Raw genomic sequence first — 72,089 nt, 5'->3', positions numbered from 1 at the left:
CAGAAGAGACACCGAATAGCCAAAGCAATCTTGAGAAAGAAAAATGGAGTTCAAGGAATCAGGCTCCCCAAGTTCAAACTATACAACAAAGCTACAGTAATCAAGACACTATGGTATTGGCAGAAACACAGAAATATAGATCAATGGTACAGGATAGAATGCCCAGAGATAAACCCACACACATATGGTCACCTAATTTATGACAAAGGAAGCAAGAACATACAATGGAGAAAAGACAGCCTCTTCAATAAGTGGTGCTGGGAAAACTGGACAGCTACATGTAAAAGAATGAAATTAGAACACTACCTAACACCATAGAGAAAAATAAACTCCAAATGGATTAAAGACCTAAATGTAAGACCAGACACTATAAAACTCTTAGAGGAAAAACACTCTTTGATATAAACCACAGCAAGATCTTTTTTGACCCACTTCTTAGAGTAATGGAAATAAAAACAAAAATAACAAATGAGACTTAATTAAACAAAAGCTTTTGCACAGCAAAGGAAACCATAAACAAGACAAAAAGACAACCCTCAGAATGGGAGAAAATATTTGTAAATGAAACAACAGACAGAGGATTAATCTCCAAAATATACAAAACGCTCATGGAGTTCAATATCAAAAAAACAAGCAATCCAGTTAAAAAGTGGGTGGAAGACCTAAATAGACATCTTACCAAGGAAGAGGTACAGATGGCCAAGAGGCACATGAAAAGATGCTCAACATCACTAATTATTAGAGAAATGCAAATCAAAACTACTATGAGGTATCACCTCATGCCAGTCAGGATGGCCATTATCAAAAAGTCTAGAAACAATAAATGCTGGAAAGGGTGTGTTGGAAAGGGAACCCTCTTGCACTGTTGGTGGGAATGTAAATTGGTACAACCACTATGGAAAACAGTATGGAGTTTCCTTAAACTAAAAATAGAACTACCATATGACCCAGCAATCCCACTACTGGGCATATACCTGAGAAAACTATAATTCAAAAAGAGACACGTGGGGCAGTGGTTGAGAATCTGCCTGCCAATGCAGGGGACATGGGTTCGAGCCCTGGTCTGGGAAGATCCCACATGCCACGGAGCAACTGGGCCCGTGAGCCACAGCTACCGAGCCTGCGCACCTGGAGCCTGTGCTCCGCAACAAGAGAGGCTGCGACAGTGAGAGGCCCACTCACCATGATGAAGAATGGCCTCCACTCACCACAACTAGAGAAAGCCCTCACACAGAAATGAAGACCCAACACAGTCAAAAAAAAAAAAGAGACACGTACCACAATGTTCATTGCAACACTATTTACAATAGCCAGGACATAGAGCCAACCTAAATATCCATCTACAGATGAATGGATAAAGAAGATGTGGCACATATATACAATGGAATATTACTCAACCATAAAAAGAAACAAAATTGAGTTATTTTAAGTGAGATGGATGGACCTAGAGTCTGTCATATAGAGTGAAGTAAGTCAGAAAGAGAAAAACAAATACCGTATGGTAACGCATATATATGGAATCTAAAAAAAAAAAAATAAAGGTACTGATGAACCTAGTTGTTGGGCCAGAATAAAGAGGCAGACATAGAGAATGAACTTGAGGACATGGGGTGGGAGGGCAAAGCTGGGGCGAAGTGACAGTTGCATCAACATATATACGCTACCAAATGTAAAATAGTTGGCTGGTGGGAAGCAACAGCATAGCACAGGGAGATTGGCTCAGTGCTTTGTGATGACCTAGAGGGGTGGGATAGAGAGGATGTGAGGGAGGCTCAAGAGGAGGGCATATGGGGACATGTGTATGCATATGGCTAATTCACTTTGTTGTGCAACAGAACTAACACAGTATTGTGAAGCAATTATACTCCAATAAAAATATTTAAAAAGAGAAACAAAAAATATATAAATGAAAAGAACATGGAGCAAATTCAGCAACCCAGCCTCTCCTTGCTAGTAATCCATACCCGCTTCAGACTTTCCTGGGAACCCAGCTTATGGAAAGCTCAACTTCCCAGAGCTGGGCTATAGCCTATTGTGTAATTGCAGGATGCTCTGTACCAAACTTTGGCTGACCACTCATCATAGTGACGGGTCTGAAGCATCGAGAAAGTATTGACCTCTGTCTAAGAAGAGGCTGCATTTTAGAAAACTTACATTAACTGGCTAAAACAAAAGAAGTCTTGATTTCCAGGAGAAGAGGGCTCAGTCATCTGAAAAGCCCACCAGTATAGAACCTCCCACACCCCCAGTCTTCAATGATGCAGGATAAATGGAGGATGAGGTAGTCTCCACTCACACATCTTTTGCTTGTTCCATTTTGATATCTTCAATGACATATGCCGCTGATGCCAAGGCAAAATGTGAGAAATGGGCAGTTTCACCTCTGAATATTAACATAAAGCAAAAAGTCTCAGAACAAGGGCCGTCTGTATTCAAAAAGTAATACCATGCTAAGGAACAACACCACAGAGAGTGCAGCAACTCTGATTTCTAATGGAATCCGGATGAGGGGCTCATTAGAGATTCAAGTCTTGTGACTCACTTTAATTAAAATTTGAGCTGGGAGAGCTTGGAGGAACCAGCCTGACGAATGAGGTTTAGAAGAGAGGGAGGGGAGAAAGGGGCAGGATATTGACATGAATAAAGGAGACCTTAATTAAAGGATTAATGATGACAAGAACAATAAAAATCGCTTCATCCTCACTTTGTGTCTGCGGTTGGACAAAATACTTTGTGAGTCGTCAGGCTGAGGCTGCCCTTTGTGACTCAGAGAGAGTGAAATGCTGGGACCGTACAGGAAATACTTGTCCTGATATCATTTGGATGTTTTGCACAATTGAATATTTGACTGAATGATCCCATCTGATTCTTCACTTCACGAGTTACCTATAGACTCACCCGCCTCATTTAAGAGGAGAGCCCTTCTTGGAAGACTTAATGATGATTAAGGTGCCCCTACACCCAAACTAAACTGTAAAAGAACTGCAAGAAGTTTCAATAAATCCCCCTTTCTCCTTGATGGCTACTTGAATTATTTGGGGGCAAAAGATTGAAAATCAAACGCTTTCAGAAGAATTTTTTGACTCACATTGTTTTTGCCTAAGCCTGTGCTTTGTCTGCCTAGGGGGTCCTTCAGCAGTTCCTGAGTGCGGCTGAAATGATGGCCACTCCCACTGCACTGTTCTGAATTGATTCCTTTGGCTGCCCACTCTCCTCTATTTTAGGTCTTGGAATTGAGCCCATAACAGGGACTACAAAGCAAAGCTTTCAGCACATTCATATTTTATATTTGCATGGTTCCTTTCCTATAACCTCTTTTCTTTGCCCAATATTTCCTGGCTGTAAGAGCCTAGGTGAAGAGCAGAATTCACCCAGATTTCAATATGTTAGCTATGACTCATGTCTTGCTGAGTTTCCTAAATTAGGATTCTGTTTAAAATGACCTTAATGCAGAGACTCTGGTTAAGATGATAAATAAACTTTCATAAGCATTTAAACCTACAAAATTAATTATGAATATCTTATACAACTATATCTGTAAGTAAACTCCACAGCACTGGGCTTCATTTAGACCACCAATCCCTCTGCACACAGCAAGTTGGCAACATTTCACTGGCTAGAAGTGGCTTGAGCTGGCTCTCCTTGCTCCTCATGTCTATTGTCCACTGCAGAATTGCCTGATGTCCAGGGAGCAGATGCTCAGAGCTGGGTGATTCCCACACACCGATCCCTTTGCAGACAGCTCTGCACCCGCATCCTTCTCATCCCGGGGCTTTTCTAACCCTTGCTTGGAAGGTTTTCAAGTTCTCTCTGTTCCTCTTCTTTTTCCTTCTCTTCCTCCTCTTCCTTCTCTGTCTTACTCTTTTATCTTCTCCTTTTCCTCTTACTTGTTGTGGAAATTAGTATGTTTCTCCTGCGGTTTTCCCCTTCTCATTGGGAGGAAAAGAAAGGTCTCTGTTATGGGCTGAATTTTCTTCCCTCAAAATTCATATGTGGAAGCCCTAACTCCCAGTACTTCAGAATGTGACTGTATTTGAAGAGGTAATTACGTTAAAACGAGGCCAATATTGTGGGCCCTGAATCCAACACGTCCTTATAAGAGGAGGAAATTAGCCCCAGACACATACAGAAGGAAGACCGTATGAAGACACAGGGGAAGATGGCCTTCTATAAGTCAAGGAGAGAGGCCCCGGGAGAAACCAACCCTGCTGACACCTTGATCTTGGACTTCCAGCCTCCCGAACTGTGAGGAAATAAGTTTCTGTTGTTTATGCCAGCCAATCTCTGGCATTTTTGTTATGGCAGCCTGAGCTAACTAAAACAGCCTCCTAGAAGTGCCGTGAGGAAAATTACCCCCAAACTCATTCCAGTTCCTCCAACATCCTCCACCTCCACCTCTAAAACAAATATTCTTTCTCTATTCTATCCTGAAAACAGAAAACAGCCAATGTCTTCACTACCAGGTGGTCTGGTTGCAGACACATGGTGAAGATGAGAAAGTTATATGTGTAGAGCAGAGTTGCAGGAACGAGCCTGTGATCTTTGCTGAGAAGGCATGAATACCCCTCAACTACCCACACAATTAGGCTTCGTTATGCTTTCAAAGATACCTTCATCTTTATTACTCATTGTATCCTCACAACAGTTGGAAAAGGAGAAAACGTTCAAAAAATTAAATTTGCAGTTGAGGAAACCAAGGTTTAAAGGAGTTACATTGTTGATCCAAGGCCATACAACTCCCTGCTCCTAGAGTTTATATTAGTTAATGTGGTGGACATTAGTGTTGTCACCAAATAGTTCCACATTTCCACCTTCTGATCAGAGGGCAGGACTGTACTTCCCAAAAGCTTTTGAAGGAAATCATATCCACATAACCTGATTTTAATGTGAGGGAAGTGATAGATGTCACCTCAGGGCAGAAGCTTTTAGGACCTGTGTGTCATTCACAAGATTCTCTTCCCAGCCTCCTCTGTGGCCCTGAGAGATTGTGATGAACAGATTTCCCTGCCAACTCCAAGGGGCAGATGGCCTGAGTGAGAAATTAACTCGTATCAAGCCACTGTGAGTGTCCTTTGTTATCATGCATAATCTAACTTATCCTGACTAATACAGTTAAGATACTTTCAGCTGAAAGAAAAAGCAAATCCATCAGAAAATGGCTCACAATAAGGACATTTATTATCTCCTGTAACACAAAGTATGTAAATAGAGTAGTTTGAGTTTGGGCAATTCTGAGACTCAAGGATGCCCTCAAGGATCCAGGTATTTATCCACCTGCCATCCTCAGCCCTTTAACTACTCCCCTCAGAGGGGCAAAATAGTGTCAGCAGCTCCAGACATCAGACTCACATACAAAAATACCCGGAGTCAGAGAGAGAGAGAGAGACATTCTGACAGGTTATTTCCTATTCTTTTTAGGAACAAGCATAACCTTTCCAGAAGCCCCTGTCCTTCCCCCAGTGGAGTTTGGAGTTTCCTTTAAGCCACCTTGGCCAGAACAGTGTCACATGTCTACCACACTGTCAAGGGGGAAGGAATCCATGTTGATTTGCTAGACTAGCTCCTTCCCCAGGGGCAGCCGAGGGGCCCATTCTTCCCTGAAACATAAGGCCACCTAATTTTGTTTGCGAGAAAGGAGAAGGATACAGTTGTGAGGTCACCCAACTGTGTTTATTACAAAGGGGATTCAGGAACCTGAGTCTCACATACCAATCACTCCAAGAATCGGAGAACAGAACAGACAATGCTCAAACGCTGATGCTTTGTAAATAAGCAGAGAAAGATTCAGGACTTTGATAGACCAGCAAATTCCCCTAGGGAAGGAGCTGTGCGTTCTTCATGCTCCTTGGAGTTGGTGCTAGGCAGACAATTCAGCACCAGAGAAAACCTTGGGTCCATCTTCAGGCAGGCAAGTGTTAATATTTCTTGCACATGCAGATGTGAACACTGAGACCTCCTGAGGTGGTGACTTCCTGGGTTCTCAGCCAGGTAGTAGTGCAAGAGGCCCAACATTCAGGACTTTTGCTTCCCGGCACAGTATCCATCACTTTGCCAGCTCCTGTTTGCACAACAGCACTTGCTGATGGATTCATTAAAGTCCTGTTTACTACTCTCACTTTGGGAAATAAACTGACAACGGAAATTATAACTAGATTTAAGACAAGGATGACAGACCCAGATTGGAAAGTATTAAGGGAAACTGGATATTTGGGGACATCAGGAACACTCAGAATTTGCTCTCTGGAAAAACATCCCCATCGTTTCATTAACCATTTCTCCAGGATCTCCAGCAGAGATATCATTGTGGCCTGTGCAAGCCAAGAGGCTGACCCCGTGTGACAATCCTGACCTCCTTAATGGCCGGGGTACAGGCCAGGGAGTTTCTGATCTCAGAATAACTTTTGCTGAAACATTAAATACTTTTGAAGAAAGGAAATAAATCTTTTTGCAGAAGCAACTGTGTACTTTTGTGTGTTGGGGGGGTATGTATGTGTAGGTACGTGTGTGCATGGTGTGTGATGTGAATCCATTTCTTTGCTGGGGTTGGGTGTGAGGAGAAAGGGTACATGTGGCCTTACTAGTTATATTTCTAACACTGCAAATTCCACCCCTAATATAAGGGGAGGGTTTCCATTCCCTTATCCTTGGAACTCCCCAAACATGCTTGATCTGTGGGATGCTACTCTGACTATGTTCCCACGAATCACATCAGCATAGGAAAGACCCAGGGAGCCTCCCTGGAGGACTGCTGCTCCCTACTGCCCCGACATCCCACTGGTTACCCCTCAGTTATCGCTGGACCGCCCAGTTGGCTGCAGGAAAGCCAAGCCTTCCTCCAAACAGCAGCAGGGGAAACTTGGGGAGACAGCCCTTCTGTGGTTAGAAGGTTGAGGATTGCTCAGGGCAGGGCCTGGGGTGATGGCTGGAAGCAGTTCCACACCCTAGAGGGCTGGCTGCCTTGCACGGTCCCCTTTGGACTGAGCTGAAGCATCATTATCTTATGGTGGTTGCAACGCTTCTGGTGTTGTCCAGGGCCATCAAGGATCTTTAGGCCAGTGTCCTGCTGGGGCTTGACCATCTGGCGTTGTGGTGGAGGTGAGCAGAAGCATTTATCTATCCTTTCATTTATTCGCTCAACATAGTTATTGAGCATTGTCATGTGCTGGGCATTGAGCAAGGCCCTGTAAATGCAGCTAAGAAGAGAGGACAGTCCCTGCACTCTGGACAGTCCAGTTGGGAAGACATTCAGTAAGTAAATAAGCAACCAAGACAGTTACAGAGGGTGATAAGTGCTATGAATGAAATAAACAGAGTGATGCTGCAGAGGAACTGGGATGCTGCCACGTCAGGTAGGGAGGGAGGTCAGAGAATATTTCTCTAAAGAGGAATATACACAGGTGGAGACCTTGAGGTTGAGAATGTCAGTCATGCAAAGTGCTGGGAGTGCACCTCAGGGGGAGAGAACAATGGTTGCAAAGACTCAGGGACAGGAACAGGGAAAGGCTTGTGCCTGGAGCTTGGTGGGATGGGGAAGTGGGGGCCAGATCCAGCAAAGATTTGTAGGATCGGCTAAGGAATTTGGATATCAATTTCAGAGCAGTGAAAGTGCATGGAAGGTTCTTGAGCAGGAGAGTGACATGATGTGATTTACATTGTAAAAGAGTCCCTGATACTTCATGGAGACCAGGTTGAACCCTATCTTCACAACCTTATTTGTGGTTGTCCCAGCGTCCCTGCCAGTGGCTGGTTTACCTGTCTAGGCAAGTTCAGAGGACCAGATAATCGTCAACATCCCACTTCCCCATATTGTAAGAGGGAAATTCTCAGCCTCCCAGGAATGACAGTGAATTCTGGAACTAGTGTAAATAGGGAGAAAGAATATCAACAGAGAAAGCAAGAGTTCTCGGTCCTTGTCTCAGTCCTGCTTCAAGAGCTGTGTGGCTAAAGGGGACCCACCCCAATGCCACCAACTTCTGTTACTTCATTTACAAAACAGACATGCTGACAGATTATTTCTTGATTACCAAGGCCTGAAACTCCTTTGAAGTTTCTGGATCTGGAATCTATAGTGAAAATGGGTATTAGAATGCCCATTGCATTGGTGGAAACACTGAGACCCTGAGTGCACCAGGGAGCAGGTAGAGGTCAGGCTGCACACCTCCTCAACTGATAGCACTCCAGGCATTCCAGAGCCTGATTCCCCATCCCTTTCCTGGAGAGCCTCTCCCTCAATCCTCCGGGGATGGAATGACAAAGCCTTCTTTGACTCTCATCCCAGCAGCTTTGAAGGGTGTATCATTTAGGATGATTTCAGTCACAAGTGAAATACTCCCCAACTAGCAGTGGCTTAAATTATTAGGAGAATGTTACCTCAATAACAATATTTCACAGGCAGAGTTGTTAAGTGAGTGGCTCCATGATAATGGGGCTGTGGGTCTGTTTCTCTGTGATTTTCTTCACTTCCCCTCATGGTCACAAAATGGCTGCTGAAGCTTGAAGTATAGCATAAGTTCATTCATTCATTCAGCAAATATTTAATAGTGCTACTATGTGTTGGGCACTTTTTTTGGTATTGGGGACACAGTGGTGAATAAAACTTACAGAAATCCCTGCCCTAGATTCCACTGTAGTGGGGAAAATGGAGACACTGAGCAAAATAAATTTTAAAATTACATAGTATGTTAGTGATATGTTCTGAGGAGAACATAAAAAGGGAAAATAAGGATTAAGGAGGAGAAGAAGGATGGGAATTTCTTTTTTAATGATGGCAGGTAAATGTCTGAGAAACTGACATTTGAGCAAAGTCCTGAAGGATGTGAAAGAAGGAGCCAGTGAAGATCTGGAGGAGGAGCATTCTAGAAGGAAACAGCAAATGCAAAGGCCCTGAGGTAGAAGTATGATTAGCATGTTCTAAGAAAGCAAGGAGGCCAGTGGTTGGAGGAATGTGATGGAGGAAGACCATCATAGGAAATGAGGTCAGGGAGAAAAAGGAGGCCTCAAGTCCTTGAGAGAACATGACAGCATGTGTAAACACCAAGGAAAGAAAGGCTTCTCCTAGTACAACTCTTTTGTTTATGAGAGCGGAAAATATTTCCCAGCTGTCCAGCCCCACCCCAAAGACTTTCCCTTGCATTTCACTGGCCAGAACTAGGTCACATGGCCACTTCTAAACCAATCATTGGCATGATTCATTCCCAGGGTCTGGGTCTACCTCCTGCAAGCATGCTGCTGAACACAGCGGAGGTCTGCCAGCAAGGACAAAGGTGGAGTGACTGTTGGGTGTGCAACAAGAGCGCCAGCCACACAGAGACTTTCTATTCAGCAGTTAGCCCTGGAGTCTGCTCCAGTCTCCTGGCTCCCCCAACAGGTTATTATCCCACAGGGCGGGGCAGCAGGAAGCAGGAGAGTCTGTCGGGGCTTCGAGGGCTTGTCTAAGAATGAACTTTCAAAGTCCCTCTTCCTCCGCTTCTCTCTCAGGTCTCTGGTCCACAAAAACAAGTCTCTTCCACTAAAACTGTGGAAATTTCAAATGTATTCAAAATAGGGAGAATAGGATGACACCCCCCAGGTGCCCATCTCCCAGCGATTCAGTCCTATTTCATTTATAGCACCTGCCACTCCTGCTGCCCAGTATCCATTCCATTAAAAAGTACACAGGTCCCTTTGGAGTTGTCCTGAGATCTGGCTGGGAGAGAGGCATGGAAGACTAAGACAGTCACTCCACCCAGCCAAAGCTCTTCTGGGCCCCGAGCAGCCATGCTTCTCGTGGTGTCACTTGCCTACAACCAGCTGAAGGACACCAAAGCTTCTCCTGAATCATCCTTGCATCCGCTCTCAAGAGCTACAGATGTTCGCAAAATCATCTATAATCGGGGCATTTGGCCCATTAGGAATTTGGATGGACCAAAGCATAAGCCCTCGGCACTGCTCAGAGAAAGCAAACACGAGCAATGCGAGATTTGACTTCTGTGCAGTTAATTTAGACTCCGCTCTGAATGTAAATCAGCTGCTTTAGTTCCGATCCACTCAGTCCCATCCAAGCCTTGTGCTGAATGATAAACGCTGTCGGTAAGGCTAAATCATGACAGGCAAAATGAACTGTTTCCATCAGCTCAAGTGAAGTTCCTGGGCAAGCGAAGGACACTGCTCAGCCCCACTCAGAAGACCTTCCTCTGTCTGGGTATCAGGGTCTGCTTATGGGAGCCTGGAAAGCTAACTTGTCTTACATTTTTGAGGACCTGACAATGTCTTTAGGTGGAAGGGAAGATTAATCAGAAGCTCTTGTAGAAGTTTCTGGGGAGCGACACCATTATAAGCCATGTCATTCTGAAGGACAGGGCTCTTGGTACAAGGGCTCTCATTAGAGCAGGTAGGAGAAGGGATAAGTTCTTCCGGCTCCTGGCTGCCTGTTGCAGTTTTACTGAATATCACACATGACCAGCTAAGCTGATGAAATATGGGGGAAGGATGAGAGGGTGGAATTACAGACTGACTCTCCCTCTTAACTTCAGGGGGGGATGTACAGGTCACAGTTGGGTCTGTATGAGAGTAACTTAGAGGATTATACTCGTCCCAGCTTCTCCCTCTGAGGAAGACGGTGTGTCCCCAGGGGCGCTAGGACAGAAGGACTTTGTTTCTTTGTGAAGATGGGGTTAGCCTATAAAGGAAGATCAGGCAAGGCTCATAAAAACCCAAACGTTTCCCTATCAGATTCTCCTGGTGCCTGAGGTTTCTACATCAGAGCTTCTCCTTTGAGGTACGACATTAAAGATCCTGATAAAATGCGGATCTATGATCCATGATCTTGATGGGTAGACCTTAATTCAGTCCCTCATTCAGTGGACATTTATGGCTTCCAGTTCTACGTCAGACACCATGGTAGGTGCTGTAAGATAGTGGATATTTATCTCAAGTGCCAAAGTATAATTTTAAAAAGTTAAGAACATGACTTTCATTACAAATATAGAGTACCCCTGTGTCACAGATTTTATTCAACATATCAGTTAATGAGTGAGAGAACTGGTAAGGTGGTAAAATGAGTTCCAAGAGCGCTTTAAGAACTTAGATTAATATAGCCCATCAGGAAAGGTATTTATTTTTAATTTGGCTGTGCCGGGTCTTGGGATCTTTTAGTTGTGGCATGTGGGATCTAGTTCCCTGAACAGGGATCGAACCCAGGCCCCCTGCACTGGGAGCATGGAGTCTTAACTGCTGGACCATCAGAGAAGTCATAAGAAAGGTATTGAGAGAGAGAGAGAGAGAGAGAGAGAGAGGGAGAGAGAGAAAGAAAGAAAGAGAGAAAGAAAGAAAGAAAGAGAGAGAGAAAGAGAGAAAGAAGGGAGGGAAAAAAAGAAAAAGATTGTCAGGTTAGATAAACACTGATTAATGTCATACCAATGTGACAATAAATGTGGCAATAAAAACATAAGCATTGGGGTTATAGTGTTCTGCCAGACCGAAATCTACAGCTAAACATGTAATTTCACTGTATCCAGGCTCTAATCAGATAGTATAAAGCACAAGTATGGTTTCCCAGAGAATTAATAACCCTTTAGCAGGCTTGTTAAACAAGGCCCCGGTACAACATTAAAGGACTTGCTGTGCTTCCTTTTGATTTTCAAGATTTTGATAAATGTTTCTTAACACAAGAGATGTAGAATAACATGCTTATCACCCGTAGTTGAGACTAGGACCTAGCTCAATGGGAAGAGATGGAGGAGGAAGTTTGGGCCTATGAGTCAGGAGACCTGGGTACCAGTCCTATCATCAGGTGTCGTGTGACCTTGGGCAAGTCACATTACCTCCTAAGCCATGAATTCTCTCTCTGTTCAATGAGATGCAGAACTGGGTAAGGCTCCAGGGCCCCTTTCGGCCCTGATATTTTCTGAATCATAGCAGATTATGAAGCAAGGCTGTCAGGGAAATCCCCTTGTCTGTAGTGACAGACCAGTGGGGACGCACCATGGTAGGTCTTTGGATAACTGAAGGGAGGTGGTGGGTGGAGGGATGTGGGGAGAGGGTGCACAAGGGCACTGCATGCAAAGACGGAGCACTAAGAGAGAAATTAAAGGATTTCACCTCTAGGCTCTCACCTTCTCCCAGTCTCTGCTCCCCATCAGTACTCTGGGGTGTCAAAGGGTCAGAAGAGGCCAGGTCAAGCTACAGTAACAGACTGATAATGAAATCTCAATGGCTTACCCCAACCAAAGTTTATTTCTTCCTCATGGAATTCTGGCGGGCAGCCGTCCTCCATGTGATGACTGAGCAGTTCACACTTTTTCTATCCTATAGCTCTGCTATCTTTCCATGGGCATCCCGAGTCACTGTGGCGGGGCAAGAGATAACATGGAAGCCTCACACCAGCTTTTAACCACATATAACTTGTACTCATGGGCCATTAGCCAGAACTAATCTCATGTCTCTAACTAAATCAAAGGAGCTAAGTATAAATCCTCCATGGGCCTAGAAGAAGAGAAGACCGGATACTTGTGAGTCCTGACCTGGAAAGGACCCAGCTCCTGTAAAGACTGAAGGCCTTTCAAGTGTTCCAAGGTACCCCCATCCATCGTCTGACTCTAGAACATCAGCTGGAATGAGGAAGCATTCGGCCAGGTACCTGCACGTTCTGTCCAGTCAATACTCAACCTCTGACGGTTTCAAAAAGCCTCCAAGCCTGGCCCATGTTGACACAGTTCAAGGAGAGGAAATTTGATTCTCCTGAGTTTTTAGATTCAATGTAGACAGGCACTTTGCATTCCCAGGAAACCAAAGCAGCCTTCTTGATCTCCTAGGGAGCTCTGCTCTAAAGTTTCTTCCTGGATCATTGCCAAAGCCCACTTCCCTGTGTCCTGGAGGAAAGAAAGTGCTTCTCAAAAGAGAAATGACTTTTATTTGCTCCCTTGTTGTCCCTTATATGTAACCTTGATTGTTTCAGAGCCTGGAATCTCTGACAAGATTACATGTTCCTTGGGTAGGGGCAATCGATGTTCGTTTTTCTGTACCTGACACCCCAGGCTGAGAGAATGCTTGAGATTGGTGCTGTGTGCTGACTCATGCATGCCTGATCAGAGCGCTGCAGGGATGTTGACCTATAGGACCATTGCATTGTGGCTGCTAGTCAAGGATGCTGGTCAGAGATGTGACGAGGGGTCTTGTGTAAACAGGCAGACCCATGGGAGTCTCTGACCCTTCCCCAACCACTGTTACCAAGTTCTCTCTCTGTCACTTTCTCTCTCAACTTGTTCCAAATAGTATTTGAGCCTTCACAGAGATACACAGACAACTTAAGATTTAACAATTAACAAGATGAGGGAAGCAGAGCATCACTCTAAGAAGAACTCAGGTCAACGTTAAAATTGTTAACATTGTGCTGGTGGCAGAGCCACTGGGAGGGAGCCCAGTTCCTGGTGCCACTGGCAGCCTAACCTTTGCTCAGGCCCCAAATAGAAGGTATGGGAGGTGGTACTTGGTGCCTCTGAGGAAATAGTGCCCATGGGATAGGACGTGTGATGGGTGTGCTGCCACAATGTACCTGGGCATGGAAGCTGCAGCAGGGATTTGAAGTGTGAATACCAGCTATGCCACTAAATTTCTGTGTGACTTTGGTAAATTATATCACCTCTCTGAACCTCAGCTTTTTCATCTGTAAACAAGAATAAGGACAGGTCCCTTGCAGGGTTTTGTAAAGAATTTCTATCAGTCTCTTGGTGACGTGCCTGGCTAGTGTCTCTCATCAGTGTGGGAACTACAGAAGATTGTAGCTATGCATTTCCCACAAGACTGGGCTCTCCCAGGGCAGAGTCTAGCAGTTCCCCATGTTGGTCTGGAAGCTCCCCAAGAAAGGGAGCCCCACATAACAGGTAGATATTGTTATTCTTATCGTTGTTGCAATGACCATATTCCTACCTGAGGAAAAGGCCAGGAGGAAGCAGAGTAGGAGCTCTAGGGCTCTTGTGACATGTGTTAAGTCTCAGCAACCCCCACCTGGTGGGTTTGTTCTTTCCCTGCATGTCTCCCTGCCTCCTGGACTAGAGGCTCCCTAAGGCCAGGGACCATGTCTGACACATCTCACAGGAGATAGTGAATTAGTTCTCGTTGAAGGAAAGCTGAGGCATCTGGGAACCACAAGTAGAGGAGCCTTGACTCTCCCTTCCAGGAGCTTCAGGAGACACTCTGCAGATTATTTAGGAATACTAACTATACTATTTATCAACAAACTGGGACACTCTTAAGGGCAAGGGGGAATGTTATTAACAATCAGTGAATACTTACCGTCATCTTCAGCACAAGTTTGCTAAAGTCAGGAAGGGGCAGGACTCAGGGAGGTCTTGACAGAAACGAGGAAATGTGCAGCAGCAGACTTCTCCTTTTTAGCTAATAGCTAAATAGCCTTTTATCAATTTTCACTTTTTAATGTATGTGCATATATTATGCTATTCTAGGAGGCAGTGTAAGGAAGTGGTTATGAGCCTAAACTCTGGAGTCTGAGTGCCTGAGCTCAAACCCCTACTCTTTCAGTTAACAGCTAAGAGGCTTTGAGCAAGTTACATAAATTCCCTGAGCCAGATTTCCTCATCTGCACAAGAGAGCTAAAAATGGTATCAATCCCCTAGGGTTATCATGTGGATTAAATACATTCAAATACATAAAACACTTGGGATAGCATGACATAAAACATGAAATAAAGCTTAACAATTCTTATTATGAAATGGTGATTAAAAATGATTTAAAAATTATATCCCTCCCACTCCCAGTCTCTTATATCAAAGACAGCCACTGTTAAAATGTCTTTGCATACAATTTTACTTGTAAGAAATTTTATAAATAACCTATCATATACTGAATATATGCATATACTTTGAAATTTGTATCACTGGGACCGTACTATTCATTTGTTCTGCCCCTCTTTTTCCTCCTTAATGACTCTTGCAATTCTTTCCTAATTAACATGATCAGATCTATCTTTCTTTTGTTAACAACTGTGTACTATTCCACAATTTATTGATGGTACCCCCTACTGAAGGCCATTCAACTACTTCCAGATTTTTGCTGTGACAAACAGTGCTGCAACATCTTTGCATCACAGTGCCTTCTGTGAGTATCTCTTTAGAATAAAGAGATACTTTATTCTAGTATCTCTTAGTATCTCTTCTGGCTGTGGAAATGCTGTGGCTGTGGAAATGCTGAATGCACAGCCTCTTTCAGAAGAGAATGTCAAGTAGGGCAAAGGGCATCAAAAGCATATGTTACATATTTCATGATTTTCCTATGGGCTCACCAGTTTCTAGTTTTTTTTGTATTTCTTACAGTGGATAGCGTCAGCTTTATTGCCTGAGATAAAAATCCCCTCATAACTACACCATCTAAATAACTCTGGCCCCCTTCAGGTCCAGTGACATTCAGTGTTCATGTAGTGGACACATCTGGGCTCTGTAGTCAGATGGACCTGGCTATGTGACCTTTGGCATGTGTATTTTAATGGCCCCAGACCTCAGTTTCTTCATCTGTGAAAAAGAAACACTGACATTTACATTTAAAGAGGATGGTTGTGAAGAAAGAACCTGTGTAAATGTCTAACTGTGCCAGGCTCAGAGTAGGTCCTAAAATGTAAACACTCACTTCCCTTTCCTGGGCAAGTGATTCTATAAAATTGACCACTTTGAAAGTGAGTCTAGGAAAATGCAATTACTTCAGCTCCCTCCACCCAGCCTTTAAAAACTCTGCATCAGCACTTCACTTCCTTTCTTATTCATATCCAGTTTGCACAATCATTGTTAGATAACTCCTTTCTGTGATCAGAAATGACACAAGGGAGACAGTAATAGCCTGGGAATTTTGTTGACTAATAATACAGCTCCTTGCATGTATGTTTTACATGGTTTCACCATACTCAGGACAGACTTTAGAATCATGAGCCCCAAGAGTTCAGCCTCATCTAATGAAAAGCACAGGGTCAGACCAGATGATGGAAGCAAAGTTGTATTGTTCATTTCACATCTTCCTACTCAAAAATAGTTTAAAAGGAGGGAGGGGCAGAGTTTGGCTTCAGATGACTATAAATGCCTTCACGTGTACATTCAATTTCCCAGCAAGGGCAGAGAAGTGAGGAAGTACAGCCTCAGCAAAGACCTTCGGCCCCCAGTCTCTCACCTCTGCAGAAATGTAGTTGGTTGACGGTCTAGGTTCTCTGTTAAAGTGTCCAGTTTTTGGGAAGATGAATGTCCAGCATCAGTAGCCACTGTTAATATCCTGGGACTAAGGTTAAGGACCCTGAAGAATGAATCTCAGGTGGAATTGGCCATAAAATTCCTTAGAGTTTTCGCAAGACAATATTTTGTGCTGGATAAAAACAAACCACAGGTCCCCACAAAGCCTTTCTGGATCACCATTCTTTTGATCCAATCTAACAAGTTAATAAGAGAATAAAAGGGCCTCTGACTTGCCCTTTCCTCCTGCCTCCTTCCACATATCACAGGGGAGACACACAATTCTGGGTGCTGCTCACAAGCTGTGTGGGAGCCCCTTCTCAGCATCTCGGTGTTTCCCAATCATTTTTTCATTTCTTCACTCTGAGGTGAACTGGGGTTAAAGCAATGGGAATGTGCGGTTCCTGCTCTTGGGGAGCTCACAGCTTAGGGAGGAGACCAATAAGCTATATGGAGTTATTTATACTATCCACAAATCTCTGCCGAATGTACGTTGGAAAGGTGGGTAGGAAGGGTAAGGGTCAGTCCTACTCAATGGGCTTCATAGACCAGGTGCCCTTAGTTGAGTGATGGTCATTTGTCAGATGAGATTTAGGAGTGGGGAAGTCTCTTCAAGCTAAACAAACAGCCTTGGTAAACTGTAGTAATTCAGGACGACCAGAGAAACATGGGTAAATGGAGGAGAGGGCAGCAAGAGTCTAGGAGGTAGACACTGGCACAATTATAGAGGCCCTTATTTGCCAAGCAAATAAGGAACTTGACCTTATTATTTTCCAAAAGTCTAAACACTAGGGCCTCCTGAAGGTCTGGATTGCTGATTACATCTCTGCAACAGTCCGCAATATTCATTGCAAGCAACAGAAATGGAAATCTGATTTAAGCTGAGAAGGAAATTACTGGAAAACTACTGGGAGCTCATAGAATTGCTGATAAGACTGCAGAACCAGGCCTAGGAGAAGGTCAGGGTCAGGGATACAAGCCAAAATCATGCTACAGAACCCATCCTGTGAGGATCCATTTGCTGTTACCATTCTCCTGCTGCCTATGCTGTCAGGGAGGGCTGAGATGAAACCCTTGGCGTTACTGCAGCTACTGTCCCTTCTCTGGTGTGCAGTAATCCCAGCTTCTCCTTTAAAGGAACATGGAGGGTGTGCCTGTTTGGCCACATACCCGTGCTTGGCTGCCAGTGAGGCTGGGAATTCAAGTAACTAGACTCATCAGCCTCTTTTAGTAGAACATGATTTCTGCCACCCCTTGACTCTCCAAAGGTGGAAAAGACCCCAGTCACGGAAAAGGGCTCAAATGCAGGCAGTCTTAACTAAGCAAATGGAAAAATATCTCATCCAGAGTCTTTGGAGCATTCTTGACTTGATAGCAAGTCATGATTACAAGAGGGAGGGGCCACGCCTGAGTCATTTCCTAGGGGCTATTTGAAAGGGACACTCTACTCAATACCATCTGATGTTTTTTTCTGGGTTGTCATTGTTTTTGTTTAAAAATTTTTTTGTTGCTATTTTACTATTGAAAAAATTGTTCCTTTCAGAAATAGGTAAAATTGAGAACTGTCAAAAAATTATCGCTAATTATTGGATTTGAATTGGGTTACTGGGGAGTGAATCAACCATATTAGTTCTGAAAACTATGAGCTTCCCCCCTCCTCCAGCTTGAGTTCAGGCTGGTTGGGTCCTATGAGGCTAAGGCCTTTGAAGGGGGTACCAGACCCAAAGCACTGGGAATCCAGAAACACGGGGCACATAGACCTGAGAGGTGAGCAGAAAGAGGGTCAGAAGAAGGCCCTGGATGCCCTTTGTGAAAATCTAACGGAACCTGGGTTCTTTAGCTATACCCAATAAAAATCTATATCAAATCTAGCCACCTTAGCAAGAAGAAATTTATTGGAAGACTGTCAGGGACTTCCAGCCTTGACTGAAAGAACTGGGCTTAGAAAAGAGAGAAACTGAGGCAGTTTGAGATGGTAGGTAGCAGGGCAGGGCTAAGGTCAAGTAGCAGGAATGGCCTGCTCAGGACAACACTGCTAGGAAGAAGTAAAACCCCAACTATTTTTAAGCTAATGTCTCTCCAGCTGTGATTTAAATACCAGAAGGGAACCATGCTATTGGCCTCTCTTTGTTTTCTTGCCTACACCTTGGCAGAGTTACTGCAGGTCCCCTGATCACATTGGACTGAATGACAATAGACAAAAGGTAATACTGATGAAAGAAGTAGGGGGGCTCCAGAAAGGGAAAATTGGTGTGGACAGCTCCCACACCCATACTTGTCTGCTCTAGCAATCCTGAGCAAGTACCTGGCACAGCTGCAGTACTTCTGAGCGGCTGGAGGGACCTGAGAACTCATCTCTTCTCCACTTGCATCTGAGCTTAGCTCCAGGGGAATAGTCAAATGAGCACTGATTTCACCCCTCCTGACTTCAGCCTGTATACGTTACCCTGCCCCTGCTTCAACTAATGTGGAGTCAAAGTGAAACAGAATTCTATTTAGTTATGTGAAGCTAGCCATTCACCGTGAGGCAGCAGTCATGTATCATCTGTCTACTCATCTGTTAGTCACCTCAAACAACAACTCACTGCTTCCTTTCTTCCCAAAGCTCTCCAGATGCTCTCTGAGATTGCAAATGAATGCCTCTTCACCCAGTGTTTACAGGTCACATGGCCATTCAGCCCTCCCAGTGCCAGATGTTTGCTGCCAGGGGTGTCCAGAAATATGAGTCAGAAGGAGAAGAGAAACCTAAGCAAATGTTCCATCCCTGGGCATTCTTTCACAGGCTCCCACTTCCCCATGACTTTTTAGGTTCAGATCACTCCACTCATTCCTTGGGTCTCCCAGGAAGTCATATGACACTGACTAGCTAGTAAATGAACCCTGCTTCTACCCAAAGGCAATGTCCTTCTGAACCTAGTCTTCCTGGGGACTGTGGGGCAAGGACAAGACTTGAGGGTGAAAAAAGGGGAAGATAGGCTCCCATCCTCCAGATTTATTGTGTGTAGGGCCTGTTACACAGCAAGAGAGGTGATTAGGCTATTCTGGCCAATCTGGGTTACTTTTTTTATTGTGGTAAAATATATATAACAAAATATTTATTTTAACATTTATAAGTATATGTAAGTTTTGGTATGTTATACTTTTGTTTACATTCACCTCTAGGTATTTTATAATTTCCCTTGTGATTTCTTCTTTGACCCATTTGTTGCTTAAGAATATGTTGTTTAATTTCCACATATTTGTGAATTTTCTGGTATTCTTTCTGATACTGATTTCTAACTTCATCTCATTGGGGTTGGAAAAGATACTTTGTATGATATCTGTCTTTTAAAATATGTTGGGACTTGTTTGTGGCTGAACATCCATGCATTCTAGAACATGTCCACGTGTACTTGGGAAGAATGTGTGTCCTACTGCTGTTGGATAGAGTTTCTACATATGTCTTTTTTTTTTTTAAGATTTATTTATTATTACCATATGACCCAGCAATCCCACTACTGGGCATATACCCTGAGAAAACCGAAATTCAAAAAGAGTCATGTACCAAAATGTTCATCGCAGCTCTATTTACAATAGCCCAGAGATGGAAACAACCTAAGTGCCCATCATCGGATGAATGGATAAAGAAGATGTGGCACATATATACAATGGAATATTACTCAGCCATAAAAAGAAACGAAATTGAACTATTTGTAATGAGGTGGATAGACCTAGAGTCTGTCATACACAGTGAAGCAAGTCAGAAAGAAAAAGACAAATACAGTATGCTAACACATATATATGGAATTTAAGGGAAAAAAATGTCATGAAGAACCTAGGGGTAAGGCAGGAATAAAGACGCAGACCTCCTAGAGAACGGACTTGAGGTTATGGGGAGGGGGAAGGCTGAGCTGTGACGGGACGAGAGAGAGTCATGGACATATACACACTAACAAACGTAGTAAGGTAGATAGCTAGTGGGAAGCAGCCGCATGGCACAGGGATATTGGCTCGGTGCTTTGTGACAGCCTGGAGGGGTGGGATAGGGAGGGTGGGAGGGAGGGAGACGCAAGAGGGAAGAGATATGGGAACATATGTATATGTATAACTGATTCACTTTGTTATAAAGCAGAAACTAACACACCATTGTAAAGTAATTATACCCCAATAAAGATGTTAAAAAAAAAAGATTTATTTATTATTAATTAATTTATTTATTTCTTTTTGGCTGAGTTGGGTCTTAGTTTATTTATTTTATTTATTTTATTTATTTATTTATTTTATTTATTTTTGGCTGAGTTGGGTCTTAGTTGCGGCACATGGGATCTTCGTTGAGGCATATGGGATCTTTCACTGCAGTATGGACTCTTCATTGTGGTGCATAAGCTTCTCTCTAGCTGTGGCATGAAGGTTTTCTCTTCTCTAGTTGTGGCATGCAGGCTCCAGTGTGCATGGGCTCTGTAGTTGTGACACGTGGGTTCCAGAGTGCATGGGCTCTTTAGTTTGTGGCACATGGGCTCTAGTTGAGGTGCGCAAGCTCATTAGTTGTGGTACATGGGCTTAGTTGTCCCAAGGCGTGGGGGATCTTAGTTCCCTTCCCAGGGATCCAACCCACTTTCCCTGCATTGGAAGGTGGATTCTCTACCACTGGGCCACCAGGGAAGTCCCTACATATGTCTTTTTGGTCTAATTGATATACTGTGTTGTCCAAGTCCTCTATTTCCTTACTTATCTTCCTTCTATCTGGTCGTTCCATCATTGCTGAAAGCGGGGTTTTGAAGTCTCCGACTATTATTGTTGGATGATCTATTTCTCCCTTCAATTCTGTCCATTTTTGCTTCATATATTTTGAGGGTCTGTTATTATGTCTGCAAGTGTATATTATATATATTCTTGCTGTATTGAACATTTTATTAATATATAATATCCTTCTCTGTCCCTTGTAATCTTTTTTAGATTTAAAGTCTATTTTGTCGATATTCGTATACTCACTTCACTTCTCTTCTGATTACCATTTATAGGGAATAAGTTTTGCCATCCTTTCACTTTCAATCTGTTTTTGTCTTTTGATCTAAAATGAGTCTCTCTTTTATTGTTTGTTTTGTTGTTATCTTTGGTTTTTATTTGCTGTTTGTTTTTCTGTTTGTTTTCATTTGTTTTTGTTTTTATTATTTGTCCTGGGTTTTGTTTGTTTGTTTTATTTTTCTTTTTTTGCCATGCTGCATGGTTTGCGAGGTCTTAGTTCCCTGGCCTGGGGTGAAGCCTGAGCACCTGTGGTGGAAGCACTGCTGCCAGAGAATTCTCAGCCCCAGGGAATATCAATTAGCATGAGCTCTCTTGGAGGTCCCCATCTCAACATCAAGACTTGGCTCCACCCAATTGCCTGCAAGGTCCAGTGCTGGATGCCTAAGGTCAAACAAGAAAGAAACACAGCCCCACCCATCAGGAGACAGGCTGTCTGTAGTCATACTAAGCTCACAGACACCACAAAACACACCCCCTGATGTGGCCCTGCCCATCAGAGGGACAAGACTCAGCTCCATCCCCCAGAGCGCAGGCACCAGTCTCTCCCAACAGGAAGCCTATTAAGCCCCTGGACCAACCTCACCCATCAGGGGACAGACACCAGAAGCAAGAGGAACTACAACCCTGCAGCCTGTGGAAAGGAGACCAGAAACACAGTAAGTTAGACAAAATGAGACAACAGAGAAATATGTTGCAGATGTAGGAGCAAGGTAAGAACACACAAGACCAAATAAATAAAGAGGAAATAGACAATCTAACTGAAAAAGAACTCAGAGTAATGATAGTAAAGATGATCCAAGATCTTGGAAATAGAATGGAGTCACAGATGGAGAAGATACAAGAAATGTTTAACAAGGAACTAGAAGAACTAAAGAAAAAACAGTGATGAACAACACAATAACTGGAATGAAAAATACACTAGAAGGAATCAATACCAGAATAAATGAAGCAGAAGAATGGATAAGGGAGCCTGGAAGATAGAATGGTGGAAATAACTGCCATGGAAGAGAATAAAGAAAAAAGGATGACGAGAAATGAGGACAGTCTTAGAGACCTCTGGGACAACATTAAATGCACCAACATTCGAATTACAGGGGTCCCAGAAGAAGAAGACAAAGAGAAAGCATCTGAGAAAATATTTGAAGAGATTATAGGCTAAAACTTCCTTAACATGGGAAAGGGAATGGTCACCCAAGTCTGGGAAGAGCAGAGAGTCCCATACAGGATAAACCCAAGGAGAAACACGTTGAGACATTTATTAATCAATCTAACAAAAATTAAATACAAAGAAAAAATATTAAAAGCAGCAAGGGGTAAGCAACAAACAACATACAAGGGAATCCCCATAAGGGGATTAGCTGACTTTTCAGCAGAAACTCTGGAGGTCAGAAGGGAGTGGCATAATATATTTACAGTGATGAAAGGGAAAAACTTACAGCCATGATTACTCTACCCAACAAGGATCTCATTCAGATTCAACAGAGAAATCAAAAGCTTTACAGACAAGCAAAAGCTAAGAGAATTCAGCAGCACCAAACCAGCTTTACAACAAATGCTAAAGGAACTTTTCTGAGCAGGAAACACAAGAGAAGAAAAAGACCTATAAAAACAAACCCCAAACAACTAAGAAAATGGCAATAGGAACATACCTATCGATAATTACCTTAAATGTAAATGGATTAAATGTTCCAACCAAAAGACACAGGCTCACTGAATGGATACAAAAACAAGACCCATATATATGCTGTCTGCAAGAGACCCACTTCAGACCTAGGGACACATACAGACTGAAAGTTAGGGGATGGAAAAAGATATTCCAGGCAAATGGAAATCAAAAGAATGCTGGAGTAGCAATACTCATATGAGACAAAATAGACTTTAAAATAAAGACTGTTACAAGAGACAAGGAAGGACACTACATAATGATCAAGGGATCAATCCAAGAATAAGACATAATAATTGTAAATATATATGCACCCAACATAGGTGCCCCTCAATATATAAGGCAAATGTTAACAGCCATAAAAGGGGAAATCGATAATAACAGAATAATAGTGGGAACTTGAACACCCCACTTACATCAATGTAGATCATCCAGACAGAAAATGAATAAGGAAACACAAGCCTTAAATGACACATTAGAACAGATAGACTTAATTGATGTTTATGAGACATTCCATCCAAAAGCAGCAGAATACACGTTCTTCTCATATGCACATGGAATATTCTCCAGGATAGATCACATATTTGGTCACAAATCAAGGCTCAGTAAATTTAAGAAAATTGAAATCATATCAAGCATCTTTCTGACCACAATGCTCTGAGATTAGAAATCAATTACAGAAAAAAATAAAAGGTGAAAAATATAAACACATGGAGGATAAACAATATGTTACTAAATAATCAATGGATCACTGAAGAAATCAAAGGGTAAATCAAAAAATACCTAGAGACAAATGAAAACCTATGGGACGCAGCAAAAGCAGTTCTAAGAGGGAAGTTTATAGCAATACAATCCTACCTCAAGAAACAAGAAAAATCTCAAATAAACAACCTATCCTTACACCTAAAGCAACTAGAGAAAGAAGAACAAATGAAACCCAAAGTTAGTAGAAGGAAAGAAATCATAAAGATCAGAGAAGAAATAAATGAAATAGAGCTGAAGAAAACAATAACAAAGATCGAAGATACTAAAAACTGGTTCTTTGAGAAGATAAACAAAATTGATAAAGATTTATCCAGGATCATCAAGAAAAAAATGGGAGAGGATTCAAATCAATAAAGTTAGAAATGAACAAAGAGTACTTACAATGGATACCACAGAAATACAAAGGATCATTAGTGATTACAACAAGCAACTATACACCAAAAAAATGGACAACCTAGAAGAAATGGATAAATTCTTAGAAAGATACAATCTTCCAAGACTGAATCAGGAAGAAATAGAAAATATGAACAGACCAATCACAAGTATTGAAATTGAAACTGTGATTAAAGATCTTCCAACAAACAAAAGCCCAGGACCAGATGGCTTCACAGGCAAATTCTTTCAAACATTTAGAGAAGAGTTAACACCTACTCTTCTGAAACTCTTCCAAAGAATTGCAGAGGAAAGAACACTCCCAAGCTCATTCTACAAGGTCACCATCACCCTGATACCAAAACCTGGCAAAGATAACACACAAAAAAGAAAATTACAGGCCAGTATCACTGATGAACATTGATGCAAAAATCCTCAACAAAATACTAACAAACTGAATCCAACAACACATTAAAAGGATCATACACCCTGATGAAGTGGGATATATCCCAGGGATGCAAGGATTCTTCAACATATGAAAATAAATCAATGTGATACACCACATTAACAAATTGAAGAAAAAAGCCATATGATCATCTCAATAGATGCAGAAAAAGCTTTTGACAAATTCAGCACCATTTATGATCAAGAAAAAGAAAACTCTCCAGAAAGTGGAGTTAGAGGGAACCTATCTCAACATAATAAAAGCCATATATGACAAACCTACAGCTAACATCATACTCAATGGTGAAAAGCTGAAAGCATTTCTACTAAGATCAGGAACAAGACAAGGATGTCCACTCTCGCCACTTTTATTCAACATAGTTTGGGAAGTCCTAGCCATGGCTATCAGAGAAGAAAAAGAAAGAAAAGGAATCCAAATTGGAAAAGAAGAAGTAAAACTGTCACTGTTTGTAGATGACATGATACTATACATAGAAAATCCTAAAGATGCCATGAGAAAACTACTAGAGCTCATGAATGAATTTGGTAAAGTTGCAGGATACAAAATTAATACACAGAAATCTCTCACATTCCTATACACTAACAATGAAATATCAGAAAGAGAGATTAAGGAAACAATCCCATTTACCACTGTATCAAAAAGAATAAAATACCTAGGAATAAACCTACCTAAGGAGGCCAAAGCACCTCTACTCAGAAAACAATAAGATACTGATGAAAGAAATCAAAGATGACACAAACGGAGAGATATACCATATTCTTGGATTGGAAGAATTAATATTGTGAAAATGACTGTACCACAGAAAGCAATCTACAGATTCAGTGCAATCCTTAGAGAAAATCCAGAGATAAACCCATGCACCTATGGCCACCTAAGCTCTGATAAAGGAGGCAAGAATATATAATGGAGAAAAGACAGTGTCTTCAATAAATGGTGCTGGGAAAACTGGACAACTACATGTAAAAGAATGAAATTAGAACACTCCCTAACACCATACACAAAAATAAACTCAAAATGGATTAAAGACCTAAATGTAAGACCGGACACCATAAAACTCTTAGAGGAAAACATAGGCAGAACACTCTTTGACATAAATCGCAGCAAGATTTTTTTCAATCCACAACCTAGAGTAAAGAAAATAAAAACAAAGATAAACAAATGGGGCCTAATTAAACTTAAAAGCTTTTGCACAGCAAAGGAAACCATAAACAAAATGAAAAGACAACCCCCAGAATGGGAGGAAATATTTGCAGTCCAAGCAACTGACAAGGGATTAATCTCCAAAATATACAAACAGCGCATGCAGCTCAATATCAAAAAAACAAGCCAATCAAAAAATTGGCAGAAGACCTAAATAGACATTTCTCTGAAGAAGACATACAGATGACCAATGAACACATGAAAGGTGCCCAACATCACTAATGATTAGAGAAATGCAAATCAAAACTACAATGGGGTTTTGATTTGTACCTCACACTGGTCAGAATGGCCATCATCAAAAAATCTATTGATACAAACAATAAATGCTGGAGAGGGTTTGGAGAAAAGGAACCCTCCTACACTGTTGGTGCTAATCTAATTTGGTACAGCCACTATGGAGAACAGTATGGAGGTTGCTTCAAAAATTAAAGGGCTTCCCTGGTGGCACAGTGGTTGAGAGTCTCCCTGCCGATGCAGGGGACACAGGTTCGTGCCCCGGTCTGGGAAGATCCCACATGCCGTGGAGCGGCTGGGCCTGTGAACCATGGCTGCTGAGCCTGCGTGTCTGGAGTCTGTGCTCTGCAACACGAGAGGCCACAACAGTGAGAGGCCCGCTTACCGCAAAAAAAAAAAAAAAAATTAAAAATAGCACTACCATATGACACAGCAATCCCACTCCTAGGCGTATATCCAGAGAAAACCATAATTCGAAAGGATGCATGCACCCCAATATTCATTGCAGCACTCTTACAATAGCCAGGATATGGAAGCAACCTAAATGCCCATTGACAGAGGAATGGATAAAGAAGATGTGGTACATATATACAATGGAATATTAGTTAGCCATAAAAAGGAACGAAATAGTGCCATTTGCAGAGATGTGGACAAACCTAGAGACTGTCATACAGAGTGAAGTAAGTCAGAAAGAGAAAAACAAATATCATATAATATCGCTTATATGTGGAATCTAGCAAAATGGTAGAGATGAATGTATTTGCAAAGCAGAAATAGAGTCACAGATGTAGAGAACAAATTTACGGTTACCAAGGGAGAAGGCAGGGTGGGATGAATTGGGGGATTGGGATTGACATATATACATTACTATGGATAAAATAGATAACTAATGAGAACCTACTGTATAGCACAGGGAACTCTACTCAATGCTCTGTGGTGATCTTAATGGGAAGGAAATCTTAAAAAGAGTAGATATACTTATATTTATGACTGATTCACTTTGCTGCACAGCAGGCACTAAGACAACATTGTAAAACAACTATACTCCAATAAAAAAATTATTTGGGCATAGGGCATAAAAATTCATGAAATAAAACATCTCAAGGACAAAAAATAAATTAAAAAATAAAATAAAATGAGTCTCTTGTAGACAACATATAGTTGAATTATATTTTTTTAATCCATTCTTCCAAACTCTGCCTTTTTATTGGAGAGTTTAATCCATTTACATTTAAAATAATTACTGAAAGGAGGAATTTATTTCTTCCATTTTGCCATTTGTTTTCTACATGAACTACAGCTTTTTCCCCTCATTTCCTCCATTACTGCCTTCTTTGTGTTTAGTTGATTTTTTATAGTGAAACATTTTGATTTCTATTGTCATTTTCTTATGCATAAATTCTATTTTCTTTTAGGTTACCATTACATTCAACATCCTAAACTTATAACATTCTAATTAGAATCTATCCCAACTTAATTTCAACAGCATACAAAAACTCTGCTGCTGTAGTGTTGTGTGCTGTCTCACAGAGATCCTTATTGAGGATTCCTTGAAGTCACTTCTGTCTTGCTGCTTTCAAGATTCTTTTCATCTTTTGACAATGTGACTATAATGTGTATCACTATGGGTCTCTTTGAGTTTATCCTACATGTTTGTTGAGCTTTTTGGATTTGTGGGTATTAATATATTTCAGCACATTTGGAAAGCTTCCAGCCATTATTTCTTCATATATTCTTTCTGCCATTTCTCTTTTCCTTCTTCCCACAATGTGTATGTTGGTCAGCTTGATGGTGCCCCACAGATCCCTTAAACTCTGTTTACTTTTTCTTCATTCTTTTTTTTTTCTGTTTAGACTCAGTAATCTCAATGATCATATCTTCAAGTTTTCTGATTCTTTCTTGTGCTTGCTCAAATACGTTTTTGAAACCCTCTAGTGTACCTTTCATTTCACTTATTGTACCTTTCAGCTCCAGAATTTCTTTTTGGTCCATCTTTATATTTTCTACCCCTTTGTTGATATTCTCATTTTGTCCATGCATTGCTTTTCTGTCTTTGTCCATGTGTTCCTTTACCTCTTTGAGCATCTGTAAGAGAATTGCTTTAAAGTTTTTGTATAGTCAATCTGATATCTGGGCTTCCTCAAGTATGTTTCTGTCCATTTATTTTGTTCCTTTGAATGGGCCATACTTTCCTATTTCTTTGTACACCTTGTGATTTTTTTTGGTTGAAAGCTGGGACATTTGAATCTTATAATGTGGTAAATCTGTAAATTAGCATCTTCCTCTGGATTGCTGGCTTTTTTAATTTAAAAAAATTTGTTGTTGTTTTAATTTTTCAAAAATTGTTCTAGGGTGCCTCTGTGCTGGGGATCAGCCTACAGTGAAAACCTAAGGTTTTCTCAGCTCTCTTTTGAATCTGCCTCCTTCCCTGGACTTGCTTTCTAAATTCCTCCATATATAGGGTTGTTTTTGAATGCCCAAAACAGCAGGTACTGCTCCTGTAAATCTCCTCAAAGCTGATTCAGCAGGTGAGGGTTGAAACAAGGGCATACAGCCTTCACGCCTTCCCATTAGTAATCTGAAGGAGCAATCTGTAGTCAGAACACAGAACCCCAATATTTGGAGGACAAGGTCCTTATTGCACACTCTGGCCCTGTCAAGTCATGCCAGAAATGTGTGTTGCTGTCCCTACAAATGCCTGCCATGGAGTGAGGGGCAGGTAGGAGATGGTTAGCTGTCACCATGCTGATGGCTAAAATCAGTAGAAATGAACTGCAATTTATCAGCCAAGCTGTTTCATTGAAGCCGCAAATATTCAAATAAATTTCAGAGTTACAACATAGTCACTTCACACCGTTTCTGTCAGTATAATTGTTGTTCAGCTGAGAGATAGATTCCTGCTAGTTTCTGCTCCATCATCTTCCCTGACATCATGCCTGACTTATTTTCTACTTTTTTATTTTTATTTTTTGTGGTACGCGGGCCTCTCACTGCTGCGGCCTCTCCCGCCGCGGAGCACAGGCTCTGATGCACAAGCCCAGTGGCCATGGCTCACGGGCCCAGCCGCTCCGCGGCACATGGGATCCTCCCGGATCGGGGCATGAACCTGCGTCCCCTGTATTGGCAGGCGGACTCTCAACCACTGTGCCACCAGGGAAGCCCTGACTTATGTTTTAAAAGGATAACTCTAGCTGCTATATTGAATGTGGACCATATGGTAGTATGGACACCAGTTAGAAAATTATTGAAGTAGGGATGAAATGCAAAGCATGATAAATATTATTAACGCTGCAGAACCTTATGTACGAAAGTTGTTAAGAGAGTAAATCCTAAGGGTTCTCATCACAAGGGAAAAATTATTTTCTATTTCTTTAATTTTGTATCTATAGGAGATGATGGTTGTTCCCTAAATTTATTGTGATGATCTTTTCATGATGTATGTAAGTCAAATCATTATGCTGGACACCTTAGACTTATGCAGTGCTGTATATCGATTATATCTCAATAAAACTGGAAAGAAAAGAATACTAAGTTTGAATATTATATTAATATCTTGTTTCTTCACAAAAAACAAAGTTAGTGAAGTAATTCAGGAGAGAGATTGTGGTGACTTGCACCAGAGTGGTAGTGGGGAGATGATGAGAAGTTTCGAATTCTGGATCTATTTTGGAGGTAAAGCCAAAGGATTTCTTAATGGATTGAATGTGGAGAGAGAAAGAGTGTGTGAGAGAGAAAGGAGTCAAGGTTAGTGTCAGGTTTTTTGTTTTGTTTTGTTTTGTTTTTTGTGGTATGCGGGCCTCTCACTGTTGTGGCCTCTCCCATTGCGGAGCACAGGCTCCGGACGTGCAGGCTCAGAGGACATGGCTCACGGGCCCAGCCGCTCCGCGGCATGTGAGATCCTCCCGGACTGGGGCACGAACCCGTGTCCCCTGCATCGGCAGGCGGACTCTCAACCACTGCGCCACCAGGGAAGCCCAGTGTCAGGTTTTTTGATCAAAACAACTGGAGTGATAAATTTGCCATCAACTAAGATGGAGCAAAATCTGGAGCACATAGAGCTTGAGATGTCTATGTAACATGTATGTAGATATAGGCATCTGAAGTTCAAGAGTGAAGTCTGATCTAGAAATATAAATTTGTGAATAATGACACATAGGTGGAATTTAAACATGAGACCAGATAACTTCACTGAAGAAGTGAGTATAAATGGAAAAGATGACAAAGGATCAAATCCTGGGGCACCCTAACATAAATAGGTGAAGAAAGAGAACAAATGAGCAAAGTTAACCAAGAGTGACCAGTGAGGTAGGAAAACTATTAAGAAAGTGCTATGTCTTAACAACTTATTGACCAGAGACGTCCTAATACGTCTTTTGTTACCCAAACTTTACTGACTAGAGACATTTCAGTATTCACTTACATAACAAATCTCTGGCCACAGGCACTAGTTTCTGCAAAAATCCGCCCTTCAATAATGTGTTAAAAGACAACATAAAAGATTATTTCAAGGAGGAGAGAGTGAGGAACCCTATGATGTACTTCTGATAAAAAAAAAGGAGGACTAAAATTTGACCATAGGAGGGCACCATGTAGAATCCATTAGTGATTTAATGAGAGTAGTTTTGGTTAAGCGATGGGGATAAAAGTTCCATTGGAGTGGATTTTAAAAGCATGGAAGGAGAGGAATTACGGACAATGGGTATCAACAACAATTTTGAGGAAGTTTTCCACAAAGGAGAGCAAAAATTTAGGTAGTAGGTTGCATGAAGTGGACCAAGAGTAAATGTTTCAGGATGGAAAACTATTAGTATGTATGTTCAGCAGTTGGGAACAATCCAATGGAGACTGTATCATTGATGTTGTAGAGGAGAGAGAAGGAAGGACTGCTGCTGGGAAAATACCCGAAAGTAGGTGAGAGGTGATGGGATTTAGTGCACAGGTTGAGAGAGTGCTTCTTGACAGGAGCTTGGACAGTTCATCTAAGTCATAAGAAGGCAGGAAGATGGCATCTTGGTAGAGATGCCGGCAGTGGTGGGAGTCTGGTGTTCCACTTCTGGTTGCTTGAATTTTCTTAAGAGGAGGGCAAGGTCATCAGCTCAGAGTGAAGACAGGAGATGAAGTGAAGATGAAACAGTTGTTTGGGAGAGTTACTTGAATAAAGAACTATAGTCTTATCGCCAGACGGGATTAAGGTTCATTTGCAGTTTATGTCACAAGATTAAAATGAGACCACCACCATGATCACATCATTTACTCCAGTTACATTCCGTTGCACAGAGGGTTGGATCTAACCTCTGACATGTTTTTTGTCAACTGAGTACAATGAAGCAAAACAGGGGCAAGGGAGTTGAGGGTGTGTACCGGGGGTGATTAAAATGACTGACCATAAATTTAAATGGGAGAAAGGACATGAACTGGGGAATGGACAGTGGAAGAGTGGCAGAATAACAGATCAGAAGTCCTAGAGGCAAAGGACTGTTAGAAATAGCATACTGAAGGAAGAACTGTAAAGATCTGTGCTGTGGCCAGAAAGTAGAACGGATGAGTGATTATGAAGGATTTACTATGAGTAAAAATGACAAGGTAGGGTATGACCCTGACAGCATGTGACTAATAGAGGGGAAGAACCAGATCATTGGAGAGGGTATGAGTCTGTTTTCTTACCAGTGCAGAGCTTGGGACAGAGTAAAAACTCAGTGAACATCTGTTGAATGAATGGGGGATGACTGACAACCACCTCCAGGCAATTCTGACCGATTTCCTATCTTCTCTGTTCCATCCCAATTGCTCCCAGTCCAGGATTGCTCAGGCAAAATTGTTTCAGATCAATGATAATTAGCACAGGTGACCCTTGGTACAACTTCTAATAGTGACTCTTTTTCTTTTAGTGCATACTTAACATTTTCTTGTGCAGAGGCTTCCAGAATCCAGGGTGGCTCCAACTCTCACCTGCCCCTGCATCTCCTCCAACTTCCAAAACCTTCTCTGGGAAAGGAATAATATTTCTTGTTTACACGTCAGTATGAATAATCTCCAAGAAAGGGATACATTTAAATTGGGGTAATAAAATGTTTGGCCCCTGTGAAAACACTGTAGGTGTCCGGAAGACAGAGGGTGGCATCTTTGGTCAGGAGAACTTGTGTTTTTCAAATCAGCCCAGAGATGCACAGCTGCCTCCCTGGCCTTTGTGCTGGGTGTTCCCTGGGTGGGAGTGCTGGGTCAGTGGGAAAGTCCCACCGTAGACCAGTCTGCTTCCCTTTTCTTCCCTCTATTCTGAGGACCCAGGCTGCAGTCCTGATGCAGCAATCCCAAAACGTGTGTGAGCATCCCTACACAGGGAAGAGAAGGTGTGGTGGCTCAGCGAGGCCTCACACACACTTCACCCCCATCTACACCCTCCAATGGCTCTCAAAGGACAAACTTCTGCGAGGTGGGCCAAGGTCCAACAATAATAATTTTGTCATCTTTTTTCTTTAATTTCTGTTTTAATTAACTCTCCTTAGGTGTAATTTACATACTGTGTGTATATATATATATATATATATATATATATATATATATATATATTTCAAGAGTAAAATTTGATGAGTTTTGTAACTAACACCCTCATCGAGGCACAAAACACTGCCATCAACCCATAAATTTCCCCTGTGCTCCTCTGCAGTCAGTTCTCCCCTACCTCCACCCCTGGAAACTGCGGCTCTGTTTTCTGACACTATAGATGAGTGTGGCTTGTTCTGGAAACTTATGTGACTGAAGTCATACAACATGTTCTCTTGGGGTCTAGCTTATTTTGCTCAACATGATGGCTTTTGAGATTCACCCGTGTCGCCGCTTCTTTATTACTGATTAGTATCCCATTGAATGGGTACACCTCAATTTATTTACCTGTTCACCTAATGATGATCATTTGTGTTGTTGATTTTCTTTTTAATTTTTAAAATGAATCTGCAGTAATGATGCTTCATGAAGTACCATTAATGAAATTATTAAGTAGGTGCTAGGCTAGGCCTGGGAGACACCGACCACTACTGTCATGCACGACTGGCAAGAAAAATAAAGTCAACAGATAGAAATGTTTAATATTTGTCTCCTTTGCATTTTCTTCAGCCCAGGTCCTCTTTCCATTGTCTCCACTGATGAGCTTAAGAAGACGACAGAACGAATGGCCAAGCTGCCCGTGAGGTGTGACAGGGACTCAAGGACCATCCCAGAGTCTTGGCTTGCCTCTTTGCTGTGAGGCTTTGTTTGTTTGGTTTGAATACTTTGGTTTGAATACTTTGGTTTGATTTTTACATCATGTGTTAACATGGTTGCCCCAGTTTTAAGCGGGAATGGGTTTACTCAGGAGTCCTCGGTGATCTGCCAGGTGGCCTATCGACTATGCTAGTTTATAGAGAGTCAAGCTCTGCAGAGGCTACCATGAGTTGGGTTGTGCTTGCCTAGGACTCCAGCCCCATTACCCCTGTCTAATGAAGCCAGTTTGGAGAACATCAGACCTTCATAGAACTACACCAGAACCCCTCTGAAAATACATTTAAGTTCTCCAATGCAATTATATGCGCTCTGAAAGAAAAAGAAAGCCAAACCCTGCATTTCTTGAACAGCATAGTCCCCAAATGCAAGTCGACCACTTCCTCTGGTGCTCAAGGGAAGCAACAGCCAGATCTGTGTTCTGGAGATAAAAGTGTCTGAGTGGGACTTAGGAAGAAACTGTGCAATATTCTCCAAATTATGTGTTTTGCACTTTATGGGAGACTTAAGGTATTTTTAAGGGTGGCATCGACAATGCAGGAGTTTTACATTATGTACCGGCTTGGTATAAGATGTTATTCCCCTGAAAGCCCTTTTGCTTACACTTAGACTTTTATTATTTCGTTTGATCCTCACACCCACCCTATGGACAAACAGGGAAACCGTTGGTATCCCATTTTGCAAATGAGGATGCTGAAACCCCGAGTAAGGAGCAGGGCTGGGACCAGGTGAGCGGGTGACCAGAGTCATTGCAAAATGCAGCATGGGATCTTTGTGGTTTATTTAAAATGTTGATTTTGTTTTCATGATGGGCTTTTTGCACTCATTTTGATTTTTAAAAACTGTTCAAATATTACGTAGCTTGATTACTGAATCTTTTGCATCCCACGCTAGTGCCTCCTGTGCCTAGTCTGGCCCTGCAATCCTATGAAGTATTTATTTATCAACTATCAAAAGGGGCGAATATCAGTAATTTCTGATTGTTCAACTGCATGGATCCTCCGAGGATGGAGTCCCGAGGGCTCACACGTGTCTCCGTGCTGCCTGTGACTGCTCTACTATTCTGCACAGCAGTCCTCAGCCTGGCTGTGCCTCAGAACCAACCATGAGGCTTCTTATTAAAACCAGAATCTCTGGCTGGGGTTGGGGGAATGGCATGTGTGTTTTCAGAAAGCTCATCTGGTATGAACTTCTGGATTATAGCCCTTAGATTAAACTAGATTTAAACCAAGCTGTAGAGGCAGGAAGTCCTGGGTTTGCATTGTGGTGTCATCACTTTCTAACCACAAGATCAGAGGCAAGTTACAAGTTATTGGGAGTTTTGAGTAATGTACATGTGTTAATCCTTCTACGAGCTATTACGTTGTGCTGAGGTTCAGAGAAGCTAATTCAATCACCCAAGGTCACACAGCAAGTTAATGCAAGAGTTGGGTTTGGGTCCCAAGTCTCTTTGATCCCAGAGCCAGAGCTAAATGACGAAACCTGACATCCACTAAATGCTCCCTCCGAAGAAGGCTACACTCGGTAATTAACACACAGCATTTTCCAAAGTGTCCCTTCTGCACCCCCAGGAGTGAGGACTGCCCTTGGTCGGAGCTGAGCTGACCAGGCGGAGAGAGGAGGCACCCCTTTGTCAGGGGATTTCCTGCCCACAGGGGAGGCCCTTACAGCCCCTGCCCTCTTGGGGGGTACCCCCCCTAAACTTGTGACTGGAGCTGCCAGCTGCCTTCATTTCCTCACTGCCAATTCTCTCCTTTAACTTTTTCTGTCCTGGCTTCTGCTCCTATAGCCCTCAGCCCGAACCGGGGACCTCCTGAATGTTGAAATGTGGGCACAATGGGGGCCCCTACCTTGTGGGGCGCTGCCAGTAATGCTCTTTCCTGACTTTCTTGCCCCTTTACTTTCTGCCATGCCACAGGCCAAAGAAAGCGACTTGACCTAGCTCAACCTCGTCTCCTGCCACCTCACCTCTCATGTCCCAAATAGTCCAGTGGTCCATGGTCCACAAGCATCCGGCCACTGTGAGGCTACACTTGCCATCTTTCCCACTTGCAAGGCCCTCACCTTATTCTGCTCTACAGGTGACCTTCCAAATCATTCCTTTAAACCCAGATCTGATGGAAAAGCTCCTTGTGGCGTTCCCAGCCCTGCCTTCTCTGCCTCCGGGCCACCTCTGTCCTCCTAGGTGGTCCAATCACCAACAGCGATTTTCTGGAATTCAGTTGTATCCACGATCATCCTGCATACTAGACTGAGCTCCTTTAAGGCAAAGGCTGTTTCCTTCATCTCCCTGGACACAGTGGGTTCACAATGTCTCTAGTGATAGCAGCACCATGGTGTCAGTATTCATCCTGGCCACCTTATACCACTTAAATCATTTAATGCACACGAAAATCATTACCACCTTCCTTATTTTACAAACAAGGAAAGTGAGGTGCTCAAAGCTGACATGACTTGCCTGTGGTCACACAGCTGCTTGCAGGAGGTGGAATTGGAACTTAGGCATTCAAGATTTTAGAGTCTGTCTCTTAACTACTGTGCTATACAACCTCCCTGGTGGGGAGTGCCTGGTGTAGGGGGCAGAGCAAAGGGGTTTCTCTTAAGTAGCTCAGATCTTACTGGGGCCAGAGCAAGCACGCATGTGCACGCACACAGAGGGAACACAGGAAAGCTATGAGAGGAAACATACTTAAACACTAAAATGTATGGGGTAGAGCCAGGCGCTTCCAACTTGAATGTGTACATACACCACCTGGGGACCTTTTTAAACTGTGGATTTGAATTCAGTCTTTGTGGGGTGGGACCTGAGACTCTGCCTTTATAAAAAGTTCCCAAGTGATGTTGACGTTGCTGGTCCGTGGCCCACACTTTGAGTAGCAAGGATGAACTCTAAGGGTTGAAGTAGGTCAGAGGAGGCAGGTTTCACGGTGGGTTGGAGAGGTCCCACGACAATAAACAGGGTCTGGGATGATGGCAGGGCCTGGACAGATGGAGAAAGTATGGGGGATCATCGGCTCTGCTCTCAGGGGCCTGGGAGCAAGGGGTGGGTTCAAGGATCTGTGACTTGTGTCCCAACTCCCCACACCCCCTTTAACAAGCAGCTGCACTAAGCAGGAGCTCCACATGTAAATAGCCCATGTTTGAGAAATACCTAAGCCTGATCATGTCAGGAAACATTTTGCAAATTCAGAAATCAGAGCCAAGGGAAGTGCTGTGTGCTCCACCAGTAGCAGCAGTAGTTAAAAGGGAACAATCTTTCCCGGAGTGGTTCCTCTTGTGGGGAGCATTTCTGCTGGCTCCAGGACTTTGGCCATCTATAAAACTTAGCAATGGAAAATGAGGAAATTCTCAAGGAGAAAGAGCTCTCAGCTAGCGCCAGAGAAAGAACGACTCTGGACCAAACCATGCTGTCTACAATGGAGACCTTTGAACTTAATGGTAAAGTACTAGTCCCCAGTAATGACACTGCCTGTGATGTAGTCTTTCTCTTGGCGGCATAAGAATAGACAAGTCCATTGAAAGTCTAGGTCTGCACCTTAGAGAGTCAATAATACATTTCTGGAATACCTCCATGCTTCCATTGGAAATTTGTATAATGCTAGTAAAGATGCTGTGTCTTTAGCATACAGGGATTTTTTTAGCTTCGTGACTCCTTTAAACTGTATTTAAATATTTTCCCTTCAATTAATGCTAATGCTTATTATATGTCCCTCCTTTTTATTAGTGTCTCATTCTGACACACAGATTATGTTTGTGACGTGTGTGATGAAAGGACAGTGCAAAACAAGAGGGATGAAAAAGTTCCACAAAACTGAAGCCAAGTGTCATATTTATTTAATGCAATTCTGTTAAAATTCTTTAAGATGTCTTCTGTGAAAATTTATTTAATGCAATTCTGTTAAAATTCTTTAAGATGTCTTCTGTGAAAACTCATGTGTTCCTCGGGGAGTGTGTTCTCCATTTGGTGTGGGCTAGGGTATGTTACAGCTTCATAATTAGTCTGTCTTAGATTAAACTCAGATTTTAAAAATTCAGTCAACTGTTGTTTTATTTTCGCCTTCAGTGTTACACAGGTGATGCAGTTTTTTAAATCTTCTAGAATTTGTAGCATGCAAAGTCACTGGTGAGTGCTTCCCACAGGAGATCTCTGATTTCCCATTTCAGAATATCCTCTTGGAATTGTCTTCCAAGTTGATCAGTCTTTCCCACTCCCACTCTCTTTTCTGGAGACTGTATGTGCAGGAACAACTGCAGCTCTGTCCCCTGGCCTGACTGTCCCTCTCGCCCAGGGTCTGTTTGTTCAGGTCAGTGGCTGGAATTATGGGGGTACAAAGATTAAGGGTCCAGCGTTCTGCCTTTAGGTGTTCACAGTGGGGTAACAGAGAAGGCAGGAGTGCAAATGACTTTAATAATTGTTGGTTATTCAGAACTTTGGAGAAGGCAGTGTTCTGGACACATGCCTTTTTAAGATACTAAAAATGTTCAAGCAAAGTCAGGTGATCAAACAGATTTGGCACCTACTCCATGCTGGACACTGCACTCAGCACTGAGAAAATAGACATGGATCAACCTGGCCTCTGGCCTCAGGGAGCCCACAGTTATGTCGGATGGAGGGCGGCAGAGAGAGCCTATTCATAACCCATTTCTATACAGTTCATTACTGGCTGTCACTGAGATTTGCACAGGACTTTATGGACAGATCTAAGCTGATGTGGGACCCTGGAGGGCAGAGCTGAGCTTTAGCTCTTCTAAAGTTTAATGGGATAGCAAGGATTCGTTAGAGAAAGGAGATGGAGGCTGGAGCTGGGGTAGGGCACAACGTGTTTATGACACCTTCCCAAGGAATATCAGAAAAAATACAAATAGCTCCATATTGTCGGGTCAAAATCGGGTGGGGGAGCTCAGTGGGGATTGAGACTAGGACCAATTAATTTGGACTTTATCCTGAGGGTGTCTGCTGAAGAAAAAAGAAAAAGCACAATGTGAGAGATGGGAGTTAAGTTTTATTGGGGACAAAAGAGGACTCTAGCCCAGGAGACAACATCTCAGAGAGCTCTGAGAAACTGCTCCAAAGAGGCAGGGGGAAGGGCAGTGTTATATACGACTTTAGTGAAGGGGGGATGTGCAGTCAAGCACACATGTTGGCAGAGGCTCGTTGCTAGTCAAAAGGAGCAGATGTCCCTGCTCATGATTTTAGCGCTTTTCTAAATAGAGGAGATGCAAGAATTGGGCTCATAAAATCTTCTCCTGAAAATATCTAACTATCTGAAGACCTGTTCTGCCAGTTTTTCGCAGAGTGCAGAGAGCCTCACTCCTGATCTCCCCGCTGAACTCCTTTCAGGGGTTGTTGAAGGTCAGCCGCTGCAGCGGCTCCTGATTTAATCCTTGTAGAGGTAGATGGCAAGTGCCTATTTGTAAGTGGCAAGGGCAATGGGGAGCTTTGAAGAGACTGAAGTTGGGCTGATAGGCAGTGATCTGCACTTGAGGTTACTCACCGTCATAGATGGGGGACGAGTTGGAAAGAGTAACCCTGAGGACAGAGACGAGCTTGGCAGCGAGAGATGATGTGAGGCAGTGGGTGTGTGGAAGGAAAAGAGAATGCTCTGGAGAAATTTTAGAAGTCAAATCAGGGACCTCCCTGGTGGTCCAGTGGCTAAGATTCCATGCTTCCAATGCAGGGGGCCTGGGTTCAATCCCAGGCCAGGGAACTAGATCCCACATGCCACAACCAAGATCCCACATGCAGCAACGAAGATCCCACGTGCTGCAACTAAGACCTGGTGCAGCCGAATAAATAAATAAATATATTTTTTTAAAAAGTCAAATCAGTAGGACTATAGTGGGGGGACAAGGTAAGTGAGGATGCTACAAGGGTCAAGGGTGAATCCCAGATTTCTGACTGGGGTTATAGACACCACGAAGTAAAAATCTAACCCCGGACCAAAATCGCTCCAGTTTGGATGGGACACTTTCCTAAATGCATTCCCAGCTTCTACCTCCTCATACAAAGAACATATGGAACTTACTAGATGAGTGCCATCATGGACAGCACTCACGGTGAGGCTCTGTGACACAGTTACCCACTCAGGGCTTTACTGAGATGAAAAAACTACTTACTTCAGCACTAAACGGCTCCAGCCTCGTTTACCTGTCTATCTATCTATTCATCTATCTGCCTATCTATCTATCTATCTACCCACCTAGCTCTCTGTAGGCTGAAGATTGCTTTAGTTTTCTGAAGAGGCGCCACAGACTGCTGGCTCTTGCTGCCCTGAAAGTCCAACAAAACCCCAGGTCTTCCCTTATGAACCAGGATCAGCCCCTCTCCCCTTCAACAATGGAGCATTTGAGCCTGAACGAGAGAATTCACATTTGTCCCTGTGGACCGTATCTTTCTGGGATGCGCTCCTTTCACCTTCTTGAAAATAGGAGCATTTGGCTGGCTCAGGTCTTCCTGTCAGTCTCCTGATGTGTCTGGTTTCTCAAGTTCTGTTACCACATTGGCAACCTTTTGCCCGTCTGTGGAATGTAATCTGGCCCTCTCACCCAAAGCCCTCAACTATTTCAGGTCTCACACATTTCTTCATGATATTCCTTCCCATCAACTTCTATCTGAAGAATATCCTTCCTGACAGAGAAGACCCCCAAAAATACAAATTATGAAAGAAAGTTATGTTTTTTTTTGTTGTTTGTTTTAATTAACACTAAGCATTGGCCCCAACATTAGAGCTAGCTGTCCCTTCTTCCTGCTCGGAAGTTAATTTTAAATATTCTCCTAACAAACCTTAACCCTGGAGTCTATGCAGGGTCAGCCTTGCTGATATGACTTCTTTCATTTCATGTCATTGTTCTGACTTTATTTTTTGTCGTGTCACTAGTTCTTAGAATTTTTTTAAAATCTGACTTTACCCAGAGGTGTTTTTTCACTTTTTATTGTTAAATAATTGTAAATTGTAAAAATCTGACTTTACCCAGAGGTGTTTCTTCACTTTTCTTGTGTGAAATAATTGTAAATTTTTGCAATCAAAAGTTGCAAAACACAAATGTACAGGGAAGTCTTTGTGACCTTCACCCATTTTCCCCCAGTGATAACATCTTGCATAGCTCTAGTACAATATGACAACCAGGAAACTGATATTGGTACAACCCACAGAGCTTACTTAGATTTCTTTAGTTTTACACGCACTCATTCGTGTGTGTGAATGTAGTTCTCTACAATTTTATCAGATGCGTATACTTGTGTAACCACCACCAAAATCAAGATCTGGATCAGTTCCATCACCACAAAAATCTCCCACATGATACTTTTTCATAGACGCACATACCCTCTCTCCCCGCCCAGCCATCACTATCCCCCAGCAGCCACTAATCAGTTCCTCCTTTCTATAATTTTGCTATTTAAAGAAAGTTATATAAATAGAATTACACAGCATGTAACTTTTTAAAGACTGGCTTTTTTTCGCATAGCATAATTCCCTCGAGATCCATCCAAGTTGTTGTATGTATCCGTAGTTGGTTCTTTTATTAATGAGTATTATTAATGAGTATTATTCTATGATATGAATGTACACAGTTGGTTTAACCGTTCACCCATTGAAAGACATTTAGGTTGTTTTTCCAGTTTGGGGCTATTACCAATAAAGCTGCTATGACCATTTACGTAAAAGTTTTTGTGTAAGCACAAGTTTTCATTTCCCTGGGATAGAGGCCCGAAAGTACAATGGCTGGACTCTAAATATATGTTTAGTATCACAAGAAGCAGCTGATCTGTTTTTCCAGTGGGGATGCACCATTTTACATTCCCACCAGCAGTGTACAACAGATTCACAATCCTTGCCAGCAATTGATATTATTACTATTTTTATTTTAGCCATTTGGATAGACACGTGATAGTGATACCTCACTGTAATTTTAATTTGTATTTTCCTAATAGCTAATGACGTTCCTAATAGCTAGTATCTTTTCATGTGTGCATTTGCTGTTGGTACACCCTCCTCAGTGAAATGTCTCTTCGTGCCTTTTGCCAGCGTTTTGATTGGATTCTTTGGTTTTTGACTAATCTAAACTAAAACTCAACATTTTGAGAATTCTTTATATACTCAAGATACAAGTCCTTTGCCAGATACATCATTTGTAAATATTCTCTCTCCGTCTGTAATTTGTCATTTCCTCCTCTTAACAAAGTCTTTTGCAAAGCGAAAGCATTTAATTCTATTGGGGTCCAATTTATTGATTTTTCCTTTCATGGATTGTGCTTTTGGTGTCAAGTCTGAGAACTTTTCACTTAGCACTGGGTCCCAAAGATGTCTCCTATGCTTAATTCTAAGAGTTTTACAGTTTTACATGACAATATCATGGTTCAGTTTGTGTTGATTTTTTAATAAGATGTAAAGTTTAGGTCAAGGTTTGTGTGTTTTGCTTATGGATGTACAATTGCTTCAACACCATCTGCTGAACAGTCTCTTCTTCCTCCAGTAAATTACTTTTGCATCTTTGTCAACAATCAGTTGGGCATACTTGTGTGCGTCTATTTCTGTGTTCTTTATTCTGTCCCATTAATCTGCATGTCTATCCCTGCACCAATACCACACTGTCTTGATAATGTAGATTTACTGTAACTCTGAACATCAGGTAACATTATTTCTCACAAGTTATTCTTTTTCAACATGATTTTAGCTATTCTGGGGCTTGTGCCTTCCCATATAAATTTTGGTATAAATTTATACCATTGAAAACCTTGCTGGGATTTTGTAGGAATTATATTACACCTCTAGATCAGTTTGAAAATTGACATCTTTCCATCTTTATGTTCAGTCTTACAATCTGTGAACATGGTATGTTTCTGCATTTATTTAGGTCTTTTTTTTTTAATGAGGATTTTGTAACTTTCAGCATACAGATCCTGTATACATTTTGTTAAATTTAATATCTAAATATTTCATTTTCTTTGGAGCAATTGTAAATGCCATTTTTAATATAAATTTATGTATTTGATTTATATATTTTTGGCTGTGTTGGGTCTTCGTTGCTGCACGTAGGCTGTCTCTAGTTGCGGTGAGGGGGGCTACTCTTCATTGTGGAGCACGGGTTCTTGGCTCAAGGGCTTCAGCAGTTGTGGCACGCTGGCTCAGTAGTTTTGGCTCGAGGGCTCTAGAGTGCAGGCTCAGTAGTTGTGGTGCACGGGCTTAGTTGCTCCACGGCATGTGAGATCTTCCCAGACCAGGGTTCAAACTCATGTCCCCTGCATTGGCAGGCAGATTCTTTTTTTTTTTTATTTTTATTTTTTTATTATTTTTTTTTTGGCAGGCAGATTCTTAACCACTGCGCCAATGTGTCCCACCATTGTGTTTTAAATTTCGATTTGCACTTGTTTTCCAGTTGTATACAGAAAAAGAGAGTGAGAACAGACATCCTTGCCTTGTTCCCAACCTAAGGAGGAAAGTTTTCTGTCTCACCATTAAGACTGACTGTAAGCTTTAGATAGCTTGTTGATTCTCTTTTTTTTTTTTTAACTTGAGGATGTTCTCTTCTTTTTTAGTTTGCTGACAGGTTTATTATAAATTTGTTATTACGAGAGTGATAATTATGACAATTTATTATGAATTAGATTTTGTTAAGTGCTTTTTCTGCATCAACTATATGATTATATGATTTTTCTTCTTTAGCCTATTGATATGTGGATTACATTGATTTTCTAATATTGAACCAGGCTTGTATACCTGGAAATCCCATTTAGTCATGGTATGTAAATCCTTTTTTTAAAAAAAATAAATTTATTTATTTACGTATTTACTTTTGGCTGTGTTGGGTCTTCGTTTCTGTGTGAGAGCTTTCTCCAGTTGCGGCGAGCGGGGGCCACTCTTCATCGTGGTGCACGGGCCTCTCACTGTCATGGCTTCTCATTGCGAAGCACGGCTCCAGACATGCAGGCTCAGTATTTGTGGCTCACGGGCCCAGTTGCTCCGCGGCATGTGGGATCCTCCCAGACCAGGGCTCGAACCTGTGTCCCCTGCGTCGGCAGGCAGACTCTCAACCACTGCGCCACCAGGGAAGCCCCTGTAAATCCTTTTGATGCATTGCTTGATATGGGTTACTGCTATTTTGTTGGGAATTTTTGTACCAAATTTCATGAGAAATATTGATCTTTAGTTTTCTTTTTGTACTGCCTTTGTCTGGTTTCCATATTAGGGTAATACTTATCATATAAAATGAGTTAGGAAGTGTCCTCTACTCTTCTGTTATCCATAAGGGATTGTTTGAACTTGGTGCTAATTCTTTTTTTAAAGGTTTGTTAGGAAATTTCAATAAAATCATCTGGATGTGGATATTTCTTTTATAGGAGATTTTAAATTACGAATTAAATTTATTTAAGGGGCATAGATATTTATATTATCTGTTTCATCTTGGTTGAGTGTTTGTAGTATGTGACTTTTGAGGAACTGTTTCGTTCCTTCTAAGTTATGAGCATAGTTAGTGGTAGTATTTTCTTATTTTGTTTTTAATGGCTGCAGCATCTGTGGTGATATACCCTGTTTTATTATTGATATTGGTGATTTGTGTCTTCTTTCTTTTTATCTTTGTCCTTCTTGCTAGAGCTTTATAAATTTCATTGATTTTATTCAAAGAACCGGATTTTTTTTTACATCTTTATTGGAGTATAATTGCTTTACAATGGTGTGTTAGTTTCTGCTTTATAACAAAGTGAATCAGTTATACATATACATATGTTCCCATATCTCTTCCCTCTTGCATCTCCCTCCCTCCCACCCTCCCTATCCCACCCCTCTAGGTGGTCACAAAGCACCGAGCTGATCTCCCTGTGCTATGCGGCTGCTTCCCACTAGCTATCTATTTTACGTTTGGTAGTGTATATATGTCCATGCCACTAAAGAACCAGATTTTTGTTTTTTATTTTCTCTTTTGTATCCTTATTTTAAGTCTCATTGATTTCTGCTCTGGTGTTTATTATTTCTTTTTTTTCCTGGTTGTTTAGGGTTATTTTACTCTTCTTTCCTGGTTTCTTGAGGTAAGAACTTAGTTTACTGATTTGAGATCTTTCCTCATTTGTAATGTAAGATTTTAGTGCTGTAAATTTCCCTTCCAGTGCTGCTTTACATGTAGCCCATAATTTGGTATGTTGTATTTCCACTTTCATTCAGTTCTGTTAAAATTTTTTTTTTCTTTGAGACTTTCTCTATGACCCATGCATTATTTAGAAGTTTTAAAAAAATTTCCAAGGGTTTGGACATTTTTCTGCCTGTATGTTATTAACTTCTATTTTTATTCCATTATTGTCAAAGAACATCTGTAAAATTTAATTTCTTTTACATTTTGTTGAGGTTTGTTTTATGACCCAGGATATGGTCTTAGTAAATATTCCATGTATGCATGGAAAGAATGTGTATTCTTCTGTTGTTGCATGGAGTATTCTATAAATGTTAATTAGATCCTGTTGGTTGGTGGTGGTGTGCAGTTCTTCTATACCTTTGCTGATTTTCTATCAATTGCTGAGAATGGGGTATTAATGTCCCCAATTATAATTGGGATTTGTCCATTTCTCCTTTCAGTTGTATCAATTCTGTCTCATGTGAATAGAAGCTCTACTGTTTGGTTTCTTATAGACAGCTTATAATTGGGTCATGCTTTTCCATTCACTTTGCCAATTTCTACCCTTTACTTGGTATATTTAGACTATTTACATGAAAGTAATTACAGGTATGTTAGGCTTAAATCTGCTATCCTATTTTGTATTTTCTCTGTTTCTTCTGTTTCCTGTTCATCTGTTTCTCTTTTCTTACCTTCCTATGGGTTACTTGAGCACATTTTTTGAATTCTATTTTTAATTATTTATAAGATTTTTGTGGTACATCTCTTTGAATAGTTTATTTAGTGGTTTCTCTGGGCATTACAATATACATACATAACATATCACAGTCTACTGGTATCAACATTTTATCACCTTGAGTAAAGTGTAGAAATCTTATTTCCATTTATGTCCTTTTATCATCTTCACTTTTTAAAATGAATTGCCTGAGGTATTTCCTCTGCATACACTGAGAACTGCATCAGACAGCATCATAATTTTTGTTTCAACCATCAAATGTGGTTTTTTAAAATCATGAGGAGAAGTATGGTCGAATATATAGTCCTGTATTTTACCCATTCTTCTTTCCTTTTTCTTGTTCTTCCTTTCGGAAGTGCCAAGCCTTCTCTTACTATCATTAACATTCTATTTGAAGAACTTCCTTTAGCCATTCTTTAAATGTAGGTTTACTAGCAATAACTTCTATTAGTTTTCCTTCATCTGAGAATCTCTATTTCCCATACCTTGCTAAAGCATGCATTCATGGTTGACAATTCATTTCTTTCATCACACAAAAAATATTGTGCCACTTCTAGCTGATCTCCATGGTTTCAGATGAAAAATCTGCTGATATTCCAAATTGGTATCACTTTATAGGTAATGTGTCATTTTTCTCTGGCTGCTTTCAAAATTTTTTCTTTTTCTTCAGATTTTAAATTTTCTTTATGTCTAGATTTTTCAGATTTTTGCCTATGTGTCTTGGTATGGGTTTCTTTGAATGTACCATGTTTGGGATTTGCCCAACTTCTTGGATCTGTAGGTTTATGTCTTCCCCAAATTTGAAAAATTTTCAGCTACCATTATTTCTTTGATTATTTTTTCAGCTTCACGCTTTTTCTGGGACTTCAATGATATAAGTATTATGTGTTTTATTTTTTCTTTTTTATTGATCCACCTGTCTCATAGGCTCTGTTTATTTGTTGTTGTTTTTGTTGATGATTTTCTCTGTTTTTCAGATTGGGCAATTTCTGTTGTTCTATCATTTAGTTCTATCTATCTATCAGTCACTGAAAGAATTAGTGATTCTTTCCTTTATTGTATTTATTACACTATTGAGCCAATGTGGTGATGTTTAAAAAAATTTTTTTGTGTTTTGAAATTATACAATTTCCATTTGGTTCTTTTATATATCTTCTATTTTGTGACATTTTAAAAAAAAGTTTTATTTGTAATTACTCATTAAAGAATTTTTGTGATGGCTGCTTTAAAATCCTTATTGAATAATTCCAACATTTGTGTCATCTCAATGATTTTAGGTTTACGTTTCTTACATAAACTATTTAGATTTAGTAGGTAGATTCTGGTTCATTTTGTGGGCTATGGTTCCAATCACAATTTAATTTTCAGAGCCCTGACCATGCTATTCTAGTCTGTTTTGTTCCCTGTGCTATTGGTGTTCTTGCCCCTTGCTTGTGCTGCCTGCAGGGGCAGAGGACACTGCTCTACATTGCCCAGTGCTACTAAGTAGAGGGTGGGAGACCTCAAACCCACAGGGCAGAGACCACTTCCCTGGGCCTCACCAGTAGCTCAGTGCTGGGAATGTGGGGAGAGGGGCTCCCACTTGATTTCCACTAGTGTTACAGTAGGAGAGAAGTACACCTACCAAGCCATATTCTGCCACTTGGTGAGGGGTTGGGAGATGGAAGGCCTGGGAACCCTAAAATTTGTGTGCAACCTTTTTTCTTCACTGAGCTCTTTTATGGAATTGAAATTTTATTTCTCTCTGGAGCCACATTTTCACTGTGAGTCAGACAATAGAGCTGTCAAATTTCTAAAACCTGCTTCCCTAAAATCTCTACCCAGAATAACCATAGTTTACTCCAGGTAAGCTCATTCTTATTCACCTGAAGTTTTTTTTTTTTTTTTTTAATTTTCATTCTCTCATCTCAAGCAACTCTTGCTCACTGGTCAACCCCAAACGCGAGTAGATATTTCCTTGACAGTTTATTCTAACCACTAAGAGATGAAATGATCAACATAAGGGTAAAGAATTTATCAGATCCTCTGCTTTGTATAGAGTGAGTTAGACAAAGCTCACAGATTTGAAGTTCCCAGTTTCTAAAATACCTTGCCTCTAGGCCAGGTGATAGCTCTGAATTAAAAAGCATTCTGGGCTTGAACTACTCCCATCATACTACCATGTCTGTTTTTCCTCTCATCATCCTTACTCAAATGCCTTGCACCATGGTTCTACCATGTAATTTGAAAATATCTTTATCTTCCATGCTGGCCTTCACCTCCACCTCTGACCTCTATGGTACCTGTGTCTCTGAAGCATAATTTACCTTTCTATTCCGATCGCATGCTATGTTTCATCATGTTTGGTTGCTGTCTATGAGATAGTATTCACCATCCACCATCTTCTATTAAATGTGAGGCTTCCTCTGTAAGTTATCCATCTTCACCATCATGACTATATGGACACCTGAGGTCTTAAGTTGCATTCCTGATGCTCTCCCAACACTTCAAAATGTTCCACTCTGTACACGTTCAGCACCCAAACCACTCATTCATCCATTCATCTAGCCCGTCACCATCTTTCCAGCACACCATGTTGGTGCTGGAACACAGCCTAAGAAACTTCCAGGCCATATGGAGGATACTGAAACATATATACAGCTCAGGTGCTCAGGGCCACAGTGGATAAAAATACAGTGATGTGGGGAAGCAGAGCGAGGTCCCACCCAGCCGAGGGGAGTCTGGGAATCTATCTTGGAGCAGGAAAAGATTTACTGTGCTCCCAAAGGATGAGTACGAATTAGTTATGCAGAAAGAAGGAAGGGAGGTTGGGTATTCAGAGGAGATACTCTGCCTGAAGTCACAAGGGTGTAACTACAGTGGTCTGGCCTGACCATTGGTCAGTGTCAGTGGGGAGGTGAGGTATGGAGGTGTGGCCATAGGAGAGCTGGCTGGAGGGCAGGCTACATGAACCAGCAGGGGGAGCTGTTTGTCCTGAGGGCAGTGAGCTGAAGGGCTGAGGGCAAGGGAGTGACTGGAGCAGGTTGTGTGTTGGAGAACTCACTCAGGCTGCTGTGTGGGCCTAGATTCCAGGGGTGCATGGGGGTGGGGGGAACACCCTGTGCTAGACTGAGCATAACCACGTGTCTTCAAGGAATACGAGGCAACTATTAAAGAGAACAGTTAAATCTCTCTCTACTGAGAAAACTAGAGGGAAGTCCATGGAAAACTCCTTCACTGCAGAAAGCGCATGTGCTATAATTGATATGTACTGTAATATGTAATTATAACATGATGTCATTAGAGTAAAATTAAAAGGAAAAAAAAAACAAGTCTATCTAGGAGGATGTGGGTTTGTAAGTTTCTGAGAGGAAGGGGAGATGGAAGGAAGGCCACAACCCAGAATGTTAACAAAGCTTACCTCAGCGGGTTAGGACCTCAGGGGATTAATTATAAGACTATTAATCCTTGAAATGCTCTCCATATTGTTTGAGGAATTATATTAAGCACGTTTTACCTTTGTAATTAAAAAGAAAACAAAGGCCTGGACGTGATTTCCAGCTCTTGTCTTATAACCTAACAGGTTTTCTCGACTGTTCCAAACCCCACTCATTGTTTGTAAAACAGGAACAATCATCCTCCTCCCAGAATTTTGAAATTGAAATATGCTAATTCATCAATTTCTCTGATGCACATCTATTGAGTGACCCCTGTGGCAGGTTCCGTGCTGGGGCTTCGACGGGGAGAAAGGCTGACAGGACTGCGCCCTTCCAGCTAAGGATGTGTGCACAGGGGTTTTTTGCCACATAAGTGAGGGGCTGACAATGGCACTCCTTGCCTTGTGGCAAGGAGAATCAAGGGGAAGATGATCTGGGGGTCGTGGGCCTTTGTGTCTTTCCCCTCGTGGGACCTCATGGGCAGCCCCCTGCTCATACAGAGGGGATTCGGGCACAGGCTGGGGGCCCCTGCTCGCTGCCCTCTGCAGCAGCAGCCGTCTGCCTGGGTTGTGTTTCAGATCCAAAGCCCAAGAAGAGGAATGGGATAAACTGCTTCACGGTCTTGCTGTTCATCTACCTGATTCTGCTCACCGCAGGTGCTGGGCTGCTGGTGGTGCGAGGTAAAGCACCTGGGTCCTGTCTGGTCCCTCCTGGGGTGACAGTGTGGCCCGGCCCGACACAAGGCACAGGTTCACAGGAGAGCCCTTGGGGCCACTGCTGCCTATCTGCTGGGAGAGAGTTCTCAGTCCCTGGGTGGTCTGCATGGTGGGGGGAGAAGAGGGGGAAGCAGAAAGGGGAGTGTGTGTTGCGTGTGTGTGTGTGTGTGTGTGTGTGTGTGTGTGTGTGTGTGAGAGAGAGAGAGAGAGAGAGAGAGAGAGAGGGACAGCAAGAGGGAGGGAGGGAGGTAGAGAGAGAGGGACCACATGTGTGAGGCTGTGTGTGTCTGAAGCAGTGAAAGATGCAGTGATCTCACAAGGATGTGCCTCGTGCCTCTCACATCAAGGATTCCCTGCCTCTGAATGGGAAGTAGCTTTGTTGGTCAGAGTGTTTCATTTGAACGTGATTTGACTTTCAAAGTGCTCCCAACCCAAATGGTGAGGCCATGAAGCAATTCCATCAGCAGATAGTGAAGTCCCTCAAGAACGCCGTGTGGCCAGTTGTCATAAACACACGTCACACGCTTATGAAAGTTACACACGATTAGGCCAGATCAGCATATTAGCGGCCACGCTTTCATGTCCAAGCATGCACGAAGCTCCTAACTGCATGCAGGTTATTCGTGGGCGCAGTGGTTATACAGGGTGTAGGTACGTTCTGTGGTCGTGTAACGTCATATCTGAGCGTGGAGCGCACGCCTGCAAGATACAGACAAAGTTCTGTGTGCTCACTCTAAGTCCGCACGGTACACTAAACACGTGCTTACCTGTTCAGGACGCAGAGTTATGCACATGTGACACAGAACGTCAGGGTTATGCTCAAGTGCCTAGGACTTTAATGAAGTCCCTAAAAGGATGCTGCAGGTGTGGCGGTGGGGTGTCCAGTTCTGAATCTGCAGAAGCGGCTCCAGGCCCTGGAGACGCCCTACAACAATCAAACGCTGGTCCCCGAGCATCTCCTGCAGGCCCAGCTCATCCGCGTCCGCACCAGGCAAGAGCACCTACTACGACTGGTGGACAACTTTACTCGGATTCCAGGTTGGCCCCTCCCCCCTGGGCTGGGACTCCCCAGAGAGGACGGGAAAGGGGGAGCGTCTCGTGTGCAGACCAAGGGGCCTTTGGACCTGAATCCCGTTCTCTGGCCTCGTATGAGAGTGTGGAGGCCAAGACAGGGGGTGAAGGCCGTATGGGGAGGGCATGAAGTTACAGGCACCCTGGGTGGCTGCAGACAGCTCTCCAGGAGACAGTGGGTTCAGGGACCTAGGAACCAAGGATGCTGTCCAGACGAGTGTGATCTCCAAGGGCCAAGGTCTGCAGCAACCAGCCAAAGGCCGGGTCTGAGTCGCAGAGCCCTCAGACTGATCCAGAGTGTGCAGGACAGAGCCCAGGGCGATTTCCAGGACCACTCCCAAGCAGCAAACTAATACCGGTCTGTGGCTGGAGAGAGTACCAGTGGGCACCGAGCCCGTCTGGCCAGTGCCTGGACCTTCGAGGGGAGAGGACAGCGGGCCTGTCCTTATAGAGGAGAGAGCCCTGGCTCCTCCCACCATGTGAGGACATAGCGAGAGGCTGCAGTCTGCAGCCCAGAAGACCTTCCCCAGAACCCAGCCAGGCCGTCCCCTGATCTTGGGCTTCCAGCCTCCGGAAGTGGGAGAAGTGAATTTCTGATGTTTAAGGTCCTCCCACCCCGGTCTGCGGTGTGTTGTTATAGCAACCAGAATGGACCAAGGCCAGACAAGGAGCCCTGTCCCGGCCACCCGAGTCTTTGGGAGGCTGTGGTCCGCAGAGCAGCCCTGGCAAGGGAGAGATCTGACGTAAGTGGCAGCGGTGATGGGTACCATTTATCAGAGCACGGGTGTGCTTTCCGTGCTGGTCTCCACGTGGCAGCCTCAGGACAGCCCTGCATAACTGGTATATGAACCCCATTTCACTGACGAGAGAGCTGATGCCCCAAACAATGAGAGGGTGTGCCCAGGGTCACCCAGCTCAAGTGGCACTGCTGCCGCTCGAACTCAGCCTCCCTCGGGAATCACCATCTGCACGGCTGTGTTTTGCTTGTTGGGCCATGAGCTCCTTGGAGGAAGGAGCTCTGTCTTTTCTTGTGTCCCTTCCACACAGTTTGGCTGGTCCTCGGTGCTCAGTGACACTCGTTAAGTGAATGATGGTGTGAGTGGCATTGCCCCCCCCTTGCTGGTTGGGGCATTGGTGCCTCTGCCCCTTCTCCTCAAGTCTTCCAGGTCCAAAGGGGCCCTCGCCTCCCCCGTCTGCCAGGGCCACCAGCGGAGACGGGGGCCCCGGACGAGATGGAGCCGCAGAAACCTGCCTCTGTCTATAGACCCCATAATCCTTTCTCTCCTCCTTTGTGCAGGCTACGTTCTGAATTCCTTCTCCTTTCCAGGCCCCCCAGGACCCCAAGGTCCACCAGGAATCAAGGGAGAGGCAGGTGAGCAGGGGCTGGGTGTGTGCTCCAGTGTGCACAGAAGGCTGTCTCGGAGCAGCTGCAGGGGTCCGCAGGCACACACGCCATCCCCAGAGTCTGAACACCCGGTGGGGTCTGTATGTGAGGGAGGTCACCTGAAGTGAGACCCTAGATGGGCTGGGTTACTGGGAAGTACCTGCATCCCGGGGAAGACACCTAGGTGTGGCTGGAGGGGTGTGGACACTCCAAGCCCCTCCTTGGTGCTCAGAGTACAAGCCTGTGAGCCTCACCGGGAAGAGTCAAGCTCTTTGGTCCAGACTCCAGAGTCTGACGCATCTGCCTTCACCATAGACTGGCTCTGTGACTTCGGAAGCATTCCCTTACCTTTCTGAGTCTCAGTTTCTTTGTCTGTAAAATGGGGACAAGAGTGACTCAGAGGGTTACTAGGAGGTTAAAATAACGATTCAAAGCACATGATTGTCTCTCCCTTTTAGGTTGTGGCCTTAACCTGCCCAGCTGCCTTACAAATCGCCACGGCATAGCTGGGTCAGAGAATGTGAGGGCTTGGCTGCCCCCGGGGGTAGGGGGCCTCCATCACTGTTACAGTCCGCTCTGCTCTTCGCTTAGACTCTCAAACCTCCAATCCCTGGAGGGGTTGAGGCTGCTGAGCTGTAAAGGTGCAAAGACAAACGTTACTGGAGGAAAAAGCGAAATGAGAGGATTTGCAAGAAAGGGGGAAATAAACAACCCAAGATCCTCTCAGCCTCCAGGTCACTGAGACAGAATGAAAAACACCACCAGTTACAGAAGGGAAACTTGATAAAGGGAAACTCATTTTCGAGTAACTAATTTTTTGGAAGGACTTTAAGAGAAGGGGGAATCCCAAACAACCTAGTGTTCTAGGTCACCAGCAGGGTTTTTCCGGGGAGGTTTTCAGGGGGAGGACGAGTAGAAGGAGAGTTTAGGGACACACACAGGCACTCAAACACCCACAGGCTCACACACACGTGTGCACACACATTTATGCAACACAATCACACATGCACCAGCATACTCGTGCACGTGCTCACATGTGCACATACACTCACATGCATACATGCCCACACACGCACTCACATGCACTCACCGCCCAGCCACAAACTCACTCACACACGCTCACTCAACCTTCAGAGCCAGAGTGGGGCAGGGTCACTCAGAGGGTGGTGGGTCACCAGGCATCCCAGGGGCACAGCTGTGGTCCCTTTTGTCCAGGTGAGCAAAGGACAGGAATGGAAAAGCTAAGAGCAAAGTGAGAGGGGGAAGAATTTCCTGCCAGGTACAACGTGTGGCCAGTGGGGACGCAGGCAGTGCTGGGAGCTCAGAGGAGAAGGTGAGGGACCGAAATGGGGCCTGAGGGGGGCCTGGGGAAGGAGGGGAGACCGCTGGCAGTGAGGGCTAAGGGGCTGATTCCAGAAGGAGGACTTTAAGCATCTAGAATCTTCCCTCGATGGCCAGCGCTCTCTCTAGAGTAGTGCTTCTCAAGCTGTGGGTCATGGATAAGAACCATTTGAGGTGCTTGTTTAAAATGCAGGTCTGTGTTTTAGAGATCGTGGAGGGTTCTGACCCTGGACATGGAGGGGACAGGCTCTGAGAAGCACGGCCCGAGCGCTCTGGCTGTGACTGAGCACCTCGTGTGCTCCTGGTCTCTTGGCCTCCCAAGAGACCACCCTCAGGGTGGCTCTGGGCGCAGCAGGGGAATGAGGCTGTGGAACCAGTAGGCTTGGTCGCCATTCCTGCTCACCTGTGTAACTAGACACGTTACTTGGCCTGTTGAGGTTTAACCTTTTCCTTTCAGCAAAGAATGGCACTTACATTAAAATAATAATAAGTAAATTATACATGCTTTGCAGGACAGCTATAAGGGTTGGAGATCATGTGTTCAAACTCTGCTACGTGGTAGGTAGTGTTAGTGATCCTGTAAAGTAGAAAGGGAAGGACTTCAGTTCTAAGATCAGACAGATCTGGGTTCTAATACAGCTCTAGCTGTGTAACCTCTCCGAGCCTCAATGTACTCACCTACAAAAGGGGGATAATAATAGCAACCTTCAATGAGGATTGATTACAACAGGAATATAAGACAGAAGATTGTGATGCTATACCTGACATGTAGGAAATATTTACATTAGAAGAAACGGAGGGTGCTTGCCATCGGGAAGAGGGAGCCCTTATAGGGATGTGTCAGCCATCCTCCAATATTAGAGAGGTTCCTGTGGAAGAGAAAATAGACTTGCTCTCAGTGGTACCCCACAGAAGAATGGAGGCCAACGGGCAAAGGTTTCTGGAGAACCAATTATGCTGAGGTAAGGGAGGAACAAATAGTTAAGATTTGGGCTGCCGCACGATGAAACGGGCAGATGGGGGGTGTGGGGAACAGGGGCTGCAGAATTCTCCTTGGTGGGACTGAAGGGGGATCCTTGCACCAGGCAGGTGGTTGGACAGTTGACCTGTGAGGATGACTCCAAAGGTAGCCCTCCGCATTTCTCTGTGGCCCAGACTTTCTCAAGGTGACCCTGCCAGCCCCAGAGAGGGGATGACAGCCAGGCTTTGGCCTGTGGAGTCTGAGCCACACTGCTTCCCATCCCACTCTCACCCACTGCCACGCCCAGACTCAGGCCTGGAAGCAATGTGGCTGGCGAGCGGAAATGATCAGTTTCACTTCTTCAGAAATCAGGACTCTAACCTACCCCTCCTCTTCCCAAATTTCTTTTCCCAAGGTCACCAGATCTCTCTTACCCACTGCTTGCCCAATCCACTGTCAGCGGACGGGGCTAGCAGACCAAGTGGGACCCGCCCCAGCGACACTGAGGTTTTCTGCTCTTTGCCCCAGCAGATGGGTAAAGCCACATTGATGAGGTTCCAGGGGACACATCTATTTCCCTCACTCCATCTTTAGCTGTGATGACGGGCAGGTTCTGAAGTCAGACGCAGCTGTGATTCCTCAGGCGCCTCCAGACTCTGGTCCTTTCACCGGTACTGCTTTGCTTCCCAAGGTTGTAACTTTTGAGAGAGACACGGAAGTCATAGCAATACAGACTCAGGCCCAGACCAGTCTCAAGAAACCTCATACAGGGAATCCTCTGGCGGTCCAGTGGTTAGGACTCCGTGCTCTCACTGCAGAGGGCCTGCGTTCAGTCCCTGGTCAGGGAACTAAGATCTCGCAAGCCGCGTGGGGTAGCCAAAAAATAAGAAAAAGAAAGAAAGAAACCTCAGAGAGCCACACAATTGCCTTAGCGTGATGGCCCTGGCTGGCCCAGAGCTATAGGGCACCAACAAATTCCTCCAGGGAAATAATTCCTAGCCTTGTTTAAGAAGGACCATTTATCATGAAGGACCTAGGGGTAAGACAGGAATAGACACAGACCTACTGGAGAACGGACTTGAGGACATGGGGAGGGGAAGGGGGAGCTGTGACAGGGCGAGAGAGAGGCATGGACATATATACACTACCAAACGTAAAACAGATAGCTAGTGGGAAGCAGCCGCATAGCACAGGGAGATCAGCTCGGTGCTTTGTGACCGCCTGGAGGGGTGTGATAGGGAAGGTGGGAGGAAGGGAGACGTAAGAGGGAAGAGATATGGGAACATATGTATATGTATAACTGATTCACTTTGTTATAAAGCAGAAACTAACACACCATTGTAAAGCAATTATACCCCAATAAAGATGTTAAAAAAAAAAAAAGAAAAAAGGAGCGCCATTTGGCCCTTCCACTCACGTGGAATGACCAAACACTTGTTTGCTGTTTGCACCTCAGTCTGTTTTAAGGGACTTCAATTGTAAACATGTTCTTTATGGCTCTTCTGTCTTCCATCAAGGAATAATTATTCTTCAAGTATCCAAACCACCTCAGAGAAGCTAATTCCCAAGCCTTGCACCTAATGTCACTCAAACCTTAGACCCAGAGAGTTCTGTATGACAGTTGCTTCTTTCCCTCCACTCCAGACCACTTTGTCTACTTTTCCTAAATCACTAGAGAGGAGGCTGGCCCCCTTCTGAGTCCTCTCCAGCTCTGAAATCTTGAAAATAACGGAGTGGAGCTCTTTAACCAAATTCCATCCCAACAAGGTGGTCCCAGCCCCTGAGGGAGGTGCTTGGGGTGGAACTCTGCTGATGGTGGGACCTGGCTGGCTTCCTAAGCCAGTGGGTCCCGAGGAGCAGGCCCTGTGCGGGGAGGCTGGCAGGTTTGGGCAGGGGTTGCCGAGCCCTGCCTAGGGAGGAGCCTCCCTCGACTGATAGGCGCTGAGCAGTGGCAGAAAGGAGAGGGAGACACGGAGAACCAGGAGAGGAGAGACTGGGGCGAGCCCGGAATGCTGATGACAGGTGGGAACTCTGAAACCTTGGCCACCAGGAAAGCCAGGCTCTGAACTGCTAGGGGGATAAGTGCTGCTGCAATGTTTTCCTCTCCAGCAGTGCCTCAAAGCTTCTGTTCTCAGCCCTTGGGATCTGATTTCTGGAATATTCAGATTTCAGTTTGGGAAGTTTGAAACAGTAATTCCCCAAATTCACACACTGAAATAAACCAGGCAGTGCTGGATGCGTCTGGGCTGTGGTCCCTCCTCCAGGGACCAGGTCACTAACCAGGGCCCTGAGAGCCCGGCTTTTGGGACCTTCCGCTGCGCATCCGCCAGGCCAGGTCACCTCATCTATTTTTCATGAGTTTATGTCTGGCCTCTGGGCAAGGTGGTGTGCTCCTTGCGGGCAGCCATTGTATCTTCCACTTCTGGGCACCAGTAGGAGTTCAAGGAGTCTGAGTTTGGAATTTGGGTGGGACAGGATGTGTCAGAGATGGACGTGGCAGCCGGGTTTGCCCTCCTTCCATGTCTGGCCACAATCCCTTGGTTTTTCAGGAAGAAAGGGAGACATAGGCATGAAAGGAGACATGGGGGTCATGGGACCCCCTGGAGCCCGGGGGCAGAAAGGTGACTCAGGGATGCCCGGTTCCCCAGGTAGGAGTCTGCACAGTCAGGTCTGTGGTCCTGTGGGTATTCCCTTTTTGTCCGGCGGGCTGAGCTAGAGGGGAAAAAAATCCTTAAAAGTCCTTCTGTATTTTAGGCGTGGCTGGAATTCCTGGACTCAAAGGAGATCAAGGTAAGAGTTGCGGGAATCGGCATCATTCCAGCTACCGCCGTCCCTGGGCAAAGTCAAGTTCAGGACCTGACTCTACTATGTCTTATTTCTTATTTCTGGAGTTTTGTAGAACCTGGCCTGTCCTAAGAGGAACAGAGCAGCTTTGGAAGGCAGGCCTACCTGATATTCTTTTTTAGAGCTTCCTTCCACCCTGCCACCCAGGGGTATGAGGCAGGATGCTCACACCCAGAGTTCCTAGTAAGTCCGTAAACCTCAAATTCTGCAGCAGCGAATGGAAAAAATTAATCAATTGCTGAGACTGTAATTTTCCTCCCACTCATAGGGCTAGTTCAAGGCTCCTAGAGGTTAAGCTGCCCAGGGAACATATGAGGTGTTAAGAGATGCCTGTGCCGCTGCAGAGAAGAGGTGTGTTGAAGGGGCCAACCACTCCCAGCCTTTCATTCATGACTTAACTTTCAGGACAACCCGGAGCCAAGGGGCTTCCAGGCTTTCCAGGAGCTGCGGGATCCCCGGGTGCCAAGGGTGAGCCTGGCAGCCCTGGTCCCACTGGGCCAATAGGTGAGGTCCTGGGTCCCGTGGTGGGCGTGGGGAGTGATGTCTGAAGATCCACCCAGCCCAGACCTTACACCCTCCATGGTATCTGTCGTCCAGGACCATCAGGGAGGCCCGGGAGTCCAGGAGCCGAAGGTGTGAAAGGAAGCAAGGGGGACACAGGTAACAGAGGGCGTGGGTAGGCGGGCAGGTGGAGTTGCTGGGTGTCAAGGATGGACAGAGAGGAAGACTACCTCCCAGCAGGTCCACCAGAAGCAGGCAGAGGGTCTCCTGTGTTCTGGCCCCTGACGCACCTGGATTAAAAAGGGCACTTTCCTCTGCCGGAACCCTTTGAATCCAAGGCTCTGGGGCTGTTTTTCTCTGCCCAGAGTCCCTGAGAGGCTTTGAATGCCATGACCAAATCTCCACCGTCAAAGAGGAGAGCAGGGGACGCCTCGGCCGCACTGTCTCCTGGCCTGCATTCCAGGGGTCCTCGTAATGCCCTCTCTCTCCCACTGACCTGCGGTGGGGTCCCAAGGGTCAGGGCTCTGGATGTGGACAACAGCTGTCGAGAAACCCTTCTTGCACATTTTCCCAGGGGGGCTCAGGCCGAGAGGGGTGACCCACGGTTACCCAACTCACAGAGACTAGCTCATAAACCATCCTAGTCAAGGTTATAAACTGCTAACGCCAATTTAGTCTAGGTTATAAACCATCATACCAGTGTGGTCTACTTTATAAAGAACTGTGTGTTTTCTAGTCACTAAGTAAGTCCAGGCACCTACGATGGTCTAGAAAGTCTGGTCCACTGTGTTAGGTGCTGGACCCCCCATGATGCCTAAGACCTGGTTCCTGCCTTCAGATGTGCAGGCTGGTGCAGGAGATAGGTAGATGGACTGTTGCCAGATGGTGTCAGGCACACCGTGCTGTGGGTTTTGCATGGAGAAATGTCACATGCCATTTAGAAAGCCAGGTGCAGGCCAGGAGGTATTGTGGCCAGTGCAGGGTTGTGAGAAAGGGCTGTGTATCTTCCAAGGATGTCTGTGGACAGTCACTGCCAGAGCAGAAGGTCACACTTGAGTTAGACAACCCGGATGCCTTCACCCCAGAACCATGTTAGAGACCTACACCAGGGGCAAGCCCTCTCAGTGTTCATTGAACAAGTGGCCAACGGATTGATTTTTTAAAACAAATGCGACTTGACCCAAATCCTTCCAGTTCACAGCGGCCCCTGGAGGGGTTAGCAAAAGGTAGGCAGTGTAGGAGTGATGGAAGAGCTCGAGCTGAGTCTTAGAGGATGAGTAGAGCTTAGCCACGTGGGGAGAGGAAGGCAAGTCCAGAGAGAGGGAACAGAGCAGGTGAAGTCTTGGAGGGCGAGGGAGGGCTCTGTAGGCGCGTGTCCCTGGAGTCCAGGTCTAGGATGTGGTAGAGGCTCAGGAGCTCTGGCCAGAGAGCTGGGCCATGCCACCTCCTGAGCCTTGGACTCTGGACCTTCGACCTTTGGAGTTTCCTTGATGCTTGTCAGCAGCCCTGGCACAAGCAACTCCTATATCCTTGCCCTTCCAATCCATCCAGCCTCGGAGCTGATTTCCTTTTCACAGATGGTGGGTCAGTGCAGGCAGGGCCTCTGCTACTGGATGCCATATAAATGCCACTTGAAGGCCACCAGCAAGTCTGGCCTTCCAGAAAGGTTCCATCTGGGTGTGGTGGTCAGGTGGCCCCGATTAATTGGCTGCCTCTTCCTGATTTTATACTTCCATCTTCCCTGACTCCAGATCTTAGGGTGCCTGACTCTGAGGCTGTCTTACCACTGAGTTTTCTGCTTGGCTTCATGGAGATGTTGGCTCTTCTCCCTCAGTTATAAACTGGGAGCCCCGCCACCCGACCCCACCACTGCCAGGCTAGTGATTATTGACTAAGCAAGAGTATGGGTGACAAGACATGATTTTACCCACAAGGGGCACTGCACCCACTCCCCAGGCCCCTGAGCCTGTGTCTCCCACTGAAGGTGGAGAATCTTACCTGCGCTCTGCATCATGGGAGGGTTTGCATAATAAGAGCAGCTTCTGACGTGAGCATTTTCATGACAGCCCAATGGAAAACACACTTTCGTTAGCGTTGTTTCACAGTAAGAGATGCAGCATGGGTTGGAATCCAGGCCCGGCTGATGCAAAGCTTGGGGCCTCATCCATTATACTCTGTCATGCTGCCTTCCTCTGCGGGCAGCCTGAGCCCTCCCCCACCCCCACCAGGGCACTCCGCTGAGCGGCACCTTCTCCCTGTACCCAAGTCCTGGAAGGATCGGAGCAGAAGCTGCAGCAGCTTCTTCCACTCTTAGAAGGAAACATGGAGCTCTCAGGCCCTGTTATGGCTCTTTGTTAGTCACCTAAGATCCCGCAGACACTCTTGGCCAACTGTCTGGGAATCACTTTAACTCCATTATGGAGTCCCTGCATATCTGGTGAGCACCTTTACGGGAACCTCCATCAATCAGGCCTAGTGGGAAATACCAACCAGGCAGATTCTAAGGGTTATTCCTGAATTCCAGCTGCCCAGGTAAACATGGTGAATTACATTTTCAATTTGGGGCGTGTGATGATTACAACAAATTCCAAATTGCCTATGTGTCCCGCTCAAACCCAAACATTTGTCTTGATCGAGTAGCTGATGGTCTACATAGACATCTCAGGAGGGAATTCCCTTAGGACCATAAACTGGCCAGCCGTAGCCAGGGCTGTATTTCCTCCTGAAGTCATAGGTTAATGAACTTTTGGAAAGGTCAGATTCTGCAGTGGGAGAAGGAAGGTGGTGAGTGGGAGCCAGACCATCTCCTTGCGGAAGACAATGCTTACTTGTCAATGTCAGGATGTTGGTATTCCCCAAACTAGAGGTACTGAGATGTTGGTTCAATTTTGATCATATCAAGCCAATTTTTCAAACGGATGTATTTCCCATTTTGTAAATAAAATCATTAATCTCACAGGAGACTATCTAGGAGCATGGCATGAAAACAGAGAAATTCTGGTGACTTAGCTTAACCTAGGTAACAGCTAGATCCCGTTATTGTGCATTAATTACCAAAAGTAAGAGGTCTGTTTCGTACTGACGATGTCTCCAAGCCAGGCACTGTGTTTGGGCCTTTCCTCCCGTGACCTTCGTTCATCCACACAGCTGAGTTTCATCACCCCTACCTTACAACCGAGGAAGCAAAGGTAAAACCTTTCCTCAGGGTCTCGCAGTTAATATGCACTGAGTCCAGGAGTTAATCCCAAAGTTTGATTCCAAAACTGTGCTTTTCTAAATTTTGTTGTGTAGAATAACATAGAGTAGAGGACTCAGAGAAATCAGAATTGCCCGCACCTCTCACCCCACAGTAGATGGGTAAATCCTAGCACAGTCACCAAATCTTCTTGCTGCTCTCTAATCACACTCCAACCCATTCTGGTGGAACGTTTCCCCACGTTCACACCCCTTGAGAAAGATTAAAGATAAAGATGGCGAAGAGGAGACTCCTTCCATTCTGTTGGGAAGATAGACTGCATAGTTTATTTAAGCAGGACATTATCACCGAGAAGAACTTTCTGTAATGGTAGTTTCCTTCACCGTTCATAAAACAAGGTTTTATCAAACCCCGAAAACTTAGTTTTTTCTCACCTTTGATCTTTCAAACGATTGCAGAATTATTTGACTTTGGGGAAAAAAAATTGCAAAAAATCCACAGCAAAACAAACTTTAGCTCTAAATCCTTTGGCCATTTTGAAAAGGAAAATTTGTTTGGAAATAAGGAAGGGCTCACTTCAACTTGTGATCGCGGCATTTCTCTTTCTACCACCTAACCTCATGAAATGAAGTTAGACACAGCCAAAACACTGAAGCTCCAAAATACCAATCTGATCAAAATTTCTGCATCTCAACAATCTTCATGTCTAACATATAACAAGAATCTGAATTTTCTATGTCCTTTTATGTTTCTCTTGAGGCAAAGCCAAAGTGCAAAGAACTTGAAATCTAGTTCCTCATGTCTTTTAAGACGTGTTTTACTTTAAAGATAAGTAACAAAGAATAACCCATAATAGCAATTAAGCCCTATATCATGAATATAATTTCTCAGTTGATTTCATTCCCCATGTCTAAGTATTGACTTAGTCCAAGAATTTATTAAATTCTACCAACTTGTATTACTAAATTGTCACTTAGAGTTTTCCTCGTTTTCCTCTAAGTTTCTTAGAGACATCTGAAGAAGTCTACATGCATCCCAAATTTGGGTCCCCTACCTACCATCTTACTTCTTGTCATACAGCTCAATGTGTTAGGTATTAAATTAACCCAAAATTTGCCAGGCTGCACTTAGCCTGTAAGTTGGGATGGTATTTAAGGAAGTTTCCTAACGTACTGGAAGTTTCTACATTAAATCAGAGTGAGGAGGCCTGTGCATCAGTTTGGACTTGCCAACTAGCTAGGTGATGATGGGTTGGTACATGACTTCCAGAGCCTTGGTTTCCTCCTCTGTGGAGTGTGGGGAGAGTTCTAGAATAATACCCAGGTCCCTGCCAATCTGCCAGCACTCTGGGTTTGAAACAGGCAATTTTCCCTTCAAGCAGGGACCTTCTAAGATTTTAGGCAGAGCACCAGCTGAACACAAAACAGTAGGAAGGCCTGTGCTTTCTAACTAAACTATTTTCTTGGGGGAAAATTGTTTCTATAAATAAGCAGCTTGCAAATAAATATTTTGAGCCCTTTCAGCGTGATGAGTCTGTGACACCCAGGGAATCCCAGTTTGCTTGTGGTTAAGAGGACAAACTCAGCATTCATTCCCTTCCAGTGAAGGTTTACAACATGAACTTCTAAATTCTATTTTTCGGCCATTTCTCCTTCTCCCTGATCCAATCAGGATGCCGCCTTGATGTATAGTGAAGTCATTACTGGTCCCTGGATCCATGCATAGCCACTCAGCGAGCACCTCTCAAGAGTCCAGTCCTGGAGAGAAATCACACCCCCAAAAATCACACAAAACTCAATTCCAGTTTCCTTGCCTTGAAGAGGGGAGTTTTTTTTGTTTTTTTTTTTTGTTTTTTTTGCGTTATGTGGGCCTCTCACTGTCATGGCCTCTCTCGTTGCGGAGCACAGGCTCCGGATGTGCTGGCTCAGCGGCCATGGCTTATGGGCCTAGCCGCTCCGCGGCATGTGGGGTCTTCCCGGACCGGGGCACGAACCCGTGTCCCCTGCATCGGCAGGTGGACTCCCAACCACTGTGCCACCAGGGAAGCCTGAAGAGGGGAGTTTTGAAGACATAAACCTACACCTATTGTACACATCTCAGAGGGCATTTTATCAAGGGCCAGTGGGTTACGAGAGCGCTCAGACAGGGGAGGGGCCGTGAGTTCCTCAGAGATAGGAAGGCTGCTTGGAGGACGCGGGCTGTCAGCTGGTCCCTGAAGATTGAGTGAGATGTGTTTAGGGCAGTGGTTACTCAAACCATGGTCCCTGACCAGCAGCATCAGAAAGACCCAGAAACCTGTTAAAAATGCAGCGTCTCAGATTCCCAGCCCACATACAGTGAATCAGGAACCCCGGGGCGGGGCGGGGAGGGGGGGCGCTTAGCACGTTGTTTTTAACAAACACTGTGCTGGCGATTCTGACGCTCACTCTAGTTTGATGACTTATTTAGGAGTAAGAGATGGCCTAAGGCCACTGGGAGTCTTTGGAACGAGGTGGAGAGCCCACGTGAAACTCCAGGAAGTAGTGAGCTGGCATGCTGGTGGCACACGGGCAGCCACAGTGCCCAGCGGGAGGCCAGCCCTGGGTCCTAACCCCAGCGTCACCACTCCCTCCCTGTGTGGCGTGGAATAAATCACCTATAGTGTCTCTGGGTGTGGACTTCCTCCTCTGTAAGGAGGGAAATGGCACGACCTCGCTGGGAAGCTGAGAGATGCATGTGAAGCTCCTGGCGTGGGCCTAGTGCAGTGCAGGCAGCAGCAGAGGTTGAGTCCCCAAGAGGTGGGGGGCTGGGAGGGAGGGTGTGAGAAACGAGGTGGAAGGGTCAGGCCTTGGGGACCATGGCCCTAGTGAGCAGGGGCTCCCCTGGGGCTCCTGTCTGTATAGGACATTTGTTGTTCGGTGCTCTGGAGACTTCTTCGGTGGCGGAGAGGCAGTAAGGGGAGATCACAGTGCCAGGTGTCCCTCAACCTTGGGTCTAGGGACAGGCTCTTAAGGTAGAGATCTGTGCAATATGGGACCCTTTAGGATGTGACAGAGAGGGTCAAGAGTCTAGATATGAACCATTTTTCTATTTAATAACCAAAGACATGTTTCTGAATGTGGTTTCTCCTCCCTCATCTTGACACCTGCAATTCAGGTGCAGGTAAGCAGAGAGGACACATCTACTGCCCGTGCTGGGCCACCTGAGGTCAACAGCAAACATCGGGTGGGGGGGGCTTGCTGGGCAGCAAGCCTGGAGCTCCTGCGGGGGCTTCAGCCCCAGTGTCCCAGGAGCTGTCCACTGGAGGAGAGACAGACACTTGCGGACAGGGCCCCGGGGTCCTCATGGTACCGCTTGTCAGACACGAGGTTTAGTACGTGACACAGACAACTTCATTTCAGTCTGACAACCAGCCAGAGGCTCAGAGGAGAAAGGTGAGGCTAAGGGAGAGGGAGCCTGGCTCAAGGTCACGGAGGCAGACGCAAGCCCAGGCTCTCTGACTCTGGCCCCTGTGCTGCCTTGGGAGAAAGTGCGTCAGCCACGGGCGAGACCAGAGAAGGCTTCAGAGAAAGCAACATCTAGCATCTTAGCAGCTTTCACAGCCTTGATCCCATTCCCCAGGGGACCAAAGCAGGGAGGCTTTCCAAACCGAGAGACTGGAGTAGGCACAGCTGGCGCGGGGTGAGCTGGGGCCTGTCTGCCAGGGCCAACCTCGAAGGTCCCTCCAGCTTTTAGAAGATGCTCTCTGAGCCCCATTCTGGTCCTCAACTCAAACATGAGGGGCAGAACTAGTTGCCTTCTCAGATCTTTCCAGGGCTTCCCGCCTCCCTTGGTGCCCAGGCTTGCAGCAGCAGCTCCTGGCTCCTCGGCCCTCGGGCTCTCCTCCCCAGGCAGCGCCCGGCCTCAGACGAGCCCTCTGAAAGGCTGCCAGGAGCCAGGACTGCTTGCTCATTATTCCAAGGAGGGATCCTGAAGAGGCCCACCAGGCCCCTCGCCTGCCCTCCACTGACCAGCACACAGTAGGTGCTCAGGAAAGCCAGGAACTGAAGTGGAAGGCAGGAACATCCTCCAGGCAATTGGCAATGAGGGTAACCGAGTTCCTTGTGGTCTCTAGTGATCATCAAACGGGTGGGTTCTTGGTTAAGACTGAGCTGGCGTGGTGGGAGGGATACCAGTCACGAGCATGGTGGGAGTGCATTCCCACTGTTACCCTCTAGGAACTGTTACTTCATGGTCAATAATGAGCTTTAGTTTCCCCAAGTTTGTGTAACTGTCTTGGAGAGTCCTGTTTCTCTGAGAGACCATGGAGTTGCTAAACCAATAAATTATGATCCCACAATAAATTATGACCCAGCATGGTGCTGGGGATACTGGGTCTTCCATGTAATTTAGTGAATAAAGAGATGAATGGGAGGAAGGAAGAAGGATGTTTAGCTACACTGGGGGCCACAATGAAATAAACCAATAAACGCTATGGAATATCTACTGAGGGTGAGGCCCCCCCAAAGCTCCTAGTGGCCACTGAGTCTCCTCCACAGTCTTTTAGAAATAAAAATAACTTTATTTTCAAAATATCTCTAACTCTTTTTCAATAAAATGCAACAGAAAGGAATGGGATTGAATTTAGACACCAAGTCAGGTTATTTCTGGACAAGGAAGGCCAGCCACTGAGTCTGGGGTCTGTCCATCTAACCTAGACTCTCATCAAATACATTTCTATTTCACCCCAACACACGTCCCCATTTATCTGCAGGCTGTCTACATTTATGCTCTGCTAAAGAGGCTTTAAACAATCGTGAAGAACCAATGTGCCTTTCCTTCTGCATTAATCAGACAGAAGGTAGAGGTTGTCTAAGATTAAAAGAGTCTAATATCTACGTTTTATTATCTTCTCCCCGTTTTTGTATTTTGATCTTAGGACTTCAAGGACAGAAAGGAACAAAAGGAGAATCAGGAGTCCCAGGTAAAGTGCCGGCTTCATTTTCATTTCTCACAGTGATGACTGGAAGGGCTTGTGCTCCAAGGGTGGGTCTTGTCGACCCTGAAATCACGGCGGTAACCTCAGTAACCTTTCCCCAGAGTGTCTCTGCCTGCAGGGCTCTATCGCTCCAGCCTCAGACTCTTTGGGTGACAAACCTGGGGAAGGGGTGTAGAGAGAGGGGCGGGGGCAGAGGGGGTGGAGGGTAAAGAAAGCCAGGACAACTGCCCCTGGTGGTGGCTTCAGGCGGCGCAGCCGCAGAGGAGCTGGGTGACCTTCCTCTCCAGTTGCCAGGTTGGTTGCATGGCCTCTATCTGCCTGTCCACATCTGCTTCGGCCCATCTCCCTCTACCCTTTGGCCCCCAAGGTGCCCCCCTCTTCCTGTTGCTTCTCACGGGGCTATCATCAAGGTCCTCGTGGGCCCCCGCCTTAGCTAGTAGCTGGTTACTGCGCCCTGCCCACGGCATTTCTAGTCTTCTCGCCAGCCCTACCCTGAGAAGCCAAAGCGACACTCCCCAGACACATTTCCTGAGCAGTCTTTCTTCCACCTGAGCTGGATATTCTATCCCTATTCTAACTTACTGAAGGGGAAATTGAATGCTAGAAATGTTCTGGCAAATTCTCCTAGAATGGCTAGAACGTCCACACAATTATGCCATCCAATGAGGAACAACAGCCTTGGAATACTGTCCGCGATTTTCACCCGCTCGTCCTCAACCAGAGTTTACACAGGAGTCGGGGGATCAGGGCAGTGCCCTGCCCACCCGGGCTGAACATTCAAACAGCTCATTGATGGGGGCAGGGGGGAACCTGGTGGTTTAGGACAACTCAGGCACTAAACACCAAGGCCCTTGGTCCCCCTTGGAAAGCAGAGCAGAGCATCTGATGGAGGTGGTCTCTCTCCTCCGCAGGCCCTGCAGGCATGAAGGGAGAGATGGGAAGCCCAGGCCTGGTCGGCCTCAAGGGGGCACCTGGACCAGACGGCCGAAAGGGAGAGCCCGGAGCGAAAGGTAAGGCCTCGGTTTCTGATGTGAGGGTTCTAAGGAGAGGCCTGTCATAAGGTGCTGGGAGTTTTCAGAACCAGAAGGGTAGAGGTTTAGTGGCTCTGTGGCCAAGTCCTGCGCTGGGATCGCCCTCAGCGCTGAGCTTACAGAGGAGAATAAGGCACGGCCGGGCACTCCGAGTGGCAGGCCGGTGACCATGCACTGGCATCACGCCCAGTCAGGCCCTGGACCACAGAGTCGCCATGACTGATGGCAGGAGAGACTTCTAACTCCATGTCTCTTGAATGTTCCCCTCTAATAGAGCTTAAATCCTTCCTGCTGTGGCTCAGGCCCATTTCTTCTCCTTTTTTTTTTTTTTCTTGCGGTACACGGGCCTCTCACTGTGTGGCCTCTCCCGTTGCGGAGCACAGGCTCCGGACACGCAGGCTCAGTGGCCATGGCTCACGGGCCCAGCCACTCCGCGGCATGTGGGATCTTCCCGGACTGGGGCACGAACCCGCGTCCCCTGCATCGGCAGGCGGACTCTCAACCACTGCACTGGCCAGGGAAGCCCCAGGCCCATTTCTTCTTGCTCACCCATGGGATCCCACGGCACATCCAGTCCCCATGATGCCAGGTGGCTGGCAAAGCTGAAGGAGGGAGTCTGACCCTCACCCCTCCACCCTCCTGCCCGCCCCTCCTCCCCACTGCTGGCAAAGGAGGGCAAGGGGGTCCTGGCTTGGTTTCCTTCGAACTGTGTGGTTTTTCTCCTCATGATAGGATCTTCTGGGACGAAAGGAGCAAAGGGAGAAAAAGGTCAAAAAGGTAATTGCTATTTCTGTTCTCTTTAATGTGTGTTTCAGAGGTTACTCTGTACTTGAAAATTGTAGGTGTGCTAGGGGGAGAGGCCTTGGTTGTCAGAGAGATTCCTCATTTGGGGGGAAAGCTAAGGGCTTGTCCCTTGAATAAGCCTGCCCGTGGCACAGAGCCACAGATAACACCTTCCTCCCTCCCTCCCTCCTTTCTTCCCCCTTTTTTATCGACAACACAAGGCTAAACATGGTGGGCTGGATTTGCAAGGCCAGCTGCAGAGGGACCTGCCCCCATGGCCTCACACCTGCAGGCCCAGGTGCACAGAGCCGCTGGTTGTGCTGGTGCCAGCATGTGGGATCTTCCCAGCTGTGGTGGTAGCCAAGCAGGAGGCTTCTTTGCCCTAACTATAGGACTTCCAGAAATGAAACGGCAGAGCCCACATTCACACAAAGCCCTGGGCTGCTTCCCTCACCTCTCCCGTGTGTATTTTGTCATCCAGGCGAATCCATGGTATCCGTCCGGATTGCTGGCTCTAGGAACCGAGGCCGGGCTGAAATTTACTATAATGGAGCCTGGGGGACAATTTGCGATGATGACTGGGACAATTCAGATGCCACCGTCTTCTGCCGCATGCTGGGTTTCTCTTCGGGAACTGCCGTTTTCAACGTGGGAGCTGGTAAGTGAATCGATCCTCAACCAGGAGCCTCTTTCCTTGAGGTGCTGATGTGGACTTTCTCTCCCTGGTAGGTGTTGGCAACCATTGGTTGCAAGTGACTCAGCTTGGTTGCGTTAAAAGAAAAGGATTGGTTCAAGCAACTGAAAAGTTCTGCAGCCCAGGACCCCAGCTTACATCCTTCAGACTTGGCAGCCCCAGGAGAAAGAAGGCTCTCTTCCCCAAAGGGACAGCAAAGGCTTGTTTGAGTTGCTGTCTGTCCAGCCCTAAAGCCAGAATGCCATGTGTCGGAGGGTGTTTGTGAGGGACACTCTCTGGACAGCTGAGGGGCTGGAGCTGGGAGAACAGAGGAGGATGCAGGGCAGGCAGCACAGTGGTCATCCCAGCTCTCTGGAACCTGAAGGTCTAGGTGGCCCAAGCTTGATCATCTTCAAGGAGAAGGTGTGAAGGGAAGAGAAAATGAATCAGAGCAGGTACCTCCTAAAATCAGTTTTGGAAAGATGTCCTGGGGTGCTAGAGACTCAGCTACGTCTTGCAGCAAAATGTTTAGACTTTCAACAAAAGAGTTAAGTCCCAGGCCTGATCTGGGGCTTATCTTTCTGAGCTGATCTGACAGGGACACTAGGCCCGTTTCCCCTGCCCCCACCCCAAAATGTTCTCTCCCCTTACCCCTCCCCACAACCCCACCAAATTGCGTACCTACTTTTCAATCTGAGTCCAGTTGGATTACAAAACTCCTTTAAAGTACACATTCTCCTCAAACAGATTAAGCCTCTATAGATGGTCACACTGTAGTGTCAATTACGGAAATCAAATAATCCGGTAATTCCTCTGAGCTCCTGATCTGAAATCAGTTATATCAGAAGGAAGGCGGTTTGAGGAAGGTGTGAGTGATTTAGAACACGTGAATGGCCTGTTTATAAAGACATTTAAGGAAGAGACAAACCCTAGAGATCCTAGGAGGAGATTTCAAATCATGCTTGGGTTACATATTAAATACTCGGATGAGACTTTTGTCAAAAGGTAGAAAGAAGAACAGAGGCAGAGCCATCGTAAGAGAGCAGACCAGCCATCAGCACGGTGGGCCTGGGCACATGTGGGAGACATTGGCAGTCTAGCTCCCCGTGGAAGACCCTGAGGACAGACGGGCTATGCTGCTTGGACCCTAATCCCACTCTCCTCTCCCTCCTTGCTTTTGCTGTGTCCAGGCACTGGGACCATCTGGCTGGACAACGTTGCGTGTCAAGGGTCAGAATCGAGCCTGTGGAGCTGCAGCAAGAACAGCTGGGGCTCTCACAACTGCAACCACAGTGAGGATGCGGGTGTGGACTGCAGATGACCCCACAGGCCATTCACTGCTCTGTCCCCAAGGCGTCCACAGCCAAGACACTCAGCCCATGAAGGGAGGCCGTGCTCTCTGAGGGGCTTCCTGGGGTGGCTGACAGCCTCTGAAGTGGGCTTGCTAATAAAGCTCAAAGCGCTACCTGGCACCGCCCTGCGCCGTGGCTGGAATCACTAGCTCGTCCCTCCTGCCCACTCCCTGCACACAGCCTTTCACTGAGTCCTAAAGTTCCCTGCACCCCCATTCCCATGCACGGGGACAGTGGAGTCTCAGCTCAGAGCCGGGGAGGCTGAGGGTACGGGGGGGCTGAAATGCAATGCCGAAAGCGAGGCTCACCTGTAGACAGAAGTAGTCATGACCAGCCTTTCAATCAATCCGATGTAGCATCTCTGCACAGCAGCGGGCTCTCCCTCCAGCACTGGAGCTGCTCGGCAGCAAACGAAGAGGCCGCGCATAGCTGACACCAGGTTGCATGGAAAATAGGAAATGTACGATTAAGCATGAAAATTTGTTCTCATTAGGATGTGAGCTCCATAAATGCAGGAACTTTTGTCTGTTTTATTCACCCCTACAGGGGCTCAGTAAATATTTATGGAATGAACGACTGAATTAAACCAAGAAGGTAGAGCAGCTCACCCTCTCTGGGAAATTTGGCCTCCCTCTACCTTTGCAGTCTTCCCCTGGGATACATATTCTCTGAGCGCAATCACATGCTCTCGCCCTCTCCGTCCAGGTGCTGTAAATGGTTCAGGTAAATGTGAAATCTGGGAGAGTGGGGTGCATGGGATACGGCTCTGAGGCATCACTGTTCACACTTGACCTGTAAGGAGCTCAGCCTCAGGGCGTTAGGAGACTTGCCCAGGGACACTTGTAAATGGTGGGACCGAGGAGGAGCGGCGGAAGGGCTGGGAGATGGAGTGGACACCTCAGGGCTTTCTGCCTCAAGAGCTCAACCAGCCACCCAGGACCCAATATGCACTTTCAGAGGCTGCAGGGGCACACTCAGCACGAAGGGCAGAGCTGCAGGGGGACGTGAGGGCTCTCTGGCCCTCGGCAGGGAGAGGGGCATGGGACGGGGGGTTGAAAGCTGCCTGTTTTCATTTGTCAGAAACCTCTATAATGATGCAGGTTTTCCTGGCACTTTGCGATAGGGGAGTGGTAGGTCAGTCAGGGAGGAAAGAGGACATTTTAAGCCCTATCAGGGGGTGCTGGGATATAATATTTTGCAAATGGTAACTAATGTGTCTTATCAGCCTCCTTATCTCTCCAATCTTATTGCCTGTTCCTTGTTTCCCACCCCACCCCCATTCCCCCACCCCCGTAAAGGAAGGAAAGGGCAGGTACAGCCTGAAACAAAGATGTCATCTCTCCCGTCTGAACCTCAGAGCTGACTTCCTGAACCTCTTTAGAAAGAGGAGAGCCGTGAAAATAGAGCTGAAAGCAGAAATAGTTTTCTAGTTTTTTCCATTTAGCTTATCAAAAGCCAAGCCTGGCTGACTTGATTATAGTGTTTTAAAATTGCAGGAGGTCTGAACAGAGCAATCAGGAAGGGAGGGTACCGTGAAAGCCCCCTGCCCCTCACAGGGGAAGGTGGGAAAGGAGACAAGGAGACAAAAATAGAGGAGGGTCCTCCCTGGAGTCTCAGGCCCAACTCTCCCACCTTCATCTCCTCTCCCAGGATCTGCCTCCTCCAAGAATGATGCACTGCTGGACTGGTTCCTGCCTGGGGGAGCCCTTCCATCATCCTTAGGGATGTGTCAGTAGGCATGCTCTCTCTCTCTCTCTCTCTCTCTCTCTCTCTCTCACACACACACACACACACACACACACACACACACATCTTTCCACAGGAACAAACGACAGTTTACAGGCACAGAAGAGACAAAATCCTTGCAGAGAATAGACCATCCCCGCCCCATCCCAGCAAGGAGACTGAGAGACACGGCTCAGCACACCCAACATTTCCCTTCCATGGCTTTGGTTTTCATCTCTTAGCTGTTGATTCCCCAACCTATACTTCCAGTGAAGGCCTCTCTCTTGAGCTCTGGCCACCTGTATGTCCACCAACTGCCTCCACACGGGTATCTCGAAGGCCAGGCAGCTAAAGCCTGCCCCCATCTCAGCCGATGGCTCCCTCCATCCAGGGTCCAAGACAGAAACTGAGTGTCAAATGCCATGCCTCCACCAGGCACCAAGTCTCACTCATTCTACCTCCCAAACCTCTCCATCTCTGCCGCCAATATGATCCAGGCCCCAGCCCCAGTGGCCTGGGTGCTTGGAACTTCTAATTAATCTCTTGCATCCACCGTGCTCTACCAACCACCTATTCGTTCTGCAGGCAGCAGCCTGAGAGAGCTTTAGAAATGATACAGCTCACCATGCCACTCCCTGCCTATAGCCTTCAGTGGCTCCCCATTCCCTTAGGCAGTGGGTCAAACTCACCATCACGGCTTACAAGGATGTGCCCCTGACAATCTCACCTGGTCCTCCAGCAACCTTAATGTTTTGTTTCCCCTCTATCACATCCAGTCCTTTGTTCATGCAGTTTCTCTTATGCAATGTCTCTTACACAGTAGACTCATGATAAATATTTTCTGACTGGCTCCCTGAATAAATGAATGACTGCCTGAACAAATGAAGGAATGCTAAACAGAGCGCTTAGCTTCTCGTATTGGGATTGCTTCATAGTCTTTCCTCAGATGGGAGGCACACCCTTGTTGTGCACTGTACTCTAATTTTTCTGACTAAAGACCCCTGCATCCCCGCCCACTAAACAGGTTCCCCCATACAAAGGAATGGTTTTCTCCAGAGGCAAATCTAATCCGAGGCCTTTTACAAGATTAGCTTTCGAAACAAAATCGTGGGGTCCAACTTTTACAAGGTGTA

At 45.1% G+C, this 72,089-nt stretch overlaps 1 protein-coding gene across 1 annotated transcript; it reads left to right on the top strand.

Annotated features, from left to right (window-relative positions):
- The first annotated feature begins 36,528 nt into the window (after positions 1 to 36,528).
- On the top strand, positions 36,529 to 69,345 carry MARCO (macrophage receptor with collagenous structure). Its single transcript, XM_027082425.1, has 13 exons — positions 36,529 to 36,601; positions 49,000 to 49,101; positions 50,023 to 50,175; positions 51,536 to 51,580; positions 56,444 to 56,542; positions 56,649 to 56,684; positions 57,144 to 57,242; positions 57,336 to 57,398; positions 65,333 to 65,377; positions 66,304 to 66,402; positions 67,156 to 67,200; positions 67,688 to 67,864; positions 69,070 to 69,345. Exons 1-13 carry the CDS (start codon positions 36,568 to 36,570, stop codon positions 69,198 to 69,200), a joined length of 1,128 nt encoding a protein of 375 aa, XP_026938226.1. The 5' UTR covers positions 36,529 to 36,567; the 3' UTR covers positions 69,201 to 69,345.
- Positions 69,346 to 72,089: the final 2,744 nt, after the last annotated feature.

Source organism: Aethalodelphis obliquidens, unplaced genomic scaffold, assembly GCF_003676395.1.
Source record: "Aethalodelphis obliquidens isolate GAN/ISIS:26980383/991018 unplaced genomic scaffold, ASM367639v1 scaffold47, whole genome shotgun sequence".
NCBI lineage: Eukaryota > Metazoa > Chordata > Mammalia > Artiodactyla > Delphinidae > Aethalodelphis > Aethalodelphis obliquidens.
The sequence above is the reverse complement of the archived record's forward strand: the minus strand, read 5'-3'. Positions and strand labels throughout refer to the sequence as shown.

What these genes read in the sequence shown, in the direction of transcription:
- MARCO (XM_027082425.1), top strand. Translation starts at nt 36,568, where the DNA reads ATGCTGTCTACAATGGAGACCTTTGAACTTAATG. An exon ending in TGGGCTGCTGGTGGTGCGAG is followed by an intron (nt 49,102 to 50,022) that starts GTAAAGCACCTG and finishes TGGGGTGTCCAG; the next exon opens with TTCTGAATCTGCAGAAGCGG. An exon ending in CAACTTTACTCGGATTCCAG is followed by an intron (nt 50,176 to 51,535) that starts GTTGGCCCCTCC and finishes TCTCCTTTCCAG; the next exon opens with GCCCCCCAGGACCCCAAGGT.